Source organism: Lathyrus oleraceus, chromosome 4 (assembly GCF_024323335.1).
Source record: "Lathyrus oleraceus cultivar Zhongwan6 chromosome 4, CAAS_Psat_ZW6_1.0, whole genome shotgun sequence".
NCBI classification, from domain to species: domain Eukaryota; kingdom Viridiplantae; phylum Streptophyta; class Magnoliopsida; order Fabales; family Fabaceae; genus Lathyrus; species Lathyrus oleraceus.
Window position 1 is genome coordinate 280,184,937 of NC_066582.1, and position 72,089 is coordinate 280,257,025.

General features: G+C 40.7%; 6 protein-coding genes across 6 annotated transcripts; 3 read left to right on the top strand and 3 right to left on the bottom strand.

Moving 5' to 3' along the window:
• Nucleotides 1-28,459: 28,459 nt before the first annotated feature.
• LOC127137105 (DEAD-box ATP-dependent RNA helicase 7) lies at nucleotides 28,460-29,236 on the bottom strand. Its single transcript, XM_051063590.1, has one exon. The coding sequence runs from the start codon at nucleotides 29,234-29,236 to the stop codon at nucleotides 28,460-28,462; it is 777 nt and encodes a 258-aa protein (XP_050919547.1).
• A 51-nt stretch (nucleotides 29,237-29,287) lies between these two features.
• On the top strand, nucleotides 29,288-30,299 carry LOC127137106 (uncharacterized). Its single transcript, XM_051063591.1, has 2 exons — nucleotides 29,288-29,613; nucleotides 29,999-30,299. Exons 1-2 carry the CDS (start codon nucleotides 29,288-29,290, stop codon nucleotides 30,297-30,299), a joined length of 627 nt encoding a protein of 208 aa, XP_050919548.1.
• Nucleotides 30,300-40,447: 10,148 nt separating this feature from the next.
• Nucleotides 40,448-41,353, bottom strand: LOC127137107 (DEAD-box ATP-dependent RNA helicase 7). The gene has a single exon (XM_051063592.1). The coding sequence runs from the start codon at nucleotides 41,351-41,353 to the stop codon at nucleotides 40,448-40,450; it is 906 nt and encodes a 301-aa protein (XP_050919549.1).
• Nucleotides 41,354-41,404: 51 nt separating this feature from the next.
• On the top strand, nucleotides 41,405-42,416 carry LOC127137109 (uncharacterized). The gene is made up of 2 exons (XM_051063593.1): nucleotides 41,405-41,730; nucleotides 42,116-42,416. The coding sequence occupies exons 1-2, from the start codon at nucleotides 41,405-41,407 to the stop codon at nucleotides 42,414-42,416; spliced, it is 627 nt and encodes a 208-aa protein (XP_050919550.1).
• A 14,470-nt stretch (nucleotides 42,417-56,886) lies between these two features.
• Nucleotides 56,887-57,663, bottom strand: LOC127137110 (DEAD-box ATP-dependent RNA helicase 7). The gene has a single exon (XM_051063594.1). It carries the CDS (start codon nucleotides 57,661-57,663, stop codon nucleotides 56,887-56,889), a length of 777 nt encoding a protein of 258 aa, XP_050919551.1.
• A 51-nt stretch (nucleotides 57,664-57,714) lies between these two features.
• On the top strand, nucleotides 57,715-58,726 carry LOC127137111 (uncharacterized). Its single transcript, XM_051063595.1, has 2 exons — nucleotides 57,715-58,040; nucleotides 58,426-58,726. Exons 1-2 carry the CDS (start codon nucleotides 57,715-57,717, stop codon nucleotides 58,724-58,726), a joined length of 627 nt encoding a protein of 208 aa, XP_050919552.1.
• The last annotated feature ends 13,363 nt before the right edge of the window (nucleotides 58,727-72,089 follow it).

Sequence of the window (72,089 nt, forward strand, 5' to 3'; positions counted from 1 at the left end):
ACTTTAATTTTTCCCTCCAAAAATCAAGTGAAATGCAAATGATTACGTGATGACAATTGGTGTAATGCAATGTATGTTTTGGAAACTAGAGGTCAAAATGAGAATTTAGCAAAAAGAACCACTTGAATTGGAGTTTTGGTTGAGAAGTTATGCCCATTTGAAGTTCAAACCACACTTTGCCAAGTTTTGATCATATCTCTTCAACCACACATGAGAAACCCATGATCTTGGTTTTTTTGGAAATGGGAGAGAAAGATCTACAACTTTCATGTTGGACAAAATTTCATTTGAATCTTTCTTGATGATGTAATCTTGAGTTGAAAACCTTTCCATTTTTGGCAAATTCAAATTACAAGTCACCTGCAATTTTTGGAAAGTTTTGATTTGACCTCAAATTCTTCAATGTTGATGTTTGAAATGTCAAATGAGACTTGTTTGCACATGAATGAGGCATCTCTAACCATCTCCCACCTCCAAATCCATAGTTAAACTGACAGTTGACTTCTGTTGACTTTTTAGGGTTTCAGATGATTTGCACATGAACTGATGAGCTCTGAACCTTCAATGCTTGACCAATCACTTCAAAATGATCCTTGGGTCACATGAACTAAATGTACCAACCCTAAGGCTTTGATCTCATGGGAAATGCTCTTGTTGCCTTGCACAGCTGAATCTCCTGACCAGTCTTGCCTGATAAGATATGATGGACTATGCAATTGACAATGCAATGTTAATGACCTAAAATGAAAATGTATATACAAAATGGGAGGTGCAAATTTGAGGTGCTACAGCTGCCCCTATTCAATCAACTGGGGACCTGAACGGATGAGAGCAACGGCTGTCAGACCTTCAAGGTAAACAGGGATTGAATACCAAAGAACCGTAGAAATTTGCACTCTGCGGGATATGATACAGGATATTTGCAACAGCGACCAGACAAGACGTTTACCGACGACTCCTGGGGATTTTGATTTTCATCAAAGGAAAGATACAACCAAACGTCAACGGACGAATAGGAAAAACTCATCGTTTATCGACACCAACGGAGAGGTGACCAGACATTAACGAATGACTGGGGAAGACTCGACCAGACGTCAACGGACGAACGGGAGAAGCTCGACGTTTATCGACACCAACGGAGAGGTGACCAGACATCAACGGATGAATGGGAAAGACTCGACCAGACGTCAACGGACGAAAGGGGAGAAGCTCGACGTTTATCGACACCAACGGAGAGGTGAACACTTCCCTGGGGAAGGGAAATGGTATTTGCAACCGGAAACCAGACAGGACGTTTACCGACGAGTCTACTGGGAATCTCTGGCTGGGGAATTACCAGACTCGACGTTTACCGACATCGAAATATGATGTTTACCGACATCAAAAAGACGACCAGACATTTACGGATGAATGGGATGAGACTCGATGTTTACCGACATCGAAAGATGATGTTTACCGATATCAATAAAGAAGACCAGACATTTACCGATGACTGGGAAATAAAATGTGCAACCAGACGTCAACGGACGACCCGACAAAAACTCAACATTTATCAACACCAACGGAGAGGTGAACTTACTGGGGAAAAGCTAATCACAACCAAACATCAACGGACGATTGGGAAAAACTCATCAATTATCGACACCAACAGAGAGGTGACACAGACATCAACGGATGACCTGTGGGGAGGATACAACTAGACGTCAATGGATGAATAGGAAAAACTCCACGTTTATCAACACCAACGGAGAGGTGACTTCTGAGGAAGGGTACAACTATACGTCAACGGACGAATAGGAAAAACTCAACGTTTATCGACACCAACGGAGAGGTGACTCCTGGGGAAAAAATATATGTTACGCACATCGAAAGATGATGTTTACCGACATCAACAAAGAAGACCATACATTTACCGATGGCTGGGGAAGGACTCGATGTTTACCGACACCGAAAGAATGGTGTTTACCGACACCAAAGAAAGAACACACATGGGTGTAGACATGACACTTACCGGTATCACGGGGACGACATCTACATATGTCCGAGCAAGGCTAAACACTTGCTGGGGGTCTCACTGGGGAGAATCAAGCTTTCCGTTCGCGGACGGGTGAGGAAATAAACCTCTCTGGGAAATTATCAATCCTGAATGCTGTCAGGAGCAACTGTAGCAAACGTGTTGTACAGATGTTGAACAATGATCCGCCTCTGCCGGGGATATGGTCCAATTAGGTTTGACATATGAATGCATATGTTTGAATTTTACTGTGGCGTAATGCTCCAAATTGAATGGAAATGCTACGCGATTTGAGGATGCAATGATCACTACATGCAAAATGCAAATGATGAACTCCAACTGGGGAGCAAACTGATCAAATACTCCAACTCTGCGGGGAGACTCTGTCTGAGGAATACTCTGCGGGGAGTAGCACCAACTTCTCACTCATGCTGGAGAATAGCCCTGCTGCTGGGGAAAGGATCCCAATCCACTCGGGGACTCTGCTAGGGAAACAACCAAAGCGACCTCGCTGGGGAGAGCTGCCAATCCACTCCACAGGTAGGATAAACTCTGTTGAAGATAATTTTCACCGAACCTGATCCACTCGGGGAACCTGCTGGGGAAAACCATCAACACAAACCTCTGCTCGGGAGATCTGCTAGGGAAATAATATACCAGACCATGCTGAGGATAGACATCCACAACCCTGCCGGGGGTAAGCATTCACGACCATGCTAGGGATAGCAGTACTTCAAGCCAGACTGCTGGGGAATAAAACCACTCTACTGACACCTTTGCTGGGGATAACAACACCCTTCCAACTCAGTGGGGATAATCAATCTTCAGACTCAGCTAGGAACTCGATAGCTTTCAAGCTAGCTGGGGGTTTAACAATCCTTAGCTCTGCTGGGAATAGAAGGCACTATCCACGGACGTCTCTGCAGAGGATAAGAATAGTTCTGATAGCCTTCAGCCTTGCTTGGGGAAACAGCCTCAATCCGCTGGGGAATCAACCGTGGCTTAACTGCTTCAGCCAGGAATCAAAAGGTAACGACCTGCAAAATAGCACGACAAACAGGCCCCAGGGGTTGCGTGGACGAGATACGCTCAAGTGTCTTCAACATTCAAAATGATTTTCAAATGTTTTATCTCTCTGCACATTATTGTCTAGCCTTCATGTTTTTATATGCAATGTTTATCAAAAATTCGGACGTTTTTGCAAACAAAACAGTAAAAATAAAAACAAAGAGAGCAATTTATCTGAATAACGACTTTTATTGATTGAAATGGGCCTGAAAAGGCGAATACATCAGGAAGCAATTCCTAGAAAGAGGTAATTGCGCACAAAAGGAAAAATCTATCCTAATGGCAATGTGAATACGACATCCACTATTTCCCAATTCTGTTATGACTCACAGATCATCAGTTTTCCTCCCAACTTCCTTGCTTTCTGAGAAGAATGACTGGACCGATCAATCTTTCGAGATGGCAGACGATGAAGCGCGATGAAATACAGATAACTCAGACTGTAGTCTTCACTTTAATCCCTCTTTTGCCTGGATCGCCCTTTCGGGTTTTCAATCCACCGGGATACCCATTTTTGCCTAAGCCGCCCTCGCGGGTTTTCGACTTACCGGGTGTACAAATTCTTTTCATTCTTTTATCCCTAACTTTTGCCCGAACCTTTTTTTTTTGTTCGCCGGGATGCCCCTTTTTTGCCTGGACTCTTTTATTCTTTTTGTCCAGCGGGTCAATTTATGCGAAGTATTTTTTGACTACATCTGAGTTAACAGGGGATGGAAAATCTTCACCATCCATAGTTGTAAGCATCAAGGCTCCACCGGAGAAGACCTTCTTAACAACATATGGACCTTCATAATTAGGAGTCCACTTGCCCCTGTTATCTGTACCGGGAGGAAGGATCCTCTTCAAGACTAGATCACCAGTCTGATAGCTTCGAGGACGCACTTTCTGATCAAAGGCTCTCTTCATCCTTCTCTGATACAACTGCCCATGGCACACAGCTGCTAGTCGTCTCTCTTCGATAAGGCTCAACTCATTAAACCTTGTCCGAATCCACTCGGCTTCGTCAAGCTTGACATCCAACAGGACTCTCAGAGGAGGAATCTCCACTTCAACTGGTAGGACTGCTTCCATACCATACACAAGGGAGTAAGGGGTTGCCCCGGTCGACGTACGTACTGAGGTACGGTACCCATGCAAAGCGAAAGGCAGCATCTCATGCCAATCTTTGTATGTCACGACCATCTTCTGCACAATCTTCTTGATATTCTTGTTTGCCGCCTCTACAGCACCATTCATCTTCTGTTTATAAGGAGAAGAATTGTGATGTTCAATCTTGAAATCTCTGCAAAGCTCTTTCATCATCTTGTTATTGAGATTCGAACCATTATCAGTGATGATTCTCTCAGGAACCCCATAACGATAGATGATTTCCTTCTTAATGAACCGGGCAACCACTTGTTTAGTCACATTAGCATAGGAAGCTGCTTCTACCCACTTGGTGAAGTAGTCAATCGCAACCAGGATGAAGCGATGTCCATTAGAAGCAGTGGGCTCAATCTTCCCAATCATATCAATCCCCCACATGGCAAACGGCCACGGCGAATTCATGACATTCAGAGGGCTTGGTGGTACATGCACCTTATCAGCATAAATTTGACACTTATGACACTTCCGAGCATAATTGAAACAATCGGATTCCATAGTCATCCAGTAATAACCGGCTCTCAACATTTTCTTAGACATTACATGACCACCAGCATGGGTACCAAAAGATCCTTCATGCACTTCTTGCATCAACATGTCTGCTTCGTGTCTATCCACGCATCTGAGCAAGACCATGTCAAAGTTTCTCTTGTACAGCACATCATCCTGATTCAAATAAAAGCTTCCAGCTAGCCTTCTCAGGGTTTTCTTGTCGTTCTTTGACGTACCTTCAGGATACTCCTGGCTCTTGAGGAAGTTCTTGATATCATAGTACCACAGTTTCTCATCCACAACAAACTCGGCTGCAAACACATATGCAGGCCTCTCGAGTCGATTCACCGCAACATGTGGCACATGATTCCACCAATGAACTCTGATCATCGAAGACAAAGTAGCCAAGGCATCAGCCATCTGATTCTCATCTCGGGGGACATGATACAGCTTCACCTTCTTGAAGAACGTCAGTATTCTTCTGGTGTAATCTCTATAAGGAATCAAATGCGGCTGATTAGTATTCCAATCTCCATTGACCTGATTAATCACTAGAGCGGAATCTCCATAAATGTCAAGTGTTTTGATCCTCAGATCAATGGCTTCTTCTATCCCCATGATACAAGTCTCGTACTCAGCCTCGTTTGTTGGTGACGTCAAAAGTCAGTCTGGCAGAAAAAGGTATATGAGCCCCTTTAGGATTAATGAGCACTGCCCCAACACCGTTACCATTCACATTAACAGCCCCATCAAACATCAATGTCCACTTGTCATCAGGATCCGGTCCTTCCTCGACAAGAGGCTCTTCACAATCTTTCATCTTAAGATACATGATGTCTTCATCAGGGAATTCAAACATCATTGGCTGATAATCATCAATCGGTTGCTCGGCAAGGTAGTCTGATAGAATACTACCTTTGATGGCCTTCTGTGACGTGTATTGGATATCATATTCTGTTAAAATCATCTGCCAACGGGCAACACGTCCGGTGAGAGCCGGCTTCTCAAAGATGTACTTCACTGGATCCATCTTAGAAATCAATAAAGTGGTATGGTTCAACATATACTGCCTCAGTCGGCGAGCAGCCCAGGCCAAAGCACAACAAGTTTTCTCAAGCTGTGAATATTTGATTTCACAGTCGGTAATATTTTTGCTAAGGTAGTATATGGCATGCTCTTTTCGACCAGACTCGTCATGCTGTCCCAATACACACCCCATCGAGTTCTCAGTCACTGATAGGTACATTATCAGAGGTCTCCCAGGAACTGGAGGTATAAGGATTGGAGGTTTCTGTAAATACTTTTTTATCTTGTCAAAAGCTTTCTGACAATCATCATTCCACCTGATTGCTTGATTCTTTCTTAGCAATTTGAATATCGGTTCACACGTGGCGGTTAGGTGAGATACAAACCTTGCAATGTAGTTCAATCTCCCTAAAAACCCACGAACCTGCTTTCCAGTTTTCGGTTCAGGCATTTCTTGAATAGCTTTGACTTTCGCTGGATCAACCTCAATCCCTTTCTCACTGACAATAAAGCCTAACAGCTTCCCGGATCTCACACCAAACGTACACTTGTTCGGATTCAACCTCAGTTTGAACTTTCTCAGTCTGTCAAACAACTTCTGCAAATTGACCAGGTGCTCCTCTTCTGTCTGCGACTTCGCAATCATATCACCCACGTACACTTCAATCTCTTTGTGCATCATGTCATGAAAGAGAGTCGTCATAGCCCTCTGATAGGTAGCACCGGCATTCTTCAGCCCAAATGGCATCACCTTATAGCAGAACGTGCCCTAAGGTGTAATGAATGTCGTCTTTTCCATGTCTTCTGGCGCCATCTTGATCTGATTATAACCAGAAAAACCATCCATGAAAGAGAAAACCGAGGATTGAGCAGTATTATCAACCAATACATCAATGTGAGGTAATGGGAAATCATCTTTTGGACTCGCTTTATTCAAATCCCGGTAATCGACACACATTCTGACTTTGCCGTCCTTCTTCGGCACGGGAACGATGTTGGCCACCCACGGGGGATAAGTCGTCACCGACAAGAAACCCGCATCGAACTGCTTCTGAACCTCTTCCTTGATCTTAACAGCCATATCAGGACTCGTTCTCCGAAGCTTCTGCTTGACTGAAGGACACTCTTCTCTGAGAGGTAGTCTATGCACCACAATATCGGTATCCAACCCAGGCATATCTTGATACGACCAGGCGAATATCTCCACATACTCTCTCAGCATCTTGATTAACCTTCTCTTGACATATTCCTTCAAAGCATCCCCGATCTTAATATCCTTTCTGGCGTCCTCAGTACCAAGATTAATAATCTCCAACTCCTCCTGATGAGGTTGGATGACCCTTTCCTCCTGCTTCAACAATCTGACCAATTCTTTAGGGAGTTCACAGTCTTCATCACTCTCCTCTTCAGCTTGGTAGATGGGATTATTGAAATCATACTGAGCCATAACAGAACTGTTCATAGTGGATTCCGTGAGATCACTTCTGCATGTTTAATGCTTTGTTTTAGAAAAAAGAGTTCAAGAAAGTCACAAAAAACAAAAACATTGCCATTTTGTTTTTTTTTGAAAAATGAAAACAAAAATAGAAAGACAGGGATCACAAGATTGTTTGCAAAATGTCCTTTATTAATGATATCATTGAAAAAAACATGATGAGGCCCTACAATGAACCACTACGCTTTGGGCAGAACGTAGGGTTTTGTGCAGAATGAAAAAATAAAAGAAAATTACTCTGTTTGAAGAGTAACTTGGACCACATCTTCTGCTGTCCAGTTGTTGATCGACTCCCCTGGTGCACACGGGCGAACCCAGTTGTCTAGATCACAATCACTGTCACCATCTTCACTACTGGCCGCAAAGACGTCACCGTGATTCATCAGCCCAGCGCTGGTAAAGGTACTCGAACCTGTCTGCACCCCCTGCTCCGCCTGCAAGGGTTGATAACCAATACCGAACTTATCTTCTTTGACAGGCAAATCCACCATCTTGCCCCAACCTTCAGCGTTGCCCGAGTTGACAACCTCCATGGCTTGCTTATACGATGCAATTGAGGCACTTGGCTTCTTCTGCTCAGCAAAAGCCACCCTCTCAAGAGCAACGGTCTCGAATGCCTGGCATAAAGTCTCATGGATCTCGCCATCCACCTCTACATACTTGAAAGAGGATAGGTGACTCACTAGAATATCTTCTTCACCGCACACGGTCACAATCTGACCGTTCCAGACATACTTCAGCTTCTGGTGGAGAGTTGACGAAACTGTCCCAGCTGCGTGAATCCAAGGACGCCCCAATAAGCAACTATATGTTGGCTGGATGTCCATCACATAGAAGACAATACTGAACACCTCCGGACCGATCTTCACCGGCAATGTGACTTCACCAAAAACGGACTGTTTGGATCCATCAAATGCACGCACAATCAGATCACTCGGAGTGAGGATAACTCCTTCCACATCAATCTTACCCAGAATCTTCTTAGGCAGCACGTTCAAAGACGAGCCAGTGTCTACCAGCACATGTGACAACACTGCCCCCTTACACTCCATGGTGATGTGCAAGGCCTTGTTATGGTTACGTCCTTCAGGCGTTAAGTCCAAATCTGTGAACCCCAAACCATGCCTGGTGCTTACATTAGCAATGACACCCTCCAATTGGTTGACAGATATCTCTTGAGGCACGTAAGCCAGATTCAGCATCTTCAACAGGGCATTACGGTGCACCTCGGAGCATAGCAACAATGAGAGTATAGAAATCTTGGACGGAGTCTGATTCAATTGATCTACAATCTTGTAGTCACTCTTCTTAATTATTTTCATAAACCCCTCCACGTCTTTCTCAAACGAGCCCTCAGGCGCCTCTTTCTGAGCAGGTTCTTCCTCAATAGCAGCTTGTTTACCCTTAGCCTTAGCAAGAGCCTCAGCATTGTTATCTCTCAACGGTTGTGGAGCAAACAGGCGACCACTTCTGGTGAAACCTCTGGGTCCCCCGACATTGTCCACAACTGGACTGACGACCACAGGAGTTCTAACTGGCATTCCAATAGTTACTGGAGCTTGATTCACTGGCCTGACTTGATTTTCAGCCCTTCGATTGCTGCGGTAAGCGTTGTCATACTTCCATGGCACAACCCTACTATCAACAACCCTTCTTCCCGAAGCAACAAAAGTAGTTGGAGTACTGACGGTTACAGGAGCAGAAATGGTAACAGGAGTACCACTAACTGTAGGCGCACTAACAGTCCTCTGACCACGTCCCTCGGACGGTTTGAAGTAGATAGTGACGGTTGACACCATCCCACGATCTTTAACAGCTCGAGAAAACTGTAAACAGCCCTCATCAATCAGATTCTGAATACCAGCCCTCAACTGTATGCAACCATTCTCTGACTCTGCACAGTCTACACAGTCCTCACAACAGCCCGGGAATACGCCCCCATTCACCAAACGGTCTTTTACAACAAACAGTGATGTCTGGACATCCTCAACACTGACCACCAAGTCTTCAGCTTCTCCCCCTTCAACATTGTTCACTCTGTGTGCACCATGCTGAAGCATAGGATTGTTTACAACATTTGGCACAGGAGCAAAATTGATAGTTTTAGCGTCAATTAGGTCCTGGACCTTATAATGAAAAGTCCTACAGTTCTCAATATGGTGCCCCGGTGCACCATAGTGGAAATCACAACGAACGTTGGCATCGTACCCAGGTGGTATTTTTGTCAACGGAGCCATAGTACGCAACTCAACAAACCCCAGTCGGAGCAACTCGGGCAGCAACTCGGCGTATGTCATCGGCAACGGGTCGAAACGTCGATCCGGCATCCTCTGTCTCTGCTGAAACGGACGTTGCTGTTGTTGTTGTAGTGGTGGTGGTGGTTGTTGAACCCTCTGTTGTTGTTGACGAGGCTGAGGTGCCGGAATGGTTACAGCAGCAACCTGGCGGTATTGATTTCTATTTGTACTCCTTCGGTGTTTCACCGCATTGGTTTCACCCTCTCTCTTGCGAGGTGCCCCAGCAAATGGTTTCTTGGAAGATGAGGAACCATCATCCTGAATCTTCCCGGCTTTAATTAAACTTTCAGTCCTTTCCCCGCAAATAACAACATCCGAGAAACTACCGAATGGGCAACTTCCCATCCGGTCCATGAATACCCCTTGTAATGTTCCAATGAACATGTCAGTCAACTCCCTCTCCAGCATAGGGGTTGTACTCTTGCAGCCAATTCACGCCACCTCTGGGCGTACTCCTTGAAGCTCTCTCCAGATTTCTGACAAAGACTCTGCAACTGAGTCCGGCTCGGCGCCATGTCCATGTTATGTTTATATTGCCTCAAGAAGGCCTCACCCAGGTCTCTCCAGTTACGGATAGAATCTCTCTTCAGTTCCATGTACCAATCCAAGGAAGCCCCAGACAAGTTGTCCTGGAAGAAGTACATCCACATTTTCTCATCATCTGTATAAGCAGAGATCTTCCTGTAATACGCCTGCACATGGGTGCGAGGACAAGAAGTACCGTTGTACTTATCAAATGAGGGCGCTTTGAATTTGTAAGGGATCCTCAACCCTTCCACCAAACCCATGTTAGTCACATCAAACCCAAGTGAGTTCTGACATTCCATAGCTCTGATTTTCTCAGCAAGGGCATCAACTTTACGGTCCCTCTCTTCAACTCTCACTACATCATCGTCTTCACTGAGCAGAGTGAACATGTCCTCCTTCCTGTCAACCAGCGGAGCAGGATGACGAATCGGAGCCTGGGCAGCTCTGGCATTAACAGTCTCTGCAGCAAGAGGTTGTTTGTTGATTCTAATACCCCTCAACTCATCCCCTACAGCGTAGTCATTGACGGGAGCAGCAGCAACATTCTCATGAACCGGGACACCCACTGGTGAAGCACGGTTGGACGGCGGAATCACAGCTTCCTGTCTCTGGGCTAAGGCACGCAGCTCCTCTTGCCCTTGAACAACCCCTTGCATCATTGTCATAAATTGGGCCTTGTTAGCCCTCATCTCAGCCAATTCTGCTTGAACCTGGTCCATGTTTCTCTGATGATTCAATCTGGTTGCGTAACGGTGCGGTCGTTGATCAGCTATCCTGCCTGACACAGGAACCAGAGTGAGAAGTCACGAGCAAGAACACCTGTTATGCAAAATGATATGTGTATGATGCTAATGATGCGTATGATGCACATGGTCTGTTCATTTCTCAGGCATTCAAAAGCCCATTCATCTTCAAGAAATGGTAACCTGCAATACACAACAAAGAAGCAACACAAGATAACTGAGCATCAGGTGAAACATCAACAACCAACTCATCTATAGATATGAGCAACAAAGATCATACCACAAAGTCAACAAAGATCCAAATGATCAAAGTACAACAACGAATCCCATCCAACAAGCCTGGAGGTGATCCTCAACATACACAACAGAGATACAAGCTAAGACAAATGACTTCCAGGAATGAGCCTCTTCAGGTACTGACACTGGTCTATCAACAGGTCACACTCTGAACATTCTGGCAAAGGAGTGAGCTTCTCCTTCAATTGTCTTCTGAGCTCCACAACTTCTCCTCCAAGTTGGTTCTCTGATGCACGTCTCAAGTCGACTTCCTTCTTCAACTGGATGTCTTTGTCTCTAAGTTGCTTCTCCAGGTCTCTGATCTTCTTCTGATAACTGGCCTCAGCTCTCTGCAACCTCAAGCACTCTCGGTGTTCTGCATTCAACAAGGCCTCCATCTCCTCATAGGATATCTTCTTGCTCTTTACTCCACTAGCATCTACACCTTGCATGTCTCTGAGTTGATGAGTCAGGTTCAACTTATCAGCTTTGGCTTTGTACAACTCCATCTGGGTATCTTGTTCCTTCTCCTTCAACCGACGATTCTCCATCAAGGCTTGCTTGTACTGCTCAGCAGGTACACTCTCAGCAAGGATCAAAGGTGGTTGCACTTGCAAAGGCTCCATCCTATCATAGGGCAACAACAAAGTTTCCACTCTCTTCTTGACCCACTCAATGTAGTCGGGCATAGCAATGGCAAACTTCTTCCCTAGAACAGCTCCATCCTTAATACCAATGGTCTTCCAAGCTCTTCCCACTCGCTCCAATCTAACAGGGTCACTTCGCTTCTCAAAATACACACTCTCAGCTATCTCAGCCTCAAGTGGTCTTCCATTCATCACGAACCCCAACTGGCGAAGAGAAAGAACTGGGTTGTAATTGATGCAACCCTTAGTCCCTACAAGTGGCACATTCCGGAACTCTCCACAACTCATGATGACATTACGCGCATCCATCCGGTAAGATTGCCATCTGATATCATAAGAGGTAAGAGACATAATCCTCTGAGTCCACTTATGAGTGCTCTGAGCATCCATAAAAGGTCCACTGACTGGAAGAAGAGACAAGAACCATCTGAGCAACAATGGAAGGCAACATCTGATAGCTCCACCCTTACCATGTCTATTGTGAATAGCATAGTAAGTGTCAGCTAACAAAGTAGGAACTGGGTTTCCTCCAATGAAGATAATGACTGCAGCATAGTCCACAAAGTTGGGCGTACTCGGGAACAGGACAATCCCATAAATCATGATAACCAACTGAGTGTGAAAAGCTTCCCAATTCCCCTTCTCTGCTTCTTCTCTAGCAATCCTCAACAGGAACTTCAAAGGTAAACCCACAACATCCCCACTGGACTTCCAATTACCACTGACTTCTTTGATACCCAAATGGAGAGCTCTGGCAACAACTCTGAAATCAACTTCCTTAGGCACATCCAAGAAAGGAACCTGATACCGGATCGGGACATTCAGAAAAATGGAGTACTCCTCAAGAGTAGGCGCCAACTGATAATCCTGGAATGTGAAGCAACGAAGCTCTGGGTCGTAGAATTGTAGAAGAGTCTGCAAAGGCACTGGATCTACCACCGTCTTCAACAGTGTCAACAAGTCCCCATACTGGTCAGCAAACATCTTCTGATTACCACCGGTCACAAAGTTGCTCAACCCTATCAGAGAAGTCATTGGCTCACGGTGAAAACTGTAAGAACAAGTCTTCCGCTTCAACTCTGGGACTGTTGCCATCTCTCACAATGAATAGACTCCTGAATGAACCTGAGAAATGATATGCATGAAGGGATTAGCTTTTTTCTTTTCTATTTCAATTTTTTTCTCAATTTTTTATTGCATATTTTTTTGAAAATAAACATGCTATGATGCAAATGATGCAGACAAAACTGACTGGCTGTGTGTCTCGGAGCACAGGATCAAAGCTTCGGCTTGAACTCGGAACCACAAATTCATCTGAAACCCAAAGTCATCTGAGACCCCAAAATTCTGAACCAATAGTCACCAACAGGATCACAAGTCACCAACAAGTCACCGACAAGTCATCAACTGTACCTGTAATAATGATCATTCCCTCCCCACTCACGGGTGTCATCTAGGCCAGGGTAAGGTCGAGAGAAACGCAGCATAAATAACCCTTTCATAGAATATCATCATATACACACCCGAAGTATGTAACGATAATACCCCATCAGAGTCTGAACTGCTCGTGATATCAATGTTCTGCTAAGTGGCGCAATACCACCCGCTTCCCATGAATCACTCTATTCCTAGGTGTCCTAGATTTCACTCATAGCCTGGGTATTGGGCCTTTTACCTCATGTAACTCCCACCCCAACAGAGAGACAAACACAGCACAGCCAGATGAACAGATGAAAATGATGAATGCAAATATAAATGCAAACAATGAATAACTGAATGCAATAAATAAAACAGAAAAAGCAACCAAACCCTATCCTAGAGAGCGCTAGGAGAGACTCGCTTAGGGAAGATGGACCAGCAAGAGGTCAACTTCTCTTTAGTCCCCAGCAGAGTCGCCAGCTGTCGCATTACGCGAAAAACCGGCGGGAAAACGAAACAACAGAGCCGCCACCGTGTGTTATTTATCCCAAAAGAGGGAAAGGAAACGCTCGAAGTAAACCTGGAAAAGACATGGTCTCGCGACCAGAGAAAGATGGGATCGGGAGTCGGTTATGCGAAGGGAAGGTATTAGCACCCCTACGCATCTGTCGTACTCGACGGGATCCACGCACAAAAGGAAGGATAAGGTTGCTAAAAACTGCTCAAACACCACACAAGGCTGGAAAGAACACACAGAAAGACAAGAGAACTAACTCGGTAGGATATCGCATCCTGGGCCTACGTAGTCTGTCGGGCACAGACATCAGAGTCGACGTAGTTCGGGACAGGGGAAAACGTGCTCGCTAGGATGTCGCATCCTATACATACGTATCTTCTCTGACCGGAGAAGAATCAGAGCACTCGTAGCTCGCCCAACGCACACCAAACAAAACCACACAGGAAACCGACTGCCAATCGCTGGACTTACGTCAGACTCCACACAAACAGGCAAACATGGAAACCGAATGCCAATCGTTGGACTTACATCAGACTCCGAGCCAACAAACACACGCACAGGAAACCGACTGCCAATCGCTGGACTTACGTCAGACTCCAACAAGCAAACACAAAGAAGGTTGAAAAAGAAAAAGGGCGCCCGGAGAGATCCGCTCATCTCCTGCCTACGTACCTCATCTGGCATGAGGATCAGGGCGACGTAGTTCCCCTACGCAGGGAAAAAGGACTAGCCTAACCAGAGACAAAGGGAGACACAAACTACTAGGGAGACTACGACTCGAGCCTAGAAGTTGTCATGCATACGATCCCTATGTTAAGGTTGCTATCTAACTTGCACAGGAAGCAAGCTATCCTAAACAGCACAAGCAAATACATACAAGCACAAAAATCAAGCACACACACTATATGCAAACAATTGGGCTCATACAAGGTTAGGCTTTAGTCGAGGGGTCATGTCAACCTCAACAAACAAGCCACTGGAATGGGGTATGATTAGCTCTTAACCCTAACATTAAGAGTTAGGGTGAAGCAGATGAAATGGAAAGTGAGGGTAAGACCTCACAGCTCTTATCCCTGGCCTGGGAGAGCTTCAGACAAATGAAAGGGTGGGAGTTCATAAAGTAGGAACTCTTCTCCACATATGACTGACACAACAAAGATCTTGGGTTAGTATCCACAATGCATCAACACAAAGTGTGTGTGAGCAAAGTGAATGACACACTGAATAGCAGGAGATGGATTGCACATCTCTTTTATCTGCCCATTGCCTCATAAGAGGACTTTTCCTGCTTGGCACAAAAGTAAACAAACACAAGCATTGCCTCTTAAGGAGGGCTTCAGACAGGTGCCTGCCCACATAACAGGACAGGTCTTCCAGACTACATGAAGTCAGAGAGTTATACCTCAATGGTTAAGCAACCAAGCAAAGCAAAAGCAAGTTCAATAAGAACTCAACGCAACTTAGGTACCTGAAAAAATCTAAACCAATCAGTATACAATTCAAACAATCAAACAGACAACAGTCATCCATACAATCAGACAGACAAGCAATGCAACAATGTCCAAGGCACAAGCCAATAGGAACAACACAAACAACTTGGAATCAACCTACAAAACAACTCAAAGTTAGCCAACATCTAGAGAAAACATCAATGCTCAAGTGAGGAAGCAACATCCACTATGGACTTGGATGTGTAAACCTGAAATCAAAGCTCAACTGTGAGTCACAAACCACTAGGTCAAGGCCTAGGGTCAAAGATGGAGAAAAAATTCAAAACAGAACATGAAATTTAACATGAATCAACTTCATTCAATCAATAACACAATCCAAAAGGTCTCGTGTCAATATCATTAACCAAAATCATTTCATGAACCAAACATGGCAAGGTATGCAAATTGTGACCACATTGTGACATCAGAATGAACAAATGCACATTAAATAAAAAATGATTCAAATAATCTTGGAAAAATTCATGAGTAAACAGAACATACAACATGATCATCACACAAAAAGTTAGAGGCATTGAACATCATTAGGCATGGCAATCACATAGCATAAGTCAAGACAAGCACAACAAGCACATGTGTGACACCAATTGTCACACTAACTTAGCATAGGCATAAAACAGAGATGGATTATGGTAAAAACCTCAAACCAAATCCAAAACAACATTCAACATGTCTAGAAATAGTGTGCAAAATTTCACATTCATTGGATAATCCACAAGCATTTCACAATCAAATGAAGTTCAAGGCAATTTAAAAGCTCAAATGTGACCATCCAGAATGCAAAATTTCAATTAAATCAGAAATGATCCAAAAAATTCCAAAAAAAATCATGAGCAATCACAACATGTTTGGCATGAATCATACAAAAAATAAAGGCAATTGGAATTCATTTGGCATGGCAAACTCATCAATCAAGTTGAACATCACAAGGTGTGACACAAATTGTCACACCTAACTTAACACATTCATAAAATAGCAACGGTAGATGATAAAAATACCAAATCAACACCAAAATGTCAAGCAAAGAGTCTAGTTATAGAATGCAAAATTTCATGAGCATTGGATAAGAATCAAGCATTTCACAAATGATATGGCAAAGCAATGTCAAGAATGGACATGTATTCAATATCCTTAGGCAAAATAATTTCCAGGCCAGGCACAATTTATGGAAAAATGATGATAAAATAGTAGACAAAATGAGGAACATAATGCAAAAAATCTCATATTTTTTGGACGATTTTTCAATTAGATATGAATTTTGGAAGATGAAGAAAAATTTTAAAAAATCATGTGAAACAAGTATGGCAATGCATGGAGGGAAATGAGAAAATCATGACAACATTTGAAATAATGGTGCAGCGGAGGATCGAAGCATGTGCGAATTCAAATGCTGGCGCGCTCATATGAAACTCAGCGTTTCATTAATCCTTGTTGGCCTGGTCCAAGTACATGTGGCATGGTCAACTGAACCTGAGCCAATTATTACGCCATGCAAACGATGATGTGGACCAATACATGTTAAGACCTAGACAAACACATGCAAAACGCAGGAAAGTGTTCCTGATGCATCAAAACCGTTGCCAAATGATGAACATCATCATCTTCAACGCGCGCCATGCATGAACAGTGGCATCTCAAGAACATCCAAGAACAAAATTCTCAGAAATTGAAATTAAGCATATCAACGTGTACAACATACATCAAGAATCCATAACTAATTCATCAAGAAACACTCAAACATGCATGAATCGAAACAAATAAGAATCATCATCCAAACTTTATACAAGCATATCTCACTCAATTTTGCATGAAAATCAATGGTTCAAAGCTCAGAATACTCAGCATCCTATGATCTACAACAATGACATAACAAATTTGAGAAATAAGGAGATCGATTTTGTGACCTCTTGAAGTGCAGAATTGGAATTGTGTTGATTCAAGCCTTGCAATGCTCCAATGTTCCTCTATGAAGCTTGTGAAGTTGATTGGAAGAGAAATGGAGACTTAATTGTACACGAATTCGCCGGAATTTGCATTTGCCATGGATGAGTTCAAGCTTCAATATGTTGCAATCTTGCCTTGTTTTCTTCGATTCCACGTGCAAATATCCTTGATAACACTTCAGGATGATGAATCAAGCAAGAGACGTGGATGTTGCTTGAAGAAATTTAAAGAAATTTTTGAGAGAGAATTTTGAGAAATTTTCTAGATCTGAAAAAATGGTTGTGGTTAATGCTAAAACAGTTAGGGTTTTCCTCTTATACCTCTCCCTAATCACTCTTTTAATCATGCTTAAGAAAATGGTTAAGTGGAATTAGCAATTTGGAGTGTAAATGCAAAATTTGTTTTTCACCCTATGCATGAAAATCATGAATGAATAGTGCACGAATTTATTTGATTTTCACTCAAAATATCATTTTGGAGCCAATGGTAATGGTAGAATGTGTGAACAATGCACCAAATTTAAACTTTAATTTTTCCCTCCAAAAATCAAGTGAAATGAAAATGATTATGTGATGACAATTGGTGTAATGCAATGTATGTTTTGGAAACTAGAGGTCAAAATGAGAATTTAGCAAAAAGAACCACTTGAATTGGAGTTTTGGTTGAGAAGTTATGCCCATTTGAAGTTCAAACCACACTTTGCCAAGTTTTAATCATATCTCTTCAACCACACATGAGAAACCCATGATCTTTGTCTTTTTGGAAATGGGAGAGAAAGATCTTCAACTTTCATGTTGGACAAAACTTCATTTGAAGCTTTCTTGATGATGTAATCTTGAGTTGAAAACCTTTCCATTTTTGGCAAATTCAAATTATAGTTCACCTGCTATTTTTGGAAAGTTTTGATCTGACCTCAAATTCTTCGATGTTGATGTTTGAAATGTCAAATGAGACTTGTTTGCACATGAATGAGGCATCTCTAACCATCTCCCACCTCCAAATCCATAGTTAAACTGACAGTTGACTTCTGTTGACTTTTTAGGGTTTCAGATGATTTGCACATGAACTGATGAGCTCTGAACCTTCAATGCTTGACCAATCACTTCAAAATGATCCTTGGGTCACATGAACTCAATGTACCAACCCTAAGGCTTTGATCTCATGGGAAATGCTCTTGTTGCCTTGCACAGCTGAATCTCCTGACCAGTCTTGCCTGATGAGATATGATGGACTATGCAATTGACAATGCAATGTTAATGACCTAAAATGAAAATGTATATACAAAATGGGAGGTGCAAATTTGAGGTGCTACAGCACCTCCTGAGTATACTGCAGAGACATTGTCCCGAGGCCAGCGAAGAAATGAGCGTCGACCCGCCACCATGGAAGACATCTACGCTGAGATGTTGCGACACAACCAGAGGATGAAGGAGCGCCAAACGAAAATGATGCAAACAATCCAGCAGATACAGAGGGATCAGCATGACTATGCGAACTGGCACGATCAGGGGATGGAGGAACTTTCTAAAGAGATGAGTGCCCTGACACATCGCGTTGATTCCATCCAGGAGTACACTATATGGGGTCGAATCCTACCCAACGTGGTAGAAGTGAGCATGCACGAGCAAGAGTTAGAACACACAGATCCCAACGTCGTAACGACGAGTAGTGATCTTCGTGTTTCTTCCCTTTTCATTCTTTATATTGTCGCATTGAGGACAATGCTTTGTTTAAACGTGGGAGGAAATCCTTGTCTTTCCTTTACTTGTTTCTATTTTTAGCCATAACAAAATTTTTTGTCTTTATCTAATCGTTCATTCATTTATATCTAAATTTGCCATAACAATTTTTTTGTTTTTTTCAAGTTAAATGCATACCCTACGAGTATATAGGTTGTCTTACAAAGGTTCTGTTAGGAAACTGAGAAAATTCTAACAATATTGATACCGTCCTGACACCTTAGATCTCTCACTTTTATGAGATCAGTTTGAATACCCATTATACTGATATCTAAAGTCTCCATTCTAGATTAACCCCTAGTAGTTTATACTAGCTGTCAACATCGTCTTAAACACAAACCATGTGAAGAGCCGATGAATATAAGTGATTGATGCCTACGAATTAAGAAGATCCTTCATACTTTTGCTATCGAGAAATGGAAAAATTCACCATACAAACGGTTGCAAGATGTACAAAAGGAAGGAACAAAAAAACCCAGTTGGTTGGTTCAGAGGTACCTGGTACTGGACTTGGTAGGGCGAACTACAGTTCGACCCCCCCCCCCCCCCCCACAACCTTCAAATGGGATATATAAAGGGTTGCCACACTAGTGTACCAGACCCCGTGCTAAAAAAGGATCAAAGTCACTAACCGGCTACTTCACTAAGTGCGTGTAAAGGTAACGGGCTTAATGTGATTGCGCTAGAATGAAACCGGGTGAAATAGGAACGAGAAGCATTAGGTTGGGCTATAATAGCATGATTCGAACTGATTTGCATCAAATGAGAGATCTACGTTAATGCTTATTGCTTGTGTCGTCACTGTATCTTTAGTTTTTTACTTGAGTATCTGTCATCTTAACGAAGTACCTAACAACCACGTACGAATTGGAAATGTGTTATGTATTCGCGTTTAACTAGTGTTTTCAAATTTTATTTGCTTGAGGACAAGCAAAGATTCAAGTTTAGGGGAGTTTGATAACGCGAAAATACATCGTATATTTGTCTTGATTTACACTCGTACCACTTTCATTTATATTTCGATTATTATGCAAGTGTTCGAGTTATTTTTGCAGGTATTTCAATTCACATGCTTAAATGAGCAAAGTATAGAAAAGGAAGGAAAAGAAGAAGAAACAAAAGAGAAAATAGCAGAAAAGCAGAGAATACAAATTATGTGCATGTGACGTCCGTCACAAAGCCTGTCACGACCGTCATGACCAGCCTGTCACGACCGTCACAAGGCCAAAATCAGCACATTAAATTTGTCAACAGAAGTGATCCATCAGGCCCTTATTTCTCGTTCCTCGGCCACTTTCCCGTGGATTTCTCACTCTACCAAGTCACCCTTATTTCTCTCAACTGCCAAGACCAAATGGAGAATATAAAAGGATGGAAGTTGGAAACCTACGGGCACGCTTAATTTTCCTCTCTGAAGCCAGCTTTCAAGACCTTTCTCTGCAATTTATTTTTCCACAGCAATTCTGTTTTTCTTTTATTTTTCTTCAACAACATTGTTTTCTTTTACCGTTCAGAGTTTCCGTTTTCCCTTTTTCCTTTCCGTTTTTCATTTAGCCAGAGTAGTAGTTTCCTACATTGGGGAACTACTGCAATTTATTTAATTTAGTTTAAGCAATTATTTCGAAGAAGCAGAATCCTACCGACCTGTGGAGGACTGCTCAAGTACTTCAAGATTCGGCATATTCTATTAATCCAATCTCCAGGTTTTTATTCAATTATTATTGTTATTGCTTTATTATTATTATAATCATGTTTACTGTATTGTTGATCTGTTTATGCTCGTCTGTGTTTGCGTTATTTAACATGTCCGGCGAAACTACCGGTACCGGTATGTAAACCATTCAATTAGACGGGATTTAATAATAATCGGTGTAAAACTTCTTTTCTCAAACAATCTTTTTGGCAGTGGTTTTTAATTTAAATTTAATTAACTTTGTCACAAGAGTGAGAAGCTATTTAATACGATTTTGCCACGAGTGTGGGAAATTAACTAAGGTGAGAACCGACAATCGCGAGAGCGTGAGGGTCGAACTGGATAGTAAAAACTAGGCATCGATTTTAAAAACAGCGAGAGCACTTTAAAAGCAATTAGAACTTATTTATTTTCAAAAGGTATTTTTAACTTCAAATGGGACAGCGAGAGCGTACATTCTGACTTAAAGGTATATTCTGAATCAACAATCACGAGAGTGTGAGATAAAGCCTTTTACATAAGTATTTTCTACTGAAAGATATTTGGTACTTAAATTATACACCAGTGACTTATCGAATCTCTGAAGATTAATGTGTTGCATACTAATATCCCCCTATTAATATTTTCTTAAAACTTAACTTCCCTTAGATTTAATTTTCGTTCAACCAAACTTCTAAAAATCATTCCCTTAGCTAAACATAGTAACGCCGGTAGCATTAGTTTGACCATCGGTCCCTGTGGGTTTGATATATTTTAAAACTAAAATGACTAGACTGTGCACTTGCAGTCAAGTACCCGATAGACTATATTCTATATACAGTCACGAGACTATCATGAATACTTCAAGTGAAATTTTTTGGAAGGAGTGTGAAAATATTGAGTTCAAAGACGATGAAATCAGGAATCCATACCTAGTGAAAGAATTGTCCTAAAAAGACAAGTCTAAGTATTGTCGCTTCCATAAGAGTTAGGACCCTAGTACAAGTCATAGCATCCAACTGAACTATGCAATAGAATGAGTGATTAAGAAAGGGAGACTGAATGAATACGCCTGGGATAATAAGAGAAGTCGAAGGAGCTAAGAAGATTCATCAAAGAAGAAGCGTTCCTCCCATAGAGACAAATCCCCCAACAAGACTGTTGAAGTTGTTACTAGAATCAAGGGGAGAAATACAACAACATTGAAGAAGAAAAAGGCGATAAGGGGAAGTGTCAGTATATTGCATACATCACTAGAGGTATCCTAAAAGCGAGGAATCCCTCGAAAGGGACAATGAAGATGAAGATTGTCGATCTGATGGTCGTAAAAAAAAAGGAGAGAGAGGTCAATCCTTTGATTATGTAACAATGAAAAGATAGGGGATTGTAAGCAAGATATTTCCTCATGTGATAACGGCCACATTTGAGAAATTTGATGTTTCCCGAGTCCTCCATGATGGCGGAAGTTCCTGTGATATTATGTACTCGAACCTTTTTTAGAGAATGGGACCGAAGAAAGATAAATTATGGCACTACAAAGGATCCGACCTGTAAGTCTTCGAACGACATAGTAACTCATCTCTGGGGGTATAATGAACTAATGGTCACATCAGGAGAAGGACGAGATACCAGGATGTTCGACTTATAATTTTTAGTGGTTCCATACAAAAGTCTCTACAACTACATCATAGGCAGACCCTTAGTGGTAACCTTACACGCAGTGGCGTCTCTGGTCCACGTCAACCTGAAATACCACAACATCCATAATGAGCCGATGATGATAGGCGTCGACTTTTTCAAAGGGAAGAGGATACACAATGCTCCGCAGCGAGACCAGAAGAAGGGTGAAGGCAAAGCTATGGAGATCAATGTTTCTTCCCAAATCAAGCAGTTGAGGGACATAGTTAATTGGTCCATGACATGTAAGGTAAATCACTTTGGTCAGATATGTGTAGGTAATGAATTTGGGTGAAAGTCTAAGCCAACTATCATGTCCCTAACGGTTAATAAGCAACGGTCACGCTGCTTGGTTTATTTCAATTTACTCAATATATAAAGTTATGATGTACAACGTTATTCCATTAAATAGTAAATAAATTTTCAATAAGTTTTCTTTTTTCTTGTGATTATAAAAGGTAACGACGAGTCAGAGGTGTTGTCACAAACGCCACCAATGTACAATCAAAGTAATCAAAGCCCTCATCACAAAGACTTAGGAGGGAGGGGTTTAGAGAACTCATCAGAAGAACAAACTCTTCCGATGGATTTTTTCATCACTAACTATCAGTTTTACTCTAATCTTTATAAGACGGGAAGCCGATTTCTTTGGTGAATTAGTTGGATACATGTTTTTTGTTTTTTTTTTTCTGGCGTGTTTGTATCCGACATATATCCCATGAATGAGTAAACTTTGTGGTTTATGCCTTGCAATGTGTATTTCTCCAATGAATGAGTAAACTTTGTGGTTTGTGCCTTGCAATGTGTATTTCTATCTTTGTTACTTACCACTGATTTTACTTGTCTAAATCATATTTTCTTTTTCAAAAGAATTGTTGGAGTTTTGAAGAGTTTAGACAAATTATTTAAATATAATTTTTGTTGTATAATATTTAAAAAAAAAGTTTTTACAATAAGCACTATTTTATTATTTTAAACAAAAAAAAATTAAAAAAATTAAAAATTTATTTATAACTTTTATAAAAGATTATTTTTCGAAACATCTTCCTTTCTTTTTCTTACAAACTCTCAAACAAATCCTAAATATGGATACATCTCTCCGTTAAAATTCAACATTAATTTATCATGCTGTAAAAGACCAATTCATTCAGCTAAACTCAATTTATGTTGATTTAAGATTCTAATTTTAAAATGTTTATTTTTTATTTATTGAAATTCGAATCTATCGCCACTTTTACACTTATTTTTTTTATAAAATGTAATCCACATAAGTTTCACTAAGTAGAGAGTAAATATTGAAAAGATCGTTAAAGTAACTCTTATCAACCATATGCTTATGTCCATTTAACCCGTAAGATATTCTATTTTATTTGTTTTTTTAGATGAATCAAAATTTTAATGCGTCTGCCTTGTTCTTCTCTTTTTCTTTAGCATGAACATTACTATAAAAATTTATTTTTTAAAATTTTAAATATTTAATGTACGCAGATCTACTCCACCCTGGTTTTAGGTTTCTATTGTCAACTTCTATATATTTATTTTTCCCATTCTATTTGTTTGTCACGCTATTGACAACTCATTGAGATTCAATCTTTACATTTAAAAGTTTATTAAATACACCAACTATATAATTAATCAAATAATATCTTTACCTGCCAAATTTAAGTACAACCAAACGAGGACAGAAGTTTTTCTCCTTTATGATTTGTTGGTAAAATAGAGATAGTACCAAGAATGTTCCAGATCTTCATTTCCCTTTCCACCGTTTGGATGTTCCATAAGAACTCTTTCATGTTTAACCTTTATTTGCAAAATTTTAAAAATAATTTCTTAAAGTTTGCTTTCTTACTTTCTTATTAAATTGTAAACAAAAAAGCTGCCATCCAATTAATGAAATTTTTTATTTATTAAGTTTAGAATAAAATAAAATAACTTTTTTTTATTTTAACATTAAATATGACTAAATAGTATGGATTAAATGAAAAATTTCAAACATATAATATAATCGATCATTTATAATTTATAAAGTTCATACGCTGAAAATAGATCCGCTTGCTAACAAAACTTCATACAAATTTATAACTTTTTTTCTTTAAAAAAAACGAAAAAATATTTATAACGTTTATTTATTAGTTTACAACATTTTTTAATAAGCTATTTTAAACAATGTTCTAATTTTTAATTATAACTTATTATTTGTTCGGTTAATCTTTTCTTTATCATTTTAATCAAAATAAATTAAAAATTAATAAAAAATTGTTATAATATCATTTCATATTTATAATTTTATTTATTAATTCTAGTCATCTCAATTTAAAATTTATCTTATATCAGTTATTAGCGAATTTATCTCTTATTTATTCTAGTCATCTCAATCTAAAATTTATCTTATATCATTGAATTTATCTCTTATATATATATATATATATATATATATATATATATATATATATATATATATATATATATATATATATATGACATAATATAAGCTATATTTGTTTTAGAGTTTAATTGAAATACACCGACAGTGTAAAAAGATTTTAGACGTCGGATATTAAAAGAAGTTTGACTTTTATTTTAAAAATCTATAAAGTAATACAAACGGATGATGGTGATGAATCGACGATGTAAAACTTTTTACACTGACAGTGTATAGTAATTAATCTCTTTGTTTTATACTCATGTAAAATAATTTTTCTTTATTCTTCTTATAATGTTAAGATTCACTTTGGCTCCGAGATGCACTATTTACTGTGGTATGTATGTGTGTTATTTAATTTAAATCCATGTCAGTAACAATTAAAAAACATTCACGTAGTTTTTTTGTTTTTATTTTTTTAAAAATTCTAAAAGGCATTTTAAATTTTTTTAAATTTCTTTTATAAAATATATATATTTTTAAATATTTTTATTACGAAGGGATAAATTAAAAATCGCTCACATTACAAAAAATAAAATATAATTTTGTTGTTTTTGATAGTAAATTATTGACCTTTACTTTGACTAAAGTTGTATTTTAAAAACAAGATTTAAAGTCTTTTCCAATCCAATGTTATTTATTGTTTTTTCCTCTCTTAATTGGACATATTCTTCTGGATTATTTTATCTCTCTTCAGCTTCACCTCATGAAGATCGATTGCCAGACTTAACCTTGATGTGTATTTTAGATAAATATTCTCATTTTTCCCACTCCTATCATGGACTCAAGTACTGGTAAATCTTACTTTTCTATTGGTTTTTGTCTTCAAGATAGCGTTCCTACACCTATTCTAGAAGGAGACTTGAGTTTTCAGGGAGTTTCTTTATATGCGTGTTTGGATGGTTTTTTTACTCTAATTTTTCACGTTGTGCCCCGTGCAGTCCTTATCTGGGATCTCTGATAGTTTACAAAGTATTTAGCATATAAGCTTCATAAGTAAACAAAGCAGTTGGGTTGTACTTATCAATTGAGTGATGTTGTAAAGGTTGAAAAGTTAATGGTGTTAGAAACTTGAGATAGGAAACTAAAGTTCATTCAATCGTCTAGGGATTGCTTCCTGATGTAAATGCCTATTCAGAGGCCATTCAATCAATAAAATCATGTGATTCAGTACATCTCTGTTTTCATTTTCATTTTACTGTTTTGTTTGCAAAAATGACGTCCGAATTTTTGATAAACATTGCATCATGACACATAAGGGCTTTACAGGTACATGCTTAATAAACATTTAAAATTGCTGTAAATTTTAAGTGCTTTGGATCGTCTATTCAGAACAGATACCCTCGGGGCATTTCCTTAAAATCCCCTGCAGATGATCGTGAATATCTTCCCCAGTGAAGTCGCCAACAGACGAATCCGGTGTCTTATTCCTGCAGAGCTGATCAGAGTGTTGGATTCTTCAATTCCCAACAAGTTCTCACCACTGTACTCCCCAAGCGTTTGTTTCAGACTATTCACTCCCTAGTAGAGTTAACAGTGCCAGACTGTATATCCCCAGCGGAGTTGACAGTGCCAGACTGTATCTTCCCAGCAGAAACAGCTGCTCCTCGGAGTTTGACGCCAGATCGATGTTTTCAATCCCAGATCGATGATCTCTTTCCTGGAAGCATAACCTCGGTACCGTATCGGTGTTTGCCTCCCCCTGCTGAGTCATCTCTCGTAGATTATGGTTGCCAGAACCACTATCGCTTTCCCCAACAACAGGTTTTCAGTGCCATTCTCTCCCCAGTCAAAGTCTCGGTATTTCGTTATCGTCAGAACACCGCACGGCCGGTCATTTCCCCAACAGGATTCCTTGCTTCGGCTTGGCATTTTCCCCAGCATTTCGCATCCCTGCATGTAGAATCATATTGCATTGCATCCTCCCAAATCACGTAGCATTTCCATTCTCATGGAGCATTACGCCATTGAAAAATTCAAACATACGCATGTAAGCATAAAACATTCTCGGCATCCCAAGTGACAAGCCAGAAGTTTGTTTCCAGTGCTCAGACTGAAGGTTGTTCATGACTTATTATCCCCAGCATGGGTCGTTGGCCCACGTGCCGCCTCAATTATCATTTTCCTTATTTCTACTGATGCTGACAGGCATGAAGTTTCCGGTATCCAGACCGAAGTGGCATTCAGGCCAGTTTTTCTGATATTCAGATCGAAGAAGTTTCCTACATTCAGGTCGATGCAACTTGTGGCATTCAGGCCAGTTTCCGGTATCCAGACCGAAGTGGCGTTCAAGCCAGTTTCCGATATTCAGATCGAAGAAGTTTCCGACATTCAGGTCGATGCAACTTGTGGCATTCAGGCCAATTTTCCGGTATTCAGACCGAAGTGGCATTCATGCCAGTTTCCGGTATCCAGACCGAAGTGGCATTCAGGCCAGTTTCCGATATTCAGATCGAAGAAGTTTCCGACATTCAGGTCGATGCAACTTGTAGCATTCAGGCCAGTTTCCGGTATCCAGACCGAAGTGGCATTCAGGCCAGTTGCCGATTTTCAGATCGAAGAAGTTTCCGACATTCAAGTCGAAGTACTTGTGGCATTCAGGCCAGTTTTCCGATTTCCAGATCGAAGTGGTGTTCAGACCAGATTTCCGGTGATCAGACCAACATTGATACTCTCATATTCCAATGCTTAGTGTTCAGACTAATGTGCCGCATTCAGACCATGGGTATTCCTGTGTTACCATTTATTTTGGTATCCAGGTCAACTTTCGGTTTCGGTACTCAGGCCGATTTTCACCGTAACAGACGGATTCTTCTTTTGAGATTGCTTCTTTGTCGATTCTGACAGGCATTGTTATTTATTTCATAGGGATTCAGGATCAAAATCCGGGTCTTCTTAGTATTTAACCATCTCCCACTATGATCATATGAAGAACGTCCTGCTTCGTATTCTCTAGTTGAAGACGCTTAAATAGGGGCAACTGTCATACCCCGATTTTGGTCCTGAATTTTTTTATGTTTGTTTGGCATGTTTGGCCTAACCTTACTTTGGTCTTATATGAGGATTGGTTTTGGTCCAAAGTCATGGTGTTGTTCACGTGATTGTTAATACTCATATGGTCCTGGTCATCCAAACAACCAACCTTCTTGTGTCACAAGCCAATTGCCAATCATGCCACTTGATTCATGGATATCCCTTTCAAACCCTAATCTTGTGCCCTCATTTCATGGCCTTGTTAACCTATATTGTCAGTCAAGTCATGTTCTTTTCAGAGTCAAGCATTCAAGTCATAAAATAAACCAATTTCAAACCATTTCAATTCATTTCACATCATTCTAAACCATCACATTTGATTCTACAAAAAAAAGGTACAAGTCTTGACAATTTTTGACCAATTGTTGACTTTGGTCAACAGTTGACTTTTTGGTCAACATTGACCAAAGTCAATCCAAAATCCAAAAGCCCAAAATTTTCACCACAATCATCAATCATTTGTCCATTTACAAAGAAACTACAAAGAAAATTGAAGTTTGACCATTTTGTTGACTTTGGTCAACAGTTGACCTTTTTGGTCAACTTTGACCAAAGTTAACCTTCCTATTTTTGACCCTCTTAAACCTAATCTAATCCGTTTTAGCCTTGATTCACCATCCAAGAGTCTTGTGTGATGAGTTTGACTTTGTATCTTCTTGGCCAAGTAACTTATCTCATGTTAACCTCATATGCAACTTGTCTTTGTTGTAAACTAGGCAATTCTGTTGCAACCTTTAGGCTTACATTGACAGCATTCTTCTGACCGGCAAGAAATGCATCCAAGTCCTTGACTGGTACATCAAAAAACAGCACCCTGTCCATCTGCAGTTAGAGCAAGACCTCGCACCCCGTCAACCTTATCCTCAGCCTTGGCAAGAGCTTTTGCAAGTAACTCAACAACTATTAAACCAGAGTTGTTCAATAGTTCCTCAGCAGCAGCTTTGAATGAAGGAATCACACTATCAGACACATCAAAAATCAATTCAGCCGCTTCCCCGCCAATAGCTTTGGCAATTTCATCAGGCTGAGGAGCAGATACGTGTTCAAATTTAATACCTGTTTCTCTTTCGATTTTAGATATATTTGACCTTCTTGGATCATAAAGCATCACAGCAACTCCAGTGTTGCCAGCTCTTCCTGTACGTCCAGACCGATGAATATATGCTTCTACATCCCGGGGAGGCTCACACTGGATAATCAACTGAACATCATTGATGTCAAGACCCCTGGCTGCCACATTGGTGGCCACCAATGTCAAGAATTTACCAGACCTAAAACCTTTCAATGTAATCTCACGCTGTGACTGCTGAATGTCACCATGGAGAGCTCTTGCTCCAGGCAACAATCCAGCAAACTCGGAAGCAGACTCCTTTTTCTCTACAAATATAATTGTCCGGCCACCACTGCTATAACAGCGAATAATATCAGGGATAACTTGAGCCCTGGCAGTACTATTACAAGGAAGGATAATATGCCTAACATTGGTGCTAGCCTTCATTTTCTCATTACCAACAAGATCAGCAGTTGCCTGCAAAAACAGTTGAAGATACCATGAAATCCTTTCAAACAGAGTCATTTAATCCTTCAGTAGCTCAGGAGGTTGATTTAGATATTACCGACAAGGAGAATGGAACCCCGCAATCTCTTGTTTGTTGTGGCTGGATGCTTTGATTTGGACTATGAAAGCTGTGTAGAAGACTCAGCAGAGAGAAGCTCAACCTTTGCTTGTGATAAGGCTGTGACTGAGCCTCAGAGTCAAACCAGGAAGAGTAGATTATTGAACACACCTATTGTTGACACTAAATTTGTAATGAGTAACTTGAAGGATATCAGCGTCATTCGGAAACCTATGCAAAAGGATCTTTTCTCTGTCTCAGATGAAGAAGAAATGTTCACTCCAAGTAAGAAAAACCTGGAAGTTCAAATACTAGATCCGGCGAAAGCTTTGAGGAGGTCTGTTGGAATTTTACATGTAAAGGTTCAGCATACCACAAGTCTACTGCAACTGGCCTGTAAGTAAAACAAAATATTTAAAGACATGAATGCTAACAAGCCATACCAACAGTCATCATGCAAACAGGCCAACCAATTCACATTGCATCACAAACAAACCTGCAGTGTATCAGTTGTAGCTAAAGCATTAATGCAACCATCAGGTCCTGCATCTAATCCACTTGCAACATGAGCAGATTACCATGAACCATACGACCCAAACCTGCAACAAGCAACAAAGTTAGCAGCAGGCACAATGTTCACAAGCTGACTCCATTTTGAAACCAATAGCATGGAAGTTCATTAATATTCCAGTTAAATTAACCTTCAGTTCCAATCTTGACAGTATGTTAGCAGTAGCTTATCATCCCTCTTCTATCCTTGGCAACGCAAATTATTCAAATTTGAAAGCAGCATATTCATTCTACAACGTATCAACTGCAACCCCTTTGCTTCAGCTGATGAATGACGCTCTCATTGTAGCAAAACAGAAGGATTTTGATGTTTTCAACGCTTTGGATGTCATGCAAAACGAAACCTTCTTGAAAGAGCTGAAGTTTGGACCTGGCGATGGTAAACTTCATTATTATCTTTACAACTACCGAGTAAGGCAAGCGTTGAAGTCATCAGAGTTGGGGCTGAGATAAGCAGGCTTTGAAACTGAAGAAGTGCAAGGAGAATTTGTTGAATTTGTTGGAATTATAGCTGCAAGCAACCTACAGCATACCATGAGTAAGCCAAAACAGAATTGTAACAGAAAAATAGGAAGCAAGAAAAACAGAGTAGGAGCGTTAAACCAAGGCCATGTGAAGACCAAAGCTCCTCATGTTTCATCGTTCTCACTGCAGTAAAATGCAAATAATTACCAAGTCGGTTAAAATTTCAAGAAAATTCCCAAATCGGCATTAAGACAAAATGCAAAGAGAAGGCATGAGTTCATGTTACCGTTTTCGAATCAAGCATCAAAAAGGCCAATCCCAACTGAGCACATCAAAAAGGGATTTGGCTGAGACCCCTTTTGAACTCCACCATACCAATTGAAACCCTAATCAGCAGAGCATAAGTAGAAGGAAGTGAATCAGAAGAAAAAAAAACGAGAATCAGAGGCGGAAAATCTCAAACAAAGAAAACCTAAAATCCCAAAATCGATTACCTGGAGGCCAGCTTCTTCACGTCCTTCACCACCACCGCCGCGACACTTTGTAAGAACTTCTCTTTCTTTCCTTTTATCCTTCTCATATGCTTATTGATGAATATTGTGAGAGTTGAGAGAGATTGATTCTTTGAGTTTGAAAGCGTGAGAGGGTTCGTTGATGAGCGATTTTGAGGTAGAAAGACGTCGAGAGAAAGGTTTGAGAGATGATTGCGAGCGACTTCGTAAGAGGGACGAGAGAGGCGAGTTCGTACGAGAATGTCGTTGGGTGGAAAGGGTGAGTTCGTGAGGTTGGGGAGAGGGTGAAGGAAGACGAGCGTCTGTTTCTTCGTTCCCATTTCTTTTTTTCTTTTTTTTTTCTTTTTTAATTTAATTTAATTTAATTTGTTTTAACAGAGATAAACAAAAAAAACATAAAAATGTTTATATGTTAGTATTTTCTTTTATTGTTCTTTTTATTTTTTATCTTAATCTTTTTTTATTTCATTTTTATCCCGGTTTATATATTTAACGTAGCATCACAGTAGCAGATAATCATGAGTGGTCTGTTGGGGAAGGACGGTATTCTAGTTTTGAGTGGGGTGGGTTCAATACTCATATGTAGTATTTTTTTGGTTTAGTATGTTATTTTTTTTTCCTTTTAGCGTTTTATTTTAGTATTTTATTTCTTTTAACATTTTCTTTTTATGTTATACTCATAGTTTCATTTGTTAATAATGCAAAGTTGTTGTCTTTTAATTTAATTCAGAACCATTTTAAAAAACTATAAAAATCATATTTTTCTCGATTTAATATCGAGCCCATTTTTCCATACCCTTGTAAGTCGATTGCTTTTTAAGCATCACCATCAACCTCACATAACTTACTCTTGGGCTTCCTTACAATGAGACATGTCCCTTGCACTTACACTCATACATTGTTTAATGCTTCATTATTTCATTCTTTGATTATTTGATTCGATTATATACTTGTTTATATCTTACTTGTTTGATTAACTGTGGCCTACTTGTATGGTGTATGAGGCATGTATTATTATTGTTTGTTTGCCATGAACAATCCCCATTCATAACAAATGTATCCCTCTCCCATGAAATGTATAATATTTTTTCATTCTTTATTCATCTGTAAATACAAGAATTAAAATGAGCATTCGATAACCATTTCAAAGCAAGATCAAAACCTCGATCCAACGTCGAGTAATCATTTTTTCAAAACCTAACAGAACCAGCACGTATTCATCCACCCTTTTGTAAGTCGATTGCTTTATGCATCGCCATCAACCTTGTAAGCCGATTGCTTTATGCATCGCCATCAACCTTGTAAGTCGATTGCTTCATGCGTCGCCATCTACCCTTGTCCCTAGCACCTCTCCTTGCTCCACTCGTCAATTCTTGTCCCGATTAGGTAGCACCCATTAGATAGAACCCTTTGTATGATAACATAGGTAGGATTCCCTTATTCTTTTGTATGATAACATAGGTAGAATTCCCATATTCTTTGCATGATAACATAGGTAAGATTCCCATATCCTGTTGTATGATAACATAGGTAGAATTCCCATATCCTTTTGTATGATAACATAGGTAGGATTCCCATATTTCTTTTGTATGATAACGTTAGGTAGATATTCCCATTTGTAAATCCTAAACACCTAAGTACATATTGCATGACAACTCTAGGGCAGAGCTTCCCCACTTCTAGACCTTTCCGAGCGTCTCCGATCTTGTGGCATGTAATCCGTTCTATTGCAAAGAGGTAACTGCCTAAGACTCGATTCAGCGAGCTGCGACACCTACTGCTAGGACGTGAACACATCGCCCACTCTCCTTTGACACAACTGGTGTCCTCCTTTTGTAAGTCCATATTCAGATGGCAAGCCCTATGTAGCCGAACTACGGCAACTCTGATTCTCATGTTCAGATGAGATACGTAGGCACAAGATGCGATGTCTTGCCGAGTTTGACTAACGACTAACAACTAATCCTTGTTTGCTTTCGCCCTCGTTGCGATCCTTTCTCTCGCCCTCGTTGCGATCGAGACCTTCCCTTTCTCTTTCCCTAGTTGCAATCGAGACCTTTGTTCCCGTAGTTAGCTGAACTACGTTTTGCTCTGATTCTCATTCCCGATGAGATACGTAGGCATAAGATGCGATGTCTTAGCGAGCACAATTACCCTTAACCCATAGGCAGCCCGAGCTACGAAAACTCTGATTCTCATAATCAGATGAGATACGTATGCAGTGGATGCGACATCCGTGCGAGTCATTTTTCTCTTGACCCTTTTAGTAAATAGTACATTAGATAACACACACCCTTTAGACAAGAACAAACAAGAGTGGATCCCGTAGAGTACTACGGATGCGTAGGGGTGCTAATACCTTCCCTTCGCATAATCGACTCCCGAACCCAAGATTTGGTTGCGAGACCTTGTCTTTTCCTTTCCTCTCTTCAGGTTTACTTCGAGCGTTTCCTTTCCCTCCTTTGGGATAAATAACGCACGGTGGCGACTCTTCTGTCATTTTCTTTCGCCGGTTGTTTTTTCGCACCTCTGTATTTTTCAGGTTGCGACAGCTGGCGACTCTGCTGGGGACCCGGTTTCCCTAAGCGAGTCCCTCCTAGCTTTTGTAGGTTTCTTGTTTGTTGGGTGTTTTTTTCTTTTGTACAGTTATTTATTTTCAGCATTTACCTGCTTTACCTTATTGCATTCATGTACATATGCTTGCTGTATCTGTGGGTTCTGTGGGTTGTTTGTTGTTGGGTTGGGACTGTTCTATGAGAGATAAGCCCACTACCCAGGCTTGAGTGTACACATAGGTTTTAGAGTGGATAGTCATGAGGCTTGTGTGGTATGTTGCTACGTTAAGTTGTTCATGAGACCCACATTCCAGACGAGGTTTCTGTTGGATATATTTTGTCCTATGGGTGTTCCATAACGACAGATATTCCTTTAGAAATCGTCGACTCTGGTGACCATTTCCCGAGAACTCAGTCGAGGCCTCTCCTCCGAGACGTGATTATGTTAGCTCTGGTGGGTGCATTCTCGCTGCTCAATCCGAGGACCCGAGACTGGGAACTTGCTTTAGGATGTCCTGTTGAGGGGAGTCAGTGGAGGTCTTTTATCCCGTAATAATGCCAAACCTTCAGTGGTAAACGTATTATTCTCGATTGAAGGGTTGAAGTTGATAAACTTCTGTTCTTAGAACCTACCCGTGAGGGGCGGGCTAAATTCAGGAAACCTTAACCTCCAACCAACCCGATTTTCTGGAGCAGAGTTTTGATCTTATATTATATTCTTCAGTGGGTTTTCTCTTCAGACAGTGCAACCAGACATATGTTCAAGCAGATACAGCAGTCCTGATTTCCATGTCACTGCATTGCATCACATCATTTTGCATTCAAATCATTCAACACATGTTTATCTATTCCCAGGGGCTGATATCTTCTTCTTGATTCTGGTCGGGGTTTTCTTACACTTTTTATCTGACGAGAGACTGGAATCAAAGGGTTAGAATACCTTTTGGAATTGATAAACATGTCATTACATTTGCATATCCATAGCATGTCTTGCATAACAGGTACCGTCGCGGTGTTCTAATTTTGTGGGGTGTTCCATTAGCAGGATAGCTGATTCAGGAATTCACCGGTACGGTACCCGCAGAAACCAGCAGAAAGCAATGGAGGGTCTACAAGCAGAACTTGCTGAGATGAGGGTCCGCATGAACCAGTTCATGGACGTGGTTCAGGGAGTAGCTCAGGGACAACAAGAGATTAGACAAATGATACAAAGGAATCCCGCAAATACTCAACCAGAGGTCGTGACTGATCCTCCAATTGCAGAGGTTAATGGACCGGGGGACTGTCCCGATCCCACATAACAACCACGATCAACAACCCATTCACGATGATCAAGATGATCAGTTCTTGCTGCCAGAAGACTTTGGTTTGGGCCATGGCATGGATCCCATGTTCAGGAGATTAGAGGAGAGGCTGAAGGCGGTAGAAGGACAAAACCCCCTGGGGGTAGATGTTTCTGACTTGGGATTGGTCCCAGGCGTGAGGGTCCCACCAAAGTTCAAAGTCCCAATCTTTGACAAGTACAATGGTAGCTCTTGCCCCAAAACCCATGTGCAAGCCTACTTCTGAAAGATGGTTGCATATTCTAATGACGAGAAGCTACTTATGTACTTCTTCCAGGACAGCCTAGCTGGGGCATCCCTGGAATGGTACATGAGGTTGGATAGAGCCCACATCCGTTGCTGGAGGGATTTGGCGGAAGCTTTTGTGAAGCAATACCAGTATAATGCAGACATGGCCCCGGACAGAACTCAACTCCAGAACCTGTCTCTTAAAAGCAATGAGTGCTTCAGGGAGTACGCTCAACGCTGGAGGGAGACAACTTCCCGTGTTCAACCCCCCATGTTGGAAAAGGAAATGGCCAACATGTTCATGAATACGTTGCCTGGACCTTACCTGGAGCGTCTGGTGGGGTGCAATGCCTCCAACTTTGCTGATGTGGTCTCTACCGAGAGAGGGTAGAAAATTACCTGAAGACCTACAAGAGCCACAATGGAGGTGGATCTTCATCAGGAGTAAAGAAGCCGTTTATGGAGGGACAGAAGTAGAGGGAAAGGGGTGTGAATTCTGTGCCTTCATATCAAAACAGGAGGAATAATTTTCAAAACTATCATCGGCGACCGTATGTTGCGGCTGTGACCATTCCAGCTGCAGCACCACTACAACAACAACAACCACAACGTCAACCAACTCAGTATCAACAACAACAACCAGGTAACAGACCCGCCTATCAGCAGAGGCAGAGGATGATGGACCGGCGTTTCGAAACTCTTCCAATGTCGTGCGCTCAACTGCTTGCTAGTCTTCAACAGCTACAACTTGTGCAGCTACGCACTCTGGCTCCTCCGGTTGGTAGACTTCCGGTGGGTTACGATGCCAATGCTAGGTGTAGTTTCCACTCTGGGGCACCTGGCCACAATATCGAGAACTGCAAAGCTTTTAAGCACGTAGTTCAGGACCTCATTGATTCAAAGGCTATCAGCCTTGCACCGGCTCCTAATGTCGTCAACAATCCCATGCCACAGCATGGTGGTGCAAACGTTAATATGCTGGAAGAAGAAGCCAAGTCCGTTAAGGATGTGTTGAAGTTGAAGACTCCGTTGTTGGAAATTAAGGAATGCTTGTTGAAGGCCGATGTTTTCCCCGGTTGTGGGAAGGGTTGTTTGGATTGCGCTACACAGGGGAAGGGTTGCTTGAAACTGCAACGGGGTATCCAGGTCTTGCTTGACAATGGTACCCTCCAAGTTGAAGACTTATCTGCCAAAGAGTTTGTTGAAGGGGTAGTTGAAGAGGTGTTTGAAGACGCTGTTGAAGAATTCACAGATGTTGTTCCTACTGATTGTGTATTTCCCATTGATGTATTTAATTTTTCAAATGTTGTTGCTGATATGCCAAACAATGTGTCTGATCTTGATGTAACTGAACTTGATTCCGGTGTTCCGGATATTTTTGTTTCAATGAATGAAATTCCCGAGTATGAATATGATGTCGCTACTATCACCATCTTTTACCCGACTAATCAGATCAGTGTGCCAGAAGCACAACCAGTGCGACCGGCCGCTATGATAATCACAACCCCTGGTCCTTTACCTTTCACCAGTGAAAAGGCCATTCCGTGGCATTATGGGGGGAGTGTATACACACACGATCATGGGGTGGAACGACCTTTGAAGGTAGAAGAGGGTCAGAAGTCTGAACTCGAAGTTGAAGGTATCGCAGTGGACAATGTTGGTGGAATCGGGCGATTCACCAGGAGTGGCAGACTATTCTCGCCACCCGTTACCCAAGCTGATAGTGCTGATGCTGCGGCTAAGGCCAAAGGCAAGCAAGTCGTGAATGAGGGTACTTCTGCACCACAGACTGGTTCTGAGCCTACTTTTGCGAAGGATGTGGATGAGCTCTTAAGAATTATAAAGAAAAGCGACTACAAAGTAGTCGATCAGTTGATTCAGACGCCGTCTAAGATATCCATTCTCTCACTCCTGTTGTGTTCAGAGGCACACAGGGAGGCACTTCTGAAGGTCCTTAATGCTGCATATGTGCCTCAGGAGATCTCAGTAAACCAGCTAGAAGGGATCATTGCAAATGTTCATGCAAGCAACGGGCTGGGCTTTACTGATTCTGACTTAACACCAGCTGGACGCAACCATAACAAAGCTTTGCATATCTCAATGGAATGCAAAGACACTCCTGTTGGATGTCAAGCTAGATGAAGTTGAATGGATTCGGACAAGGTTCAATGAGTTGAGTCTTATCGAAGAGAAGCGAATGGCAGCCATTTGTCATGGGCAGTTGTATCAGGGTCGGATGAAGAGAGCCTTTGACCAGAAAGTGCGTCCTCGATGTTTCCAAGTTGGAGATTTAGTGTTGAAAAGGATCCTTCCTCCTCAGACAGATCACAGGGGCAAGTGGACTCCTAACTATGAGGGACCGTATATCGTCACCAAGGTTTTCGATGGTGGGGCCTTAATGCTTGCAACGATGGATGGTGAAGACTTCACTTCCCCGGTAAACTCAGACGCAGTTAAAAAATACTTCGCATAAAATAGACCCGCTGGACGGTAAAAAAACAGTCCAGGCAAAAAATGGGCATCCCGACGAACCAAGAAAATGAAAAGGTTCGGGCAAAATTAGGGATTGAAAATGAAAAGATTGTACACCCGCGTAAGTTGAAAACCTGAAAAGGCAACTTACGCAAAAATGGGTATCCCAAAGGATTGAAAACCCGAAAGGGCGATCCAGGCAAAAATTAGGGATTAAGCGAATGACTGCGTTCTGAGTTAGTTCTGAATCTCATCTCATGTCGATGACTGGAAACTTTCAAAAGGAAGAAAACAATCTAATCACCTTTTCAGAAGGCTGATCATCTGGAAGATCTTGAAGACGGGCAAGTCATAGCAGAATTGGAACCCAATAGAAATCCATTTCACATTGCCATTAGATTAATTCTTGTTTTGCGATTACCTCTTTCCAGGGATTGCTTCCTGATGTAAATGCCTATTCAGAGGCCATTCAATCAATAAAATCATGTGATTCAGTACATCTCTGTTTTCATTTTCATTTTACTGTTTTATTTGCAAAAATGACATCCGAATTTTTGATAAACATTGCATCATGACACATAAGGGCTTTACAGGTACATGCTTAATAAACATTTAAAATTGCTGTAAATTTTAAGTGCTTTGGATCGTCTATTCAGAACAGATACCCTCGGGGCATTTCTTTAAAATCCCCTGCAGATGATCGTGAATATCTTCCCCAGTGAAGCCGCCAACAGACGAATCCGGTGTCTTATTCCTGCAGAGCTGATCAGAGTGTTGGATTCTTCAATTCCCAGCAAGTTCTCACCACTGTACTCCCCAAGCGTTTGTTTCAGACTATACACTCCCTAGTAGAGTTAACAGTGCCAGACTGTATATCCCCAGCGGAGTTGACAGTGCCAGACTGTATCTTCCCAGCAGAAACAGCTGCTCCTCGGAGTTTGACGCCAAATCGATGTTTTTAATCCCAGATCGATGATCTCTTTCCTGGAAGCATAACCTCGGTACCGTATCGGTGTTTGCCTCCCCCTGCTGAGTCATCTCTCGTAGATTATGGTTGCCAGAACCACTATCGCTTTCCCCAACAACAGGTTTTCAGTGCCATTCTCTCCCCAGTCAGAGTCTCGGTATTTCGTTATCGTCAGAACACCGCACGGCCGGTCATTTCCCCAACAGGATTCCTTGCTTCGGCTTGGCATTTTCCCCAGCATTTCGCATCCCTGCATGTAGAATCATATTGCATTGCATCCTCCCAAATCGCGTAGCATTTCCATTCTCATGGAGCATTACGCCATTGAAAAATTCAAACATACGCATGTAAGCATAAAACATTCTCGGCATCCCAAGTGACAAGCCAGAAGTTTGTTTCCAGTGCTCAGACTGAAGGTTGTTCATGACTTATTATCCCCAGCATGGGTCGTTGGCCCACGTGCCGCCTCAATTATCATTTTCCCTATTTCTACTGATGCTGACAGGCATGAAGTTTCCGGTATCCAGACCGAAGTGGCATTCAGGCCAGTTTTTTTGATATTCAGATCGAAGAAGTTTCCGACATTCAGGTCGATGCAACTTGTGGCATTCAGGCCAGTTTCCGGTATCCAGACCGAAGTGGCGTTCAAGCCAGTTTCCGATATTCAGATCGAAGAAGTTTCCGACATTCAGGTCGATGCAACTTGTGGCATTCAGGCCAATTTTCCGGTATTCAGACCGAAGTGGCATTCATGCCAGTTTCCGGTATCCAGACCGAAGTGGCATTCAGGCCAGTTTCCGATATTCAGATCGAAGAAGTTTCCGACATTCAGGTCGATGCAACTTGTAGCATTCAGGCCAGTTTCCGGTATCCAGACCGAAGTGGCATTCAGGCCAGTTGCCGATTTTCAGATCGAAGAAGTTTCCGACATTCAAGTCGAAGTACTTGTGGCATTCAGGCCAGTTTTCCGATTTCCAGATCGAAGTGGTGTTCAGACCAGATTTCCGGTGATCAGACCAACATTGATACTCTCATATTCCAATGCTTAGTGTTCAGACTAATGTGCCGCATTCAGACCATGGGTATTCCTGTGTTACCATTTATTTTGGTATCCAGGTCAACTTTCGGTTTCGGTACTCAGGCCGATTTTCACCGTAACAGACGGATTCTTCTTTTGAGATTGCTTCTTTGTCGATTCTGACAGGCATTGTTATTTATTTCATAGGGATTCAGGATCAAAATCCGGGTCTTCTTAGTATTTAACCATCTCCCACTATGATCATATGAAGAACGTCCTGCTTCGTATTCTCTAGTTGAAGACGCTTAAATAGGGGCAACTGTCATACCCCGATTTTGGTCCTGAATTTTTTTATGTTTGTTTGGCATGTTTGGCCTAACCTTACTTTGGTCTTATATGAGGATTGGTTTTGGTCCAAAGTCATGGTGTTGTTCACGTGATTGTTAATACTCATATGGTCCTGGTCATCCAAACAACCAACCTTCTTGTGTCACAAGCCAATTGCCAATCATGCCACTTGATTCATGGATATCCCTTTCAAACCCTAATCTTGTGCCCTCATTTCATGGCCTTGTTAACCTATATTGTCAGTCAAGTCATGTTCTTTTCAGAGTCAAGCATTCAAGTCATAAAATAAACCAATTTCAAACCATTTCAATTCATTTCACATCATTCTAAACCATCACATTTGATTCTACAAAAAAAAGGTACAAGTCTTGACAATTTTTGACCAATTGTTGACTTTGGTCAACAGTTGACTTTTTGGTCAACATTGACCAAAGTCAATCCAAAATCCAAAAGCCCAAAATTTTCACCACAATCATCAATCATTTGTCCATTTACAAAGAAACTACAAAGAAAATTGAAGTTTGACCATTTTGTTGACTTTGGTCAACAGTTGACCTTTTTGGTCAACTTTGACCAAAGTTAACCTTCCTATTTTTGACCCTCTTAAACCTAATCTAATCCGTTTTAGCCTTGATTCACCATCCAAGAGTCTTGTGTGATGAGTTTGACTTTGTATCTTCTTGGCCAAGTAACTTATCTCATGTTAACCTCATATGCAACTTGTCTTTGTTGTAAACTAGGCAATTCTGTTGCAACCTTTAGGCTTACATTGACAGCATTCTTCTGACCGGCAAGAAATGCATCCAAGTCCTTGACTGGTACACAAAAAACAGCACCCTGTCCATCTGCAGTTAGAGCAAGACCTCGCACCCCGTCAACCTTATCCTCAGCCTTGGCAAGAGCTTTTGCAAGTAACTCAACAACTATTAAACCAGAGTTGTTCAATAGTTCCTCAGCAGCAGCTTTGAATGAAGGAATCACACTATCAGACACATCAAAAATCAATTCAGCCGCTTCCCCGCCAATAGCTTTGGCAATTTCATCAGGCTGAGGAGCAGATACGTGTTCAAATTTAATACCTGTTTCTCTTTCGATTTTAGATATATTTGACCTTCTTGGATCATAAAGCATCACAGCAACTCCAGTGTTGCCAGCTCTTCCTGTACGTCCAGACCGATGAATATATGCTTCTACATCCCGGGGAGGCTCACACTGGATAATCAACTGAACATCATTGATGTCAAGACCCCTGGCTGCCACATTGGTGGCCACCAATGTCAAGAATTTACCAGACCTAAAACCTTTCAATGTAATCTCACGCTGTGACTGCTGAATGTCACCATGGAGAGCTCTTGCTCCAGGCAACAATCCAGCAAACTCGGAAGCAGACTCCTTTTTCTCTACAAATATAATTGTCCGGCCACCACTGCTATAACAGCGAATAATATCAGGGATAACTTGAGCCCTGGCAGTACTATTACAAGGAAGGATAATATGCCTAACATTGGTGCTAGCCTTCATTTTCTCATTACCAACAAGATCAGCAGTTGCCTGCAAAAACAGTTGAAGATACCATGAAATCCTTTCAAACAGAGTCATTTAATCCTTCAGTAGCTCAGGAGGTTGATTTAGATATTACCGACAAGGAGAATGGAACCCCGCAATCTCTCGTTTGTTGTGGCTGGATGCTTTGATTTGGACTATGAAAGCTGTGTAGAAGACTCAGCAGAGAGAAGCTCAACCTTTGCTTGTGATAAGGCTGTGACTGAGCCTCAGAGTCAAACCAGGAAGAGTAGATTATTGAACACACCTATTGTTGACACTAAATTTGTAATGAGTAACTTGAAGGATATCAGCGTCATTCGGAAACCTATGCAAAAGGATCTTTTCTCTGTCTCAGATGAAGAAGAAATGTTCACTCCAAGTAAGAAAAACCTGGAAGTTCAAATACTAGATCCGGCGAAAGCTTTGAGGAGGTCTGTTGGAATTTTACATGTAAAGGTTCAGCATACCACAAGTCTACTGCAACTGGCCTGTAAGTAAAACAAAATATCTAAAGACATGAATGCTAACAAGCCATACCAACAGTCATCATGCAAACAGGCCAACCAATTCACATTGCATCACAAACAAACCTGCAGTGTATCAGTTGTAGCTAAAGCATTAATGCAACCATCAGGTCCTGCATCTAATCCACTTGCAACATGAGCAGATTACCATGAACCATACGACCCAAACCTGCAACAAGCAACAAAGTTAGCAGCAGGCACAATGTTCACAAGCTGACTCCATTTTGAAACCAATAGCATGGAAGTTCATTAATATTCCAGTTAAATTAACCTTCAGTTCCAATCTTGACAGTATGTTAGCAGTAGCTTATCATCCCTCTTCTATCCTTGGCAACGCAAATTATTCAAATTTGAAAGCAGCATATTCATTCTACAACGTATCAACTGCAACCCCTTTGCTTCAGCTGATGAATGACGCTCTCATTGTAGCAAAACAGAAGGATTTTGATGTTTTCAACGCTTTGGATGTCATGCAAAACGAAACCTTCTTGAAGGAGCTGAAGTTTGGACCTGGCGATGGTAAACTTCATTATTATCTTTACAACTACCGAGTAAGGCAAGCGTTGAAGTCATCAGAGTTGGGGCTGAGATAAGCAGGCTTTGAAACTGAAGAAGTGCAAGGAGAATTTGTTGAATTTGTTGGAATTATAGCTGCAAGCAACCTACAGTATACCATGAGTAAGCCAAAACAGAATTGTAACAGAAAAATAGGAAGCAAGAAAAACAGAGTAGGAGCGTTAAACCAAGGCCATGTGAAGACCAAAGCTCCTCATGTTTCATCGTTCTCACTGCAGTAAAATGCAAATAATTACCAAGTCGGTTAAAATTTCAAGAAAATTCCCAAATCGGCATTAAGACAAAATTCAAAGAGAAGGCATGAGTTCATGTTACCGTTTTCGAATCAAGCATCAAAAAGGCCAATCCCAACTGAGCACATCAAAAAGGGATTTGGCTGAGACCCCTTTTGAACTCCACCATACCAATTGAAACCCTAATCAGCAGAGCATAAGTAGAAGGAAGTGAATCAGAAGAAAAAAAACGAGAATCAGAGGCGGAAAATCTCAAACAAAGAAAACCTAAAATCCCAAAATCGATTACCTGGAGGCCAGCTTCTTCACGTCCTTCACCACCACCGCCGCGACACTTTGTAAGAACTTCTCTTTCTTTCCTTTTATCCTTCTCATATGCTTATTGATGAATATTGTGAGAGTTGAGAGAGATTGATTCTTTGAGTTTGAAAGCGTGAGAGGGTTCGTTGATGAGCAATTTTGAGGTAGAAAGACGTCGAGAGAAAGGTTTGAGAGATGATTGCGAGCGACTTCGTAAGAGGGACGAGAGAGGCGAGTTCGTACGAGAATGTCGTTGGGTGGAAAGGGTGAGTTCGTGAGGTTGGGGAGAGGGTGAAGGAAGACGAGCGTCTGTTTCTTCGTTCCCATTTCTTTTTTTCTTTTTTTTTTCTTTTTTAATTTAATTTAATTTAATTTGTTTTAACAGAGATAAACAAAAAAAACATAAAAATGTTTATATGTTAGTATTTTCTTTTATTGTTCTTTTTATTTTTTATCTTAATCTTTTTTTATTTCATTTTTATCCCGGTTTATATATTTAACGTAGCATCACAGTAGCAGATAATCATGAGTGGTCTGTTGGGGAAGGACGGTATTCTAGTTTTGAGTGGGGTGGGTTCAATACTCATATGTAGTATTTTTTTGGTTTAGTATGTTATTTTTTTTTCCTTTTAGCGTTTTATTTTAGTATTTTATTTCTTTTAACATTTTCTTTTTATGTTATACTCATAGTTTCATTTGTTAATAATGCAAAGTTGTTGTCTTTTAATTTAATTCAGAACCATTTTAAAAAACTATAAAAATCATATTTTTCTCGATTTAATATCGAGCCCATTTTTCCATACCCTTGTAAGTCGATTGCTTTTTAAGCATCACCATCAACCTCACATAGCTTACTCTTGGGCTTCCTTACAATGAGACATGTCCCTTGCACTTACACTCATACATTGTTTAATGCTTCATTATTTCATTCTTTGATTATTTGATTCGATTATATACTTGTTTATATCTTACTTGTTTGATTAACTGTGGCCTACTTGTATGGTGTATGAGGCATGTATTATTATTGTTTGTTTGCCATGAACAATCCCCATTCATAACAAATGTATCCCTCTCCCATGAAATGTATAATATTTTTTCATTCTTTATTCATCTGTAAATACAAGAATTAAAATGAGCATTCGATAACCATTTCAAAGCAAGATCAAAACCTCGATCCAACGTCGAGTAATCATTTTTCAAAACCTAACAGAACCAGCACGTATTCATCCACCCTTTTGTAAGTCGATTGCTTTATGCATCGCCATCAACCTTGTAAGCCGATTGCTTTATGCATCGCCATCAACCTTGTAAGTCGATTGCTTCATGCGTCGCCATCTACCCTTGTCCCTAGCACCTCTCCTTGCTCCACTCGTCAATTCTTGTCCCGATTAGGTAGCACCCATTAGATAGAACCCTTTGTATGATAACATAGGTAGGATTCCCTTATTCTTTTGTATGATAACATAGGTAGAATTCCCATATTCTTTGCATGATAACATAGGTAAGATTCCCATATCCTGTTGTATGATAACATAGGTAGAATTCCCATATCCTTTTGTATGATAACATAGGTAGGATTCCCATATTTCTTTTGTATGATAACGTTAGGTAGATATTCCCATTTGTAAATCCTAAACACCTAAGTACATATTGCATGACAACTCTAGGGCAGAGCTTCCCCACTTCTAGACCTTTCCGAGCGTCTCCGATCTTGTGGCATGTAGTCCGTTCTATTGCAAAGAGGTAACTGCCTAAGACTCGATTCAGCGAGCTGCGACACCTACTGCTAGGACGTGAACACATCGCCCACTCTCCTTTGACACAACTGGTGTCCTCCTTTTGTAAGTCCATATTCAGATGGCAAGCCCTATGTAGCCGAACTACGGCAACTCTGATTCTCATGTTCAGATGAGATACGTAGGCACAAGATGCGATGTCTTGCCGAGTTTGACTAACGACTAACAACTAATCCTTGTTTGCTTTCGCCCTCGTTGCGATCCTTTCTCTCGCCCTCGTTGCGATCGAGACCTTCCCTTTCTCTTTCCCTAGTTGCAATCGAGACCTTTGTTCCCGTAGTTAGCTGAACTACGTTTTGCTCTGATTCTCATTCCCGATGAGATACGTAGGCATAAGATGCGATGTCTTAGCGAGCACAATTACCCTTAACCCATAGGCAGCCCGAGCTACGAAAACTCTGATTCTCATAATCAGATGAGATACGTATGCAGTGGATGCGACATCCGTGCGAGTCATTTTTCTCTTGACCCTTTTAGTAAATAGTACATTAGATAAACACACACCCTTTAGACAAGAACAAACAAGAGTGGATCCCGTAGAGTACTACGGATGCGTAGGGGTGCTAATACCTTCCCTTCGCATAATCGACTCCCGAACCCAAGATTTGGTTGCGAGACCTTGTCTTTTCCTTTCCTCTCTTCAGGTTTACTTCGAGCGTTTCCTTTCCCTCCTTTGGGATAAATAACGCACGGTGGCGACTCTTCTGTCATTTTCTTTCGCCGGTTGTTTTTTCGCACCTCTGTATTTTTCAGGTTGCGACAGCTGGCGACTCTGCTGGGGACCCGGTTTCCCTAAGCGAGTCCCTCCTAGCTTTTGTAGGTTTCTTGTTTGTTGGGTGTTTTTTTCTTTTGTACAGTTATTTATTTTCAGCATTTACCTGCTTTACCTTATTGCATTCATGTACATATGCTTGCTGTATCTGTGGGTTCTGTGGGTTGTTTGTTTGTTGGGTTGGGACTGTTCTATGAGAGATAAGCCCACTACCCAGGCTTGAGTGTACACATAGGTTTTAGAGTGGATAGTCATGAGGCTTGTGTGGTATGTTGCTACGTTAAGTTGTTCATGAGACCCACATTCCAGACGAGGTTTCTGTTGGATATATTTTGTCCTATGGGTGTTCCATAACGACAGATATTCCTTTAGAAATCGTCGACTCTGGTGACCATTTCCCGAGAACTCAGTCGAGGCCTCTCCTCCGAGACGTGATTATGTTAGCTCTGGTGGGTGCATTCTCGCTGCTCAATCCGAGGACCCCGAGACTGGGAACTTGCTTTAGGATGTCCTGTTGAGGGGAGTCAGTGGAGGTCTTTTATCCCGTAATAATGCCAAACCTTCAGTGGTAAACGTATTATTCTCGATTGAAGGGTTGAAGTTGATAAACTTCTGTTCTTAGAACCTACCCGTGAGGGGCGGGCTAAATTCAGGAAACCTTAACCTCCAACCAACCCGATTTTCTGGAGCAGAGTTTTGATCTTATATTATATTCTTCAGTGGGTTTTCTCTTCAGACAGTGCAACCAGACATATGTTCAAGCAGATACAGCAGTCCTGATTTCCATGTCACTGCATTGCATCACATCATTTTGCATTCAAATCATTCAACACATGTTTATCTATTCCCAGGGGCTGATATCTTCTTCTTGATTCTGGTCGGGGTTTTTCTTACACTTTTTATCTGACGAGAGACTGGAATCAAAGGGTTAGAATACCTTTTGGAATTGATAAACATGTCATTACATTTGCATATCCATAGCATGTCTTGCATAACAGGTACCGTCGCGGTGTTCTCATTTTGTGGGGTGTTCCATTAGCAGGATAGCTGATTCAGGAATTCACCGGTACGGTACCCGCAGAAACCAGCAGAAAGCAATGGAGGGTCTACAAGCAGAACTTGCTGAGATGAGGGTCCGCATGAACCAGTTCATGGACGTGGTTCAGGGAGTAGCTCAGGGACAGCAAGAGATTAGACAAATGATACAAAGGAATCCCGCAACTACTCAACCAGAGGTCGTGACTGATCCTCCAATTGCAGAGGTTAATGGACCGGGGACTGTCCCGATCCCACATAACAACCACGATCAACAACCCATTCACGATGATCAAGATGATCAGTTCTTGCTGCCAGAAGACTTTGGTTTGGGCCATGGCATGGATCCCATGTTCAGGAGATTAGAGGAGAGGCTGAAGGCGGTAGAAGGACAAAACCCCCTGGGGGTAGATGTTTCTGACTTGGGATTGGTCCCAGGCGTGAGGGTCCCACCAAAGTTCAAAGTCCCAATCTTTGACAAGTACAATGGTAGCTCTTGCCCCAAAACCCATGTGCAAGCCTACTTCTGAAAGATGGTTGCATATTCTAATGACGAGAAGCTACTTATGTACTTCTTCCAGGACAGCCTAGCTGGGGCATCCCTGGAATGGTACATGAGGTTGGATAGAGCCCACATCCGTTGCTGGAGGGATTTGGCGGAAGCTTTTGTGAAGCAATACCAGTATAATGCAGACATGGCCCCGGACAGAACTCAACTCCAGAACCTGTCTCTTAAAAGCAATGAGTGCTTCAGGGAGTACGCTCAACGCTGGAGGGAGACAACTTCCCGTGTTCAACCCCCCATGTTGGAAAAGGAAATGGCCAACATGTTCATGAATACGTTGCCTGGACCTTACCTGGAGCGTCTGGTGGGGTGCAATGCCTCCAACTTTGCTGATGTGGTCTCTACCGGAGAGAGGGTAGAAAATTACCTGAAGACCTACAAGAGCCACAATGGAGGTGGATCTTCATCAGGAGTAAAGAAGCCGTTTATGGAGGGACAGAAGTAGAGGGAAGGGGGTGTGAATTCTGTGCCTTCATATCAAAACAGGAGGAATAATTTTCAAAACTATCATCGGCGACCGTATGTTGCGGCTGTGACCATTCCAGCTGCAGCACCACTACAACAACAACAACCACAACGTCAACCAACTCAGTATCAACAACAACAACCAGGTAACAGACCCGCCTATCAGCAGAGGCAGAGGATGATGGACCGGCGTTTCGAAACTCTTCCAATGTCGTGCGCTCAACTGCTTGCTAGTCTTCAACAGCTACAACTTGTGCAGCTACGCACTCTGGCTCCTCCGGTTGGTAGACTTCCGGTGGGTTACGATGCCAATGCTAGGTGTAGTTTCCACTCTGGGGCACCTGGCCACAATATCGAGAACTGCAAAGCTTTTAAGCACGTAGTTCAGGACCTCATTGATTCAAAGGCTATCAGCCTTGCACCGGCTCCTAATGTCGTCAACAATCCCATGCCACAGCATGGTGGTGCAAACGTTAATATGCTGGAAGAAGAAGCCAAGTCCGTTAAGGATGTGTTGAAGTTGAAGACTCCGTTGTTGGAAATTAAGGAATGCTTGTTGAAGGCCGATGTTTTCCCCGGTTGTGGGAAGGGTTGTTTGGATTGCGCTACACAGGGGAAGGGTTGCTTGAAACTGCAACGGGGTATCCAGGTCTTGCTTGACAATGGTACCCTCCAAGTTGAAGACTTATCTGCCAAAGAGTTTGTTGAAGGGGTAGTTGAAGAGGTGTTTGAAGACGCTGTTGAAGAATTCACAGATGTTGTTCCTACTGATTGTGTATTTCCCATTGATGTATTTAATTTTTCAAATGTTGTTGCTGATATGCCAAACAATGTGTCTGATCTTGATGTAACTGAACTTGATTCCGGTGTTCCGGATGTTTTTGTTTCAATGAATGAACTTCCCGAGTATGAATATGATGTCGCTACTATCACCATCTTTTACCCGACTAATCAGATCAGTGTGCCAGAAGCACAACCAGTGCGACCGGCCGCTATGATAATCACAACCCCTGGTCCTTTACCTTTCACCAGTGAAAGGGCCATTCCGTGGCATTATGGGGGGAGTGTATACACACACGATCATGGGGTGGAACGACCTTTGAAGGTAGAAGAGGGTCAGAAGTCTGAACTCGAAGTTGAAGGTATCGCAGTGGACAATGTTGGTGGAATCGGGCGATTCACCAGGAGTGGCAGACTATTCTCGCCACCCGTTACCCAAGCTGATAGTGCTGATGCTGCGGCTAAGGCCAAAGGCAAGCAAGTCGTGAATGAGGGTACTTCTGCACCACAGACTGGTTCTGAGCCTACTTTTGCGAAGGATGTGGATAAGCTCTTAAGAATTATAAAGAAAAGCGACTACAAAGTAGTCGATCAGTTGATTCAGACGCCGTCTAAGATATCCATTCTCTCACTCCTGTTGTGTTCAGAGGCACACAGGGAGGCACTTCTGAAGGTCCTTAATGCTGCATATGTGCCTCAGGAGATCTCAGTAAACCAGCTAGAAGGGATCATTGCAAATGTTCATGCAAGCAACGGGCTGGGCTTTACTGATTCTGACTTAACACCAGCTGGACGCAACCATAACAAAGCTTTGCATATCTCAATGGAATGCAAAGACACCGTGTTATCTCATGTTCTGGTGGATACAGGTTCCTCTCTCAATGTGCTACCCAAGAGAGCCCTGTCAAGGTTAGAAGTAGAAGGTTTGATCTTGAAACCTTCCGATCTCATGGTGAGAGCCTTCGATGGTTCTAAGAGGTCGGTGTTTGGAGAGGTAGAATTGCCAATTCAGATTGGATCACAAACCTTCAACACCGTATTCTATGTGATGGATATCAGTCCCTCGTACAGTTGCCTTCTGGGTCGTCCTTGGATCCACAATGCTGGGGCAGTCTCCTCAACACTGCATCAGAAGATCAAGTTCCCAGTCAATGGAAGAATTGTCACCGTCTGTGGTGAGGAGGACATACTGGTAAGTAACCTGTCTACCTTCAAGTACGTAGAGGTAGAAGGTGAAATTCAAGAGACTCTCTGTCAGGCCTTTGAGTCAGTTCAGATCAAGGACGCAGCTCCGGTGGAAGAGGTTAAAGCAGGAGCCCCTATCTCATCTTTCAAGCAGGCGCAAGCCTTGGTGGATTCAGGTGTTGCTCCCGGTTGGGGACGTCTGTTGGAGTTACCAATGAAGGACGACAAGTTCGGGATTGGGTATCAACCAGCGCTGACTTCTACAACTTCAGCATTTCAGACTCGTCAAGGGCCGATTACTTTATCCAGTGCTGGCGTCATCCAATATGGCCAGATCTCTGCGATCAACGATGAAAATGGGGATAGTGATTGCGACATCGACAACTGGGTGCGTCCGAGGATCCCTGGTGAAGTCATCAACAATTGGTCTTCCGAGGAAATTGTCCAAGTCACTCTTCTAGAGGAGTAATTTTTCTTTGTTTATTCATGCATGTCCAAGTCTTACGTTCCGCCCAGGGCGTAATGACTCATTGTAGGGCTCATCTATGTGAATACCTGCATTGTTTATCATAAATGAAGGACGTCTTTTGCATTCAAACATTTTGTTCACTGTCTTTCTATTTTTGCACTTTTCAAAATTTCAAAAGAATAAAAATATTTGGCAATGTTTTGTTTAGTTTTCACTCACTGTTCACACTCATAAGCACATACCATCACTCATGCAGATGCACATCACCGGATCCTATTGATAACGGTTCTGCTATGGCTCGCTTCGACTTCGAAAATCCAATCTTCCAAGCTGAAGAAGAGGGTGATGAAGACTGTGAACTCCCTGAAGAACTTGCCAGGTTGTTAAAGCAAGAGGAAAGGGTCATTCAACCACATCAAGAGGCTACTGAAGTGATTAATCTTGGCACCGAGGAAGTCAAGAAAGAAATCAAGATAGGGGCTGCTTTGGAAGATGATGTGAAGAAGGGGTTGATTGGACTGTTGCAAGAGTATGTTGACGTCTTCGCTTGGTCTTATCAGGATATGCCAGGGCTTGACACGGACATCGTGGTACACCGCTTGCCTCTCAAAGAAGGTTGTCCTCCGGTCAAGCAGAAGCTCAGAAGAACAAGACCAGAGATGGCTGTCAAGATAAAAGAAGAAGTGCAGAAACAGTTGGATGCAGGGTTCCTAGCGGTTACCAATTATCCGCCATGGGTCGCCAACATCGTTCCAGTACCTAAGAAGGATGGAAAGGTGCGGATGTGTGTCGACTACCGGGATCTGAACAGAGCTAGCCCTAAAGATGATTTCCCATTACCTCACATCGACGTTTTGGTGGATAACACAGCTCAGTTCTCGGTATTCTCCTTCATGGATGGCTTTTCTGGCTATAACCAAATCAAGATGGCACCAGAAGACATGGAGAAGACAACTTTCATAACCCCATGGGGCACCTTCTGCTACAAGGTGATGCCGTTTGGTCTGAAAAACGCTGGGGCAACATATCAACGAGCTATGGTGACTCTATTCCATGATATGATTCATCATGAAATCGAGGTTTATGTGGACGATATGATTGCCAAATCTCAGACAGAAGAAGAACATCTGGTGAATCTGCAGAAGCTGTTTGAGCGGTTAAGGAAATTCAAGCTGAGGCTTAATCCGAACAAGTGCACTTTCGGGGTGAGATCTGGAAAATTGTTGGGTTTTATTGTTAGCGGAAAAGGGATTGAGGTGGATCCTGACAAAGTGAAAGCAATACAGGAAATGCCTGAGCCAAGAACAGAGAAGCAAGTCCGTGGTTTCTTAGGGAGGTTGAACTACATTGCAAGGTTCATCTCTCACCTAACAGCCACGTGTGAGCCAATTTTCAAATTATTGAGGAAAGATCAGGCTATCAGGTGGAACGACGATTGTCAAAGGGCTTTTGAAAAGATAAAAGAGTATTTGCAGAATCCCCCTATCCTCATGCCTCCAGTCCCAGGGAGACCGCTGATTATGTACTTGACAGTACTCGACAATTCCATGGGTTGTGTTCTCGGTCAACACGACGAGACAGGTAGGAAAGAACATGCCATCTACTACTTGAGTAAGAAGTTCACAGATTGCGAGTCGAGATACTCAATGCTTGAGAAGACATGTTGTGCACTTGCATGGGCTGCTAAGCGATTGAGGCAATACATGCTGACTCACACAACCTTACTGATCTCCAAGATGGATCCAGTCAAGTATATATTCGAGAAGCCAGCTCTCACCGGAAGGGTTGCTCGTTGGCAAATGGTACTGACAGAGTATGATATCCAGTATACATCCCAGAAAGCCATCAAGGGGAGTATTCTGTCAGACTATCTTGCTCAACAACCGATTGAAGACTATGAGCCGATGAAGTTTGATTTTCCAGATGAAGACATCATGTTCCTCAAGATGAAAGACTGTGAAGAGCCAGTTGTTGGGGAGGGACCTGATCCAGATGAAAAGTGGATTTTAACGTTTGATGGGGCCGTCAACGCCAGAGGAAGTGGAATTGGTGCTGTCATTACAACTCCGAAAGGCGCCCACATGCCCTTCACTGCTCGTCTGACCTTCGAATGCACCAATAATGAAGCTGAGTACGAGGCCTGTATCTTGGGTATTGAGCAAGCCATTGATTTGAGAATCAAGACTCTGGACATCTTCGGAGATTCAGCTTTGGTGATCAATCAAGTGAATGGTGATTGGAATACTCTCCAGCCCACTCTGGTCCCCTACAGAGATTACACGAGAAGACTGTTGACTTTCTTCACAACAGTAAAGTTGTATCATATACCTCGTGATGAGAACCAGATGGCAGATGCTCTTGCTACTCTATCCTCCATGATCAAGGTGGTTCGGTGGAACCATGCTCCTAGGATCGATGTGATGCGCCTTGACAGGGCCGCGTATGTGTTTGCTGCTGAACTGGTAGTCGATGACAAGCCCTGGTATCACGATATCAAGTGCTTTCTGAAGAATCAAGAGTACCCTGCAGGGGCATCCAACAATGACAGAAAAACTTTGAGAAGATTGGCAGGCAGTTTCTTCTTGAACAAAGACGATGTGCTGTATAAGAGGAACTTCGACATGGTTTTGCTCAGATGCGTGGACAAACACGAGGCGGACATGTTAATGCAGGAAGTTCATGAAGGTTCCTTCGGTACTCACGCCGGCGGACATGCAATGGCTAAGAAATTGTTAAGAGCGGGTTATTACTGGATGACCATGGAATCTGATTGTTTCAAATATGATCGGAAGTGTCATAAATGCCAAATTTATGCTGATAAGGTGCATGTGCCGCCAAATCCTTTGAATGTGATGTCTTCGCCGTGGCCGTTTGCTATGTGGGGCATTGACATGATTGGAAAGATTGAGCCAACTGCTTCCAATGGGCATCGCTTCATCCTTGTTGCCATCGACTATTTCACCAAATGGGTCGAAGCAGCATCGTTCGCGAATGTCACCAGACATGTGGTTGCCCGTTTCATTAAGAAGGAAATCATTTGTCGCTATGGGATTCCCGAGAGAATCATTACTGATAATGGTTCCAATCTCAATAACAAAATGATGAAGGAGTTGTGCCAGAACTTCAACATTCAGCATCACAATTCTTCCCCTTACCGCCCTAAGATGAACGGTGCTGTTGAAGCAGCAAATAAGAACATAAAGAAGATTGTGCAGAAGATGGTCGTTACGTATAGAGATTGGCATGAGATGCTACCCTTCGCCTTGCATGGGTACCGTACTTCAGTACGTACATCGACCGGGGCAACCCCTTACTCCCTTATGTATGGTATGGAAGCAGTTCTACCTGTTGAAGTGGAGATTCCTTCTCTAAGAGTCCTGTTGGATGTCAAGCTAGATGAAGCTGAATGGATTCGGACAAGGTTCAATGAGTTGAGTCTTATCGAAGAGAAGCGAATGGCAGCCATTTGTCATGGGCAGTTGTATCAGGGTCGGATGAAGAGAGCCTTTGACCAGAAAGTGCGTCCTCGATGTTTCCAAGTTGGAGATTTAGTGTTGAAAAGGATCCTTCCTCCTCAGACAGATCACAGGGGCAAGTGGACTCCTAACTATGAGGGACCGTATATCGTCACCAAGGTTTTCGATGGTGGGGCCTTAATGCTTGCAACGATGGATGGTGAAGACTTCACTTCCCCGGTAAACTCAGACGCAGTTAAAAAATACTTCGCATAAAATAGACCCGCTGGACGGTAAAAAAAACAGTCCAGGCAAAAAATGGGCATCCCGACGAACCAAGAAAATGAAAAGGTTCGGGCAAAAATTAGGGATTGAAAATGAAAAGATTGTACACCCGGTAAGTTGAAAACCTGAAAAGGCAACTTACGCAAAAATGGGTATCCCAAAGGATTGAAAACCCGAAAGGGCGATCCAGGCAAAAATTAGGGATTAAGCGAATGACTGCGTTCTGAGTTAGTTCTGAATCTCATCTCATGTCGATGACTGGAAACTTTCAAAAGGAAGAAAACAATCTAATCACCTTTTCAGAAGGCTGATCATCTGGAAGATCTTGAAGACGGGCAAGTCATAGCAGAATTGGAACCCAATAGAAATCCATTTCACATTGCCATTAGATTAATTCTTGTTTTGCGATTACCTCTTTCCAGGGATTGCTTCCTGATGTAAATGCCTATTCAGAGGCCATTCAATCAATAAAATCATGTGATTCAGTACATCTCTGTTTTCATTTTCATTTTACTGTTTTATTTGCAAAAATGACGTCCGAATTTTTGATAAACATTGCATCATGACACATAAGGGCTTTACAGGTACATGCTTAATAAACATTTAAAATTGCTGTAAATTTTAAGTGCTTTGGATCGTCTATTCAGAACAGATACCCTCGGGGCATTTCCTTAAAATCCCCTGCAGATGATCGTGAATATCTTCCCCAGTGAAGCCGCCAACAGACGAATCCGGTGTCTTATTCCTGCAGAGCTGATCAGAGTGTTGGATTCTTCAATTCCCAGCAAGTTCTCACCACTGTACTCCCCAAGCGTTTGTTTCAGACTATACACTCCCTAGTAGAGTTAACAGTGCCAGACTGTATATCCCCAGCGGAGTTGACAGTGCCAGACTGTATCTTCCCAGCAGAAACAGCTGCTCCTCGGAGTTTGACGCCAAATCGATGTTTTTAATCCCAGATCGATGATCTCTTTCCTGGAAGCATAACCTCGGTACCGTATCGGTGTTTGCCTCCCCCTGCTGAGTCATCTCTCGTAGATTATGGTTGCCAGAACCACTATCGCTTTCCCCAACAACAGGTTTTCAGTGCCATTCTCTCCCCAGTCAGAGTCTCGGTATTTCGTTATCGTCAGAACACCGCACGGCCGGTCATTTCCCCAACAGGATTCCTTGCTTCGGCTTGGCATTTTCCCCAGCATTTCGCATCCCTGCATGTAGAATCATATTGCATTGCATCCTCCCAAATCGCGTAGCATTTCCATTCTCATGGAGCATTACGCCATTGAAAAATTCAAACATACGCATGTAAGCATAAAACATTCTCGGCATCCCAAGTGACAAGCCAGAAGTTTGTTTCCAGTGCTCAGACTGAAGGTTGTTCATGACTTATTATCCCCAGCATGGGTCGTTGGCCCACGTGCCGCCTCAATTATCATTTTCCCTATTTCTACTGATGCTGACAGGCATGAAGTTTCCGGTATCCAGACCGAAGTGGCATTCAGGCCAGTTTTTCTGATATTCAGATCGAAGAAGTTTCCGACATTCAGGTCGATGCAACTTGTGGCATTCAGGCCAATTTCCGGTATCCAGACCGAAGTGGCGTTCAAGCCAGTTTCCGATATTCAGATCGAAGAAGTTTCTGACATTCAGGTCGATGCAACTTGTGGCATTCAGGCCAATTTTCCGGTATTCAGACCGAAGTGGCATTCATGCCAGTTTCCGGTATCCAGACCGAAGTGGCATTCAGGCCAGTTTCCGATATTCAGATCGAAGAAGTTTCCGACATTCAGGTCGATGCAACTTGTAGCATTCAGGCCAGTTTCCGGTATCCAGACCGAAGTGGCATTCAGACCAGTTGCCGATTTTCAGATCGAAGAAGTTTCCGACATTCAAGTCGAAGTACTTGTGGCATTCAGGCCAGTTTTCCGATTTCCAGATCGAAGTGGTGTTCAGACCAGATTTCCGGTGATCAGACCAACATTGATACTCTCACATTCCAATGCTTAGTGTTCAGACTAATGTGCCGCATTCAGACCATGGGTATTCCTGTGTTACCATTTATTTTGGTATCCAGGTCAACTTTCGGTTTCGGTACTCAGGCCGATTTTCACCGTAACAGACGGATTCTTCTTTTGAGATTGCTTCTTTGTCGATTCTGACAGGCATTGTTATTTATTTCATAGGGATTCAGGATCAAAATCCGGGTCTTCTTAGTATTTAACCATCTCCCACTATGATCATATGAAGAACGTCCTGCTTCGTATTCTCTAGTTGAAGACGCTTAAATAGGGGCAACTGTCATACCCCGATTTTGGTCCTGAATTTTTTTATGTTTGTTTGGCATGTTTGGCCTAACCTTACATTGGTCTTATATGAGGATTGGTTTTGGTCCAAAGTCATGGTGTTGTTCACGTGATTGTTAATACTCATATGGTCCTGGTCATCCAAACAACCAACCTTCTTGTGTCACAAGCCAATTGCCAATCATGCCACTTGATTCATGGATATCCCTTTCAAACCCTAATCTTGTGCCCTCATTTCATGGCCTTGTTAACCTATATTGTCAGTCAAGTCATGTTCTTTTCAGAGTCAAGCATTCAAGTCATAAAATAAACCAATTTCAAACCATTTCAATTCATTTCACATCATTCTAAACCATCACATTTGATTCTACAAAAAAAAGGTACAAGTCTTGACAATTTTTGACCAATTGTTGACTTTGGTCAACAGTTGACTTTTTGGTCAACATTGACCAAAGTCAATCCAAAATCCAAAAGCCCAAAATTTTCACCACAATCATCAATCATTTGTCCATTTACAAAGAAACTACAAAGAAAATTGAAGTTTGACCATTTTGTTGACTTTGGTCAACAGTTGACCTTTTTGGTCAACTTTGACCAAAGTTAACCTTCCTATTTTTGACCCTCTTAAACCTAATCTAATCCGTTTTAGCCTTGATTCACCATCCAAGAGTCTTGTGTGATGAGTTTGACTTTGTATCTTCTTGGCCAAGTAACTTATCTCATGTTAACCTCATATGCAACTTGTCTTTGTTGTAAACTAGGCAATTCTGTTGCAACCTTTAGGCTTACATTGACAGCATTCTTCTGACCGGCAAGAAATGCATCCAAGTCCTTGACTGGTACATCAAAAAACAGCACCCTGTCCATCTGCAGTTAGAGCAAGACCTCGCACCCCGTCAACCTTATCCTCAGCCTTGGCAAGAGCTTTTGCAAGTAACTCAACAACTATTAAACCAGAGTTGTTCAATAGTTCCTCAGCAGCAGCTTTGAATGAAGGAATCACACTATCAGACACATCAAAAATCAATTCAGCCGCTTCCCCGCCAATAGCTTTGGCAATTTCATCAGGCTGAGGAGCAGATACGTGTTCAAATTTAATACCTGTTTCTCTTTCGATTTTAGATATATTTGACCTTCTTGGATCATAAAGCATCACAACAACTCCAGTGTTGCCAGCTCTTCCTGTACGTCCAGACCGATGAATATATGCTTCTACATCCCGGGGAGGCTCACACTGGATAATCAACTGAACATCATTGATGTCAAGACCCCTGGCTGCCACATTGGTGGCCACCAATGTCAAGAATTTACCAGACCTAAAACCTTTCAATGTAATCTCACGCTGTGACTGCTGAATGTCACCATGGAGAGCTCTTGCTCCAGGCAACAATCCAGCAAACTCGGAAGCAGACTCCTTTTTCTCTACAAATATAATTGTCCGGCCACCACTGCTATAACAGCGAATAATATCAGGGATAACTTGAGCCCTGGCAGTACTATTACAAGGAAGGATAATATGCCTAACATTGGTGCTAGCCTTCATTTTCTCATTACCAACAAGATCAGCAGTTGCCTGCAAAAACAGTTGAAGATACCATGAAATCCTTTCAAACAGAGTCATTTAATCCTTCAGTAGCTCAGGAGGCTGATTTAGATATTACCGACAAGGAGAATGGAACCCCGCAATCTCTCGTTTGTTGTGGCTGGATGCTTTGATTTGGACTATGAAAGCTGTGTAGAAGACTCAGCAGAGAGAAGCTCAACCTTTGCTTGTGATAAGGCTGTGACTGAGCCTCAGAGTCAAACCAGGAAGAGTAGATTATTGAACACACCTATTGTTGACACTAAATTTGTAATGAGTAACTTGAAGGATATCAGCGTCATTCGGAAACCTATGCAAAAGGATCTTTTCTCTGTCTCGGATGAAGAAGAAATGTTCACTCCAAGTAAGAAAAACCTGGAAGTTCAAATACTAGATCCGGCGAAAGCTTTGAGGAGGTCTGTTGGAATTTTACATGTAAAGGTTCAGCATACCACAAGTCTACTGCAACTGGCCTGTAAGCAAAACAAAATATCTAAAGACATGAATGCTAACAAGCCATACCAATAGTCATCATGCAAACAGGCCAACAAATTCACATTGCATCACAAACAAACCTGCAGTGTATCAGTTGTAGCTAAAGCATCAATGCAACCATCAGGTCCTGCATCTAATCCACTTGCAACATGAGCAGATTACCATGAACCATACGACCCAAACCTGCAACAAGCAACAAAGTTAGCAGCAGGCACAATGTTCACAAGCTGACTCCATTTTGAAACCAATAGCATGGAAGTTCATTAATATTCCAGTTAAATTAACCTTCAGTTCCAATCTTGACAGTATGTTAGCAGTAGCTTATCATCCCTCTTCTATCCTTGGCAACGCAAATTATTCAAATTTGAAAGCAGCATATTCATTCTACAACGTATCAACTGCAACCCCTTTGCTTCAGCTGATGAATGACGCTCTCATTGTAGCAAAACAGAAGGATTTTGATGTTTTCAACGCTTTGGATGTCATGCAAAACGAAACCTTCTTGAAGGAGCTGAAGTTTGAACCTGGCGATGGTAAACTTCATTATTATCTTTACAACTACCGAGTAAGGCAAGCGTTGAAGTCATCAGAGTTGGGGCTGAGATAAGCAGGCTTTGAAACTGAAGAAGTGCAAGGAGAATTTGTTGAATTTGTTGGAATTATAGCTGCAAGCAACCTACAGCATACCATGAGTAAGCCAAAACAGAATTGTAACAGAAAAATAGGAAGCAAGAAAAACAGAGTAGGAGCGTTAAACCAAGGCCATGTGAAGACCAAAGCTCCTCATGTTTCATCATTCTCACTGCAGTAAAATGCAAATAATTACCAAGTCGGTTAAAATTTCAAGAAAATTCCCAAATCGGCATTAAGACAAAATTCAAAGAGAAGGCATGAGTTCATGTTACCGTTTTCGAATCAAGCATCAAAAAGGCCAATCCCAACTGAGCACATCAAAAAGGGATTTGGCAGAGACCCCTTTTGAACTCCACCATACCAATTGAAACCCTAATCAGCAGAGCATAAGTAGAAGGAAGTGAATCAGAAGAAAAAAAAACGAGAATCAGAGGCGGAAAATCTCAAACAAAGAAAACCTAAAATCCCAAAATCGATTACCTGGAGGCCAGCTTCTTCACGTCCTTCACCACCACCGCCGCGACACTTTGTAAGAACTTCTCTTTCTTTCCTTTTATCCTTCTCATATGCTTATTGATGAATATTGTGAGAGTTGAGAGAGATTGATTCTTTGAGTTTGAAAGCGTGAGAGGGTTCGTTGATGAGCGATTTTGAGGTAGAAAGACGTCGAGAGAAAGGTTTGAGAGATGATTGCGAGCGACTTCGTAAGAGGGACGAGAGAGGCGAGTTCGTACGAGAATGTCGTTGGGTGGAAAGGGTGAGTTCGTGAGGTTGGGGAGAGGGTGAAGGAAGACGAGCGTCTGTTTCTTCGTTCCCATTTCTTTTTTTCTTTTTTTTTCTTTTTTAATTTAATTTAATTTAATTTGTTTTAACAGAGATAAACAAAAAAAACATAAAAATGTTTATATGTTAGTATTTTCTTTTATTGTTCTTTTTATTTTTTATCTTAATCTTTTTTTATTTCATTTTTATCCCGGTTTATATATTTAACGTAGCATCACAGTAGCAGATAATCATGAGTGGTCTGTTAGGGAAGGACAGTATTCTAGTTTTGAGTGGGGTGGGTTCAATACTCATATGTAGTATTTTTTTTTGGTTTAGGATGTTATTTTATTTTATTTTTCCTTTTAGCGTTTTATTTTAGTATTTTATTTCTTTTAACATTTTCTTTTTATGTTATACTCATAGTTTCATTTGTTAATAATGCAAAGTTGTTGTCTTTTAATTTAATTCAAAAACCATTTTAAAAAACTATAAAAATCATATTTTTCTCGATTTAATATCGAGCCCATTTTTCCATACCCTTGTAAGTCGATTGCTTTTTAAGCATCGTCATCAACCTCACATAGCTTACTCTTGGGCTTCCTTACAATGAGACATGTCCCTTGCACTTACACTCATACATTGTTTAATGCTTCATTATTTCATTCTTTGATTATTTGATTCGATTATATACTTGTTTATATCTTACTTGTTTGATTAACTGTGGCCTACTTGTATGGTGTATGAGGCATGTATTATTATTGTTTGTTTGCCATGAACAATCCCCATTCATAACAAATGTATCCCTCTCCCATGAAATGTATAATATTTTTTCATTCTTTATTCATCTGTAAATACAAGAATTAAAATGAGCATTCGATAACCATTTCAAAGCAAGATCAAAACCTCGATCCAACGTCGAGTAATCATTTTTTCAAAACCTAACAGAACCAGCACGTATTCATCCACCCTTTTGTAAGTCGATTGCTTTATGCATCGCCATCAACCTTGTAAGCCGATTGCTTTATGCATCGCCATCAACCTTGTAAGTCGATTGCTTCATGCGTCGCCATCTACCCTTGTCCCTAGCACCTCTCCTTGCTCCACTCGTCAATTCTTGTCCCGATTAGGTAGCACCCATTAGATAGAACCCTTTGTATGATAACATAGGTAGGATTCCCTTATTCTTTTGTATGATAACATAGGTAGAATTCCCATATTCTTTGCATGATAACATAGGTAAGATTCCCATATCCTGTTGTATGATAACATAGGTAGAATTCCCATATCCTTTTGTATGATAACATAGGTAGGATTCCCATATTTCTTTTGTATGATAACGTTAGGTAGATATTCCCATTTGTAAATCCTAAACACCTAAGTACATATTGCATGACAACTCTAGGGCAGAGCTTCCCCACTTCTAGACCTTTCCGAGCGTCTCCGATCTTGTGGCATGTAGTCCGTTCTATTGCAAAGAGGTAACTGCCTAAGACTCGATTCAGCGAGCTGCGACACCTACTGCTAGGACGTGAACACATCGCCCACTCTCCTTTGACACAACTGGTGTCCTCCTTTTGTAAGTCCATATTCAGATGGCAAGCCCTATGTAGCCGAACTACGGCAACTCTGATTCTCATGTTCAGATGAGATACGTAGGCACAAGATGCGATGTCTTGCCGAGTTTGACTAACGACTAACAACTAATCCTTGTTTGCTTTCGCCCTCGTTGCGATCCTTTCTCTCGCCCTCGTTGCGATCGAGACCTTCCCTTTCTCTTGCCCTAGTTGCAATCGAGACCTTTGTTCCCGTAGTTAGCTGAACTACGTTTTGCTCTGATTCTCATTCCCGATGAGATACGTAGGCATAAGACGCGATGTCTTAGCGAGCACAATTACCCTTAACCCATAGGCAGCCCGAGCTACGAAGACTCTGATTCTCATAATCAGATGAGATACGTATGCAGTGGATGCGACATCCGTGCGAGTCATTTTTCTCTTGACCCTTTTAGTAAATAGTACATTAGATAAACACACACCCTTTAGACAAGAATAAACAAGAGTGGATCCCGTAGAGTACTACGGATGCGTAGGGGTGCTAATACCTTCCCTTCGCATAATCGACTCCCGAACCCAAGATTTGGTTGCGAGACCTTGTCTTTTCCTTTCCTCTCTTCAGGTTTACTTCGAGCGTTTCCTTTCCCTCCTTTGGGATAAATAACGCACGGTGGCGACTCTTCTGTCATTTTCTTTCGCCGGTTGTTTTTTCGCACCTCTGTATTTTTCAGGTTGCGACATCAGGTCCTAGTTTTCTTAGTGTTTATTTAGAATGGGGAGCTACTAAAACAATTGTTTTGTGGTAAATGTTTACTCTAAGTGTGTCTTATGTGATAGAAAGGCTATGTAGGCAGACCTTTGTTCACGTAAAGTAAAGTTTGGAGGAGAGATTTGGTGTGTTCTAGGTGACTTTAAATCAATTTTTTATCTTAGTGAAAGGTTAGGGGTAAGGGTTATTCTATTTCTTCTGGTAGGGTTGGTTGTTTGGATTTTCCTAACTTTATTTCCTAGATGAAGTTGATTGATCTCCCTTTTATAAGTAGGAAGTTCACCTGGTTTCAGCCTTATGGTGGTATCGTTAACAGGTTGGATATAATTTTGTCTCTAATGGTTGGTGGAACTTTTAGGGGTGATGACTCAATGGGCTCTCTCTAGGGATGTTTTTTATCATTATCCTTTCATTCTCAAGTATTTTAATCAGTTGTTGGGGGAAAAACTTTTCAGTTTAATAACCATTGGTTATCTCATTGCGGTTTCATTAAGGTTATTCTTTCTTTCTGGTCTAGTTCCTCTGCTCAAGGTTGGAAGGCTTTTGTTTTATTGGAGATGTTCAAAGCCCTTAAATTGGTGTTGAAAGACTGGAATAAGTAGGTGTTTGGCAACTTAGATTTTTAGATTGATTCTTTTCGGGAGGCAGATAAGAAGTTGAATGTTATGTCTGATCAGTAACCTTTATTTGATGAGGAGATTCAGACCTGCTTTAGAAGTTTTGCAAAACTTTGTTCTTTATTAAGGATCAAAGTTTCTCAATTGTACCAGAGACCCAAATCTAAGTGTCTTAAGGAAGGTAGTTCTAACTATGATTTCTTTCACGCTTTAGTCAAGAGTAGGAGTAGGAGGAATGTTATTATAGACTTGAAGTTTGGTGATGTTTGGTTGGAATAGGTGTCTGAGATTAGGATAAAAGTGTTCAGTTATTTTTCATAGATTTCCAAGGAGCCTAATTTTGACAGGCTTCGCCTAGATAGGTTATCCTCTCTCTCTCTCTCTCTCTCTCTCTCTCTCTCTCTCTCTCTCTCTCTCTCTCTATATATATATATATATATATATATATATATATATATATATATATATATATATATATATATATATATATATATATATATATAGAGAGAGAGAGAGAGAGAGAGAGAGAGAGAGAGAGAGGATAACCTTACCTTGACTGCTCCTTTTACTCTTTAGAAGTTATATGGTGCTATTGTCTTGTGTGATGGTAACAAGACTCTTGTCCCTGATAGTTTTTCCCTTTATTAAAGGGTTTTGGAATATATTTAGAGAAGATGATAGGGTTATGTTTGATCAATTTCATCAATTTTCTTCGTTACCTCATTCTTTTACTTCTTGCTTTGTCACCTTGATTCCAAGATAAAATCTCATGCTCAATTAAGTGATTTTAAGCACATTTCTCTGATTGATTCTTTATACAAGTCAATGGCCAAAATGTTACTAGACTTGGGAAGGTTATGGAAAAACTTGTTTCCCATAATCAATATGCCTTTCTAAAAGGTACAATGTTGGTAGACGATGTGGTGGTTGTGAATGAAGTGGCTGACATGGGCAAGAAATCTATGAATATGGAGTATATGCTAGTTAGATTTGTTTTAATGATAAGTGGAGGTCTTAGATTAAAGCCTATATTTTTATTGGAATCTTGTAGTATTGGTTAATGGTTTCCCCACTCAATAGATTAGCATTCATAGGGGTTTGAATCAAGAAGACCCCTTATCCCCCTTTCTCTTCCTTCTAGTGGTTGAAGGGTTGAATGGTTTAGTTAGTAGGGCCATTGAGTTGGGTCTCCTTACTAGTTTTAGGATTTGAGTCTCATATTTGGTAGTCTCTCATCTCCAGTATGCAAATGATTACCTTATCTTAGCATATCCATCTTTTGACAACCTTTTGACTATAAAGACTATGTTTATGGGGTCAATATGGACTCTTGGACTCTGCTAGTGATTTTCTTCATTGTAGATTTAATATCTTGCCTTTTAAATATCTAGGGCTTCTACTTGGGGATATTCCAAGCCGAGAAGTTACTTTGGACGCCTTGTTAATTTGTTAACTAAGAGACTCAATTTCTGGAAGCACGAGTTTGCTATCTTGGGGGGGGGGGGGGGGGGGGGGGTTAACATCGTGCTTTGTGTTATCCCTATTTTATTCCCGTCTTTTCTTTAAATGCTTGTAGATGTTAGGAGGAAAATAGTTCATATTCAAATAAGGTTTTTATAGGAAGGATTTAAGGGTGATAATAAAATCCCTTGGGTCGGTTGAGTCGATATGTGTAACCATAAAAGTAAAGATGGCTTGGGGATTAGAGATCTTTGTCTAGTCAACTTAGATCTTTTGACCAAGTGGAGGTGGCTTCTTATTTAGGGCGCCTATAATATTTGGAATGATATCCTAGTTGTTTGTTATGGTGCAGTTATTGTCTCTTCTTGGTTCTAAACATGAGGAAATTTTAGATTGGTTTGTTGATGGTATCACTACGAAGGTCGGATTAGGATTTCAAATGTATTTTTGGTTTGACCCTTGGATTTGGAGTATGCCCATTAAGGATAGGTTCCGTGTGTTATTTATGTTCACTGAATATACTAAGCGGAGTGTGGGAGAGGTAGAGAGATGGGTAAGTGAGACCCTCATTTGGGACTTCAAGTGGAGAAGGTCTTTCTTTGTTCATAAGGAACTAGTCATCGTTGAATTCCTCCAAGTCATTCAAGGGTATTTTTTCCGTAGACATAGATAAATGGATTTAGAAGCTTACTATGGATGGTACTTTCTCAGTGTCCTATGATTATCATTCTATTCCGGCTTCTTCAAGTTTTTCAAGTCAACCCTTCTCCAGAGGCAGTTTGTATCTCCCCATCATTTGGGGTAGTTGGGCACTGCCTAAGGTGATTGTATTCTCTTGGAAGATTCTTCTTGATAGGTTCTCTTCTAGAGATAATTTATTCAAAAAAATATAATTGTGGACCCTAGTCTTGCCTTATGTCATATTTGTGGTGTTTTCATTGAGTTGGCTTCGAGTTATTTGTCACTTGCGAATTAGTTAGTAGTGTCTGGTATAGGATTTTCAGTTGGTTGGGTGACATACTATTCTTTCTAGGGATCCTATTATTCTCTTTAAGAGTTTTCTTTCTTTAGGTGGTATGACAAAGTCTATGGGGGGTTCTATGATCTGGCATTCGTGGTCTGGACTATTTGAGGGCTCAAAATGAAATTGTGTTTTCTAGTTGAACAAACATGAAGAAGGGGAGGAGAAAAGTGTATTTTGGCGTGAAAGTAGTTATGGGTAGATCAGCGGATAACTTTTTCACATTCACATATTGGCTTTAGAACCCTATCATGTGGATTAACCAATAACATATTGAGATTTCAACTAGGTTGGGATTGTGCGTGTCTCTTTTCTTCTTCCCTTGGTGGGCTTGATCTGGTGTTGGTGGTCCAGATAGCTTAAGCTCTAACTTTATCCTTTTTGGGGGTGTTGTTCCTCGATGGTGGTTTATCTAGAGTTGACTTGTGGTGGTTTGTTTGTTTTTGCTCTTGTAGTTGTATTTTTCTTTTGGTTTCTGCAGGTGTTTTTTTGTAGCTTAGAGTACATCTTTTGTCGATTTTTTGCTTTTTGTACTTGGTTTGCAATTTTGCCTCTTTTTTAATAGTAGTATTCTTTTTCCTTTAAAAAAATATGTTTGAATATTTTTTAGTATTGTTGTATTTCAGTCGATTTACTTGATGTTTATACATGAAAATAATTAAATAGTCAACAAAAATAGGAAGACAGATGACTAATAGATAAGCAAACTCTTCTATGTTGATAGAAGGTCATACAAGTATCAACACAATCAAACATGAGTTAATTGCATCTTTCAAAAGTCTACTTGGATGTATCATGATCACCAAGTCTTTAGTTTTAGTCAAAACACAGTAGAAATAAACAATTAGGAATTTTGACAAAGTTTTATGCTAATAACACCACTAATCAAAGAGTTCATAGATTACACAACCACATTATAAGGGAAGTTTCACATTGGAGACATGCTCAATGAAACATGTTGCAACATGGAAGACATGAGTCAACGCGGGTGCCACGTTTCCCAGGCAAAGTAGAAAATCACATATAACCCGCGTAAAGAACCGAATGAGATAGCATTTAAGTAGGCCACAATTCTAAGCCAAGACTGGCAATTTCCTCTATAAATACCATAAATCGTAAATCACTAAAAAAATCCAAACAATCAATCAATTTATTTTACGTGTTTTATCTTATTACTTTACGTTGGTTTTCATGTATTTCTTAGTTTTGTAGCTTAACATCCATACACACCATGCTTAATGCTCTTTGGGGTAGTTAAGGAATCCACAGTTGAGGAATATAGTTTATTCCTTATCATAATCGCTTGAACACAATGGAATCATTGTTAGAAGGTATTAGTTGATGCCTCGGCTAACTTTCAAACTTTGACAACATTTTTTACATGCTTGGGTGAGACCCTACCACTAATACCTCTAAAAAAATTCATTAACTAGGCTAGGACTAAGTTTAGCGTATACACATGATGTTTAAAAATTACAACATCTTTTATTAGAAAACAATTAGACATAGGGATACCAACAAATGTTCATCTTCTCGTTTTTATATACCAGGATTCTCAATAACTTGTTGACATCGTAAGATTAATGGCTACTAACTAGGTCCAAAAAGTCAAGGAGTTAGAGAATAATCGATTCAATTCAGGTGACATTTTTATCATGTTAAACATAAAGGGAATCAATGTCAAGTACAAATTTTTACATAAATCAAACGATAACTACCATAAGGTTTTCCTAGGTTGAGATAATTCTTGCACGATAAATACATTTGACTCTTTGTAATTTATATCATAATATTTTTTCACAGATTACCATGGGGAATCTAGTGAGTAATTATGCATACATTAAAGTTAATCTTCAATTTGTACTTATACATATGGAAATAAGGCCACCTAAATAAATAAGAAAAATAGGTATATTGTTGTAAGACCCTAATTTTGACCCTAAGATCCCTCATGTTATCTCATCATTTGCATTGGCTTTAGGATCACACATTGACATCCTCCTTACCCCTTATTCATTGGGTTTTCATTGGGAGATATCACCAAGCACATTTGATTGTATCATACTTTATTTTTCTTTGTTTACTAACCAAAATACCAAAAATATGTCTATGAATAGCTTTGTTCCTTTTGTAGGTAGTGTATGCATCCATCAATGCCTCATCAAGCTCACAATTAGGGTTTGAGACCCTCAGTGCAAGGAAATAAATCAAGAGATGGTTCACATTGGTTCTAGACATTATATATGGATCCCCATAATCTTCACTTATCATTTTGATCAAGAAATCATCAAGAGTTTGAAGTTTGTTTGCCTTGGAAGCCTTAATTCATCTAGGTATCTTGGGTGACTTCCTCAATAAGTTTCTTCAACATTTGATCAAATATATTAAGGTATACTCCATATTATGTTATCTTATACATATCTGATCCCTCATGAGTCTCAAAGATCAAGAGAACTTCAAGTTTGCAAGTTGGTTCAAGGTGGTTGACCAGAGAAAGTCAACTAGTCGAAACTGGGGTTCCCTAGACCCTATCTCCTACAATCTTTGTCATATGAAAATTATTCCAAGAGAAATGTTACTCTTCATGACATTACAAACAACTTTCATGTTGACATAAAAATCTACTTTTGCTTGGAAAGTCATTTTTTATGGTGAAACATTATAGGTCATTTTGTTTGTGCCCTAGTTAGGAGGTCAACTTCTAAGGACCATAACTTGCTCATTTTTTATGATATTAATTCCATCTAAGTTTCATGATCAATTTCAAGATTTCATTTACAACTTTTATTCTTTGAGAAATGTCAAATTATACTTGCAAGGGCGTGTGCCAAGAGGAAACATTATAGGTCATTTTGGGCCATTACCATTGAACAAGCAATTTTCCTCAACTTCTAAAATGCATAACTCCTTCATGCCAAATACAAATAATGTCAAATTTGAGACCAAATTGAATAGGTTTGAAATATATACAACTTTTGTGAAGGAACCTTTTCCATTTGAAGCCCATAGTAAAAGTTATTCAAGGTGGAAGAAGTGAACATTTGACTTGGTACTTAGAAACATTTCAATTATGTTTGATTTCCCAAACTTCCACCTCACAATTAATCATGATCCAAGCTTCAAATGGAAAAGTATTCAACATGAAAGTTGTTCCCCTTGATCTCACCTTTCCAAAAAGTACAAAATCACTTCATTTGGCCAAGGATTGAATGACTTGCGCATGGCTTTTCTTCAAGGTTCCATTTGGATGAATATCATTACCATTTCCCAATTCCAAATGCATGGCTTCATGACACACTTTCAGCATCACTCATGATCAACTTTGGACCTTTTGACATCACTTCATGGGCCTATCACACGCCCATGCATCCATGCAAGTGAGAATTGCTATTTTTGGCATTTGATTGGAAGAGTGTGGAAATCAATTGTTCACCCTATAAATACATTGCCTCATGCTCAGAATTGGAGACAGCTTTCCCAAGCTTTGATCCTGCAACCCTACCCTTCACCATTAGAGGATAAACTTGAAGGTTTTCAATTGAAAATCGAGTTTCAATTTCACTTCTGTTTTGAAGTTGAAACTCCAAGAATCCAAGCTATTCTTTGATCCAATTGACTTCCTGCAAGCTTCTGAAGTCAAGCCAAGGCCAATTGGAAGCAAGATCAAGCAAGATTCAAGCTCCTCGAAGGTGATTTTTCAGAAACTTTCTCTCTTCTACTCTCTCTCAATTCTTCACCATTCTCTTTGATTTTTGGTTGGCTTAAGTCCTACCAATGTAGGAAAAAAGATTGAGTTGCTTTGAGGTCAAATTGAAGCAACTCAATTCATGATCCTCAAAATTCAAATCCTTGTATCTTTCAATATACTTGGAATTGGAGAAAATTGAGGCCAGATTCGAGCTCCTGGGCATTTTTTCTTTGAATCCATGTCCTTGTTTTTCATTTAAGTGAGGGTTAATGGTGAACCAGTCCGGTGAGGTCCACCGGAGAAGAAGATCGGAGCCCTAGCTCCGGTGATGTGTTGGCATGCCTCCTGACCATCTGATCATGTTAATTTGTTTTAATTTGAGTCATTCCTTTTAAATACCACGTGTGTATTGTATTGACTAGAGTCCATAATAGATAGCACGCGCGTGGTCATCAGATCTTACACCTCAATTAATGAGGGAGATCTGATGACCCTTGTTTTTTTGCTTTTTATTTTAATTTATGAATTTCTTTTAATTGCTCCTATTTTATTTAATTCATATAAATTTCATTTTTAATCCAAAAAATATGGGACTTTCACCAAAAATCTTTAAATATTTTCCTTTTCCATATTCTGAATTAAAATTATTTTTTGGATTAATTTTGATATTTTTCATGAATTAAATGTTTTTGTGCATATTTTTAATTGTTTAAAAATACTTCTGACTTTTCAAAAATAGTGAAATTTTTTGTCTAAGGTCCTTTGACCTTATTTGACCTAGGATAAATCTCTTGGCCATTTATTTGGTGTTTTGAAGGGATTTTAGGTTTTGACCAAATTAAAATGTATTTTAATTCATTTTTAAATTGATTAAATGCTTAAAAATATTGTTGAGCCATTTTTATGGTCTTATGATGTTTGGCTTTCTGTTTGGGCCTTGGTCAAGGTTGATTTGACTTTTGTTGGATCAAAACCATTGGATTTAGGGGATTGATGAAATGTATATTTCATCTCCCAACATGAATGCATGGTTTTGATTTGATGAAATTCCTTTCATGATCAATTTGTGTTTCTATTTTCCCCTCCCTCTTCATCTTCATCCTTATTCTTCCCCATTCCATCATTTGACCAATGAAATCTCTAATGTCTAAAGGCTAATTGGTTCATTAATGACCTTGTGTCAGATGAATCAATACAAGTGTGACTGAGATAGGTCCCTCCACCTTGATCTTTTACTTTTAAGTGTGTGGTTGTTTTAGGAGTTTGGTTCTTCATACCAAATCTCTAACATGCATTAACACCCAAATTTTTATTGCCCGACCTTAGATAGTTGTGACTTTTACATAAGTCCAATTATGATTGCTTAACATAGAGCTAAATTTGACCCTCAAGGCATAACATTCTAATAAGTGAGATTGTAAGTCTCTCATTCTTCATGGTATTGTATGGATACTTGACCTTTTTTCCTTTCATGGGAGCTAGTGGCATACTTATTGAATTATCCAAGTTGGAGCCCTTCTTATGGAAGATGTATTGATTTAAGGATTCATACTCGTGAGTGAATGATTGGGTGTTCTCCAAAGAATGACTTAATCAATTAAAAATTACTACTAACACTTGACTACCTTTTGACTAACATTTGACTAACTCTTGTTAGTATTTCTTTACTTTTAAGTCATTTACTTTACACAATTTAAATTTCAGTCATTTATCATTCATTGTCATTTACATTTCATATAACTTGTTTATGTTTATGGCATTTTCACTTTGCTCATTTGAGCCATATCTTATGATTGTATATATTTATTTGTGTGTTTTGATTTTGTTTGTGGTCTTAGGACCTTAAAATACTTAATGACAACAAAAACCCTAAAAAAACATTTGGTGGACTCTTGAACTTGATCAGAACTTTTGGACTTAGGATTAGGCAACATTCCCTTTGCAAAAGGACTTGGCCAATGCCAACATTTTGAGGCTGAGCCTTCATCTGATGCAAACCTTTGGGATTTGTTTGAATTCATCTACTGCTATGTCTTTGTGCTTAATTGTTGTTTTGATCCTGTGTCTGATGTTTTGTTCTAAGTTGATCAAGGAATATTTCATCTGATACATTGGAAGACAAAGAAGACTGCTAGCTATTGGACATGCTTGCTTGGATGTGGCTATCTTTATTTGATGTCTTGATCTTCATGATGTCTGGATAGTGTTCATTGCTTATTGATTATTGCTTGATTAAAGTCCAAGGGAAAATGAGTTTCTATATGACATTCTTGTTTGTTGGATTGCATCACATTGGTCAGATCTTTTCAACCCTTAACAAAATTTTAATTGAACTAAAATTAAACTCTATATTTTAGCAATCCCCGACAACGGCGCCAAAAACTTGATCGGAAAAATAGTAAGTGTACTATTTTGCCTTTTATAGTAATAAAGGGGAAATTCCCAGAGTGTCGATCTCAAGGAATGCAAGTTAATATCGAGTTCAAATCATCGTTCAATTAAATAAAAACTAGTATTGGGGTTTTTGAATTCAAACTTATAAAAATAAAGGCAAATAAAATAATATTGTAAAATAAGGGTTTGCTAGGGAAGAGGAACAATGTCAGGGAAGGTGTATAATTTTCCCCAGTAACAACTCTGAGTCACTATTGAATTAACAAATATCAATTACTACCAGTTCTCAAGGGTATTTTCTCTCAAGTCCCTGGTAAGAAAACCTTTAATCATTCAACCCTAATTTCTATGTCCATAAGAAATTATCGGTGAAATTAAGCCTTATTATATCAAGAATGCTTTGGTTCATACAGGGTATCCTTGGTCCTAGGTGATATCTACTGCAGAGTAATCTTATGAAAAACTTACCAATAGCGGTCTGGCCTAATTGATAACTATACAATAATCTCAATTGGTCTGAAAGAGAAAGCATTAAACACGTCAAAAGATTACCGTAATTATGAAAAATAGTATTAGCAATGCAATAGTAAACTCATAGTGATTACATATCTAAATCAGGGACACCTTCTAGCATTGGGGGGTTTAGCTACTCATATTTTTCAAAATAGATTCAAGATAAAAAAATACACATTACAAGTAATTTGGATGACTTGGATCTTCAATTTCTTTCGCTCATGAAAATCTTCTACTCTCCGAATTCCTTGATCTCTGTAATTCTCGGTCGTCTGACAATTCTCTGTGCTCTGTTTTTTTCCTCGTTCCCTAGTGTCTTCTCCTCTCGTAGAAACTCTCCTAAAATAGTGAAAATACCTTGACAATGGTTGGAAATCCCGAAAAGGTCCTTGTTGCTAAAGCCCGGGTAAAAAGCCCAAAAATTGGAAAATTAGCGTCAGGGCTAACACGGTCGTGTCAGCTGAAACGGACGGCTGTGTCAGGCCCCTGACTTTCCATTCTATTCTCTTTTCACTCCCAGGTGGGATGACACGGGTGGCCATGTCAGGCCCCTGTC

Coding starts and splice junctions, on each gene's coding strand:
- LOC127137105 (XM_051063590.1), bottom strand. CDS start 29,236: ATGACTCTGTTTGAAAGGATTTCATGGTATCTTCAACTGTTTTTGCAG.
- LOC127137106 (XM_051063591.1), top strand. CDS start 29,288: ATGGAACCCCGCAATCTCTTGTTTGTTGTGGCTGGATGCTTTGATTTG. Junction 29,614..29,998: donor CCGGCGAAAGCTTTGAGGAG/GTCTGTTGGAAT, acceptor CAATCTTGACAG/TATGTTAGCAGTAGCTTATC.
- LOC127137107 (XM_051063592.1), bottom strand. CDS start 41,353: ATGACTCTGTTTGAAAGGATTTCATGGTATCTTCAACTGTTTTTGCAG.
- LOC127137109 (XM_051063593.1), top strand. CDS start 41,405: ATGGAACCCCGCAATCTCTCGTTTGTTGTGGCTGGATGCTTTGATTTG. Junction 41,731..42,115: donor CCGGCGAAAGCTTTGAGGAG/GTCTGTTGGAAT, acceptor CAATCTTGACAG/TATGTTAGCAGTAGCTTATC.
- LOC127137110 (XM_051063594.1), bottom strand. CDS start 57,663: ATGACTCTGTTTGAAAGGATTTCATGGTATCTTCAACTGTTTTTGCAG.
- LOC127137111 (XM_051063595.1), top strand. CDS start 57,715: ATGGAACCCCGCAATCTCTCGTTTGTTGTGGCTGGATGCTTTGATTTG. Junction 58,041..58,425: donor CCGGCGAAAGCTTTGAGGAG/GTCTGTTGGAAT, acceptor CAATCTTGACAG/TATGTTAGCAGTAGCTTATC.